Here is a 68,814-nt window from a genome sequence, read left to right as displayed (position 1 = left end):
AAAGTTACTGCAAAGCCTTCAAACTGTTGAATTTAAATGACATCGATGTCTCTGTAACGCGCTAAAATGACTGGTGTTGTTGGCTAAAACCATGCAGCTTGCTTTTCATAATTCGCGAAACCTCCCAACGTTAGACAAAACCTTAATTTCGGGGTCGTTGTGCTTTCAAATGTGGGTAAACTTGTTGTAATCTGTACATATCTCTTTTCTGAGGGTGATTTATTTTTTGTACTAGCCTAGTGTTTGTATTGTTACTTTAATGGTGGCTTTATTTTTACATCGATCCAAGTTGTTTGATTTACGTTAAGTGATAGAATAATTAATATTCAAAGTTTCGTTATTGCTGCTGCAATGTTACTTTGCCCAGCACGTAATTTTATGGATATTTTATTTTGGTGGAGATTCTTATTTGCTGAGATTTTTTTAATGCCCAAGGACTTGTCAGCATGTTTGCATGTCAGTTCTGTGGACATCAATGTTGTACTACAGTGGCCTATGTGAAGCACATGAGGATTCATAGCAATATCAAATTCACCCAATTCAGTCATTATTTACTCACCTTGGTGTGCGCCATATGCCCTTCTTTATTTTTCAGACCAAAAAAGGAGAATTAAAAAAAATAATTGCTGCACTCATCCATATAATGGCAGTGAGTAGCAACCAGCATCAAGCTTAAAAATAAAAAAGTAAAAGTGTTCAGGGGTACCTGATAGGGTTTGGTTAAAAACAAACCAAATTGTAATTTATTATTTAATGCAAATCCTGATCTTGGCCTTTGGTGGTCTGTGTTCGACTGCAATATCATAAGACTCATTTAGCGCCACAGTTCTTTCTGACTCACCCAGAAAAACACACAAGTTCACTGATAAGAAATCATGATTAATAAATCAACATGACATACCACATCTAGAAATCTCCAAAAAAAGTATCTATGAACTTCTTTGAGGTGAGTATTTCTGGACTGTAACTCTAGCTGTTAGATGACAGTCAGAATGATAGTTAATAGATGTGAATGCCACAACTTGTTTTTGCAACAAACACAACAGATATATTCTATAAGGAGAAAAAAGTGCATGGATTGTGTATTGTGATTTTATTAATCTTGATTTCTCACAACTTATGTGCTTTTCCTTGATCATGGAGTGAACTGTGGTGCTATAGAGTCTCGTGTCGTGTAAATTTACAGTACATTTTTGTTTGTTTTTTCGGTTTGTATACCCCCAGAACACTTGGAATATATGACACGAGTCACATGGGATCATTCTGTGACACTTTTGCTTCTTTATTTAAAAGCTAGATGCTGGTCACTATTCACTGCCATTACATGGAAGAGTGCAAGTAGGTCGCAAGTAAAGAACCTATGGCCTTAGAACAACACCAGGGTGAGTAATTAATGACTTAATTTACATTTTCATTTACTTCTTTTCAACACTTAAAGGGATAGTTTACACACACACACACATGCGCGCGCGAAATTATATCATGTTCTTGCCCATTATTGTTCCAAACCCTTAAGCTTTTAGCTTATATTTTTAATGAACTCTGAGGTTTTTCTGTCCCTCCCTTCAAAGTCCATGTAAAGATCCAAAAAGATCATACATGCATTGCAAAACTAATGAACTAATGTATGAATCGAGCATTTTAAAGTCTATTCTAAAGTCCACACATTAAGATTTTTATTCACATATAAACACTGATCAATACATATACATAGAGAACTTAAAAATGTTTTAACATGAGAGCTGTATGAGAACCAACATTTTCACGTGTCAGGCAAGCATGTCTGAGTTTCTGTTTAACATGGACTTATGTGGACATTCAATGGATGGACAACAATTATTAAACGATCTTAAAAATATCTTTGTCTAAAGATAAATTAAAGTATTATGTGTTTGGAACAACATGAGGGTGAGTAATTGATGACAGGATTTTCTTTTTTTGTTTGAACTAACTCATTAACAATGTTGAGAACATAATTTCACAATACACGAGCTATATATATATATATACACACATTTTGACTTAAATGTCTGCCCAGACCAGTCCATGATCAACATGTTGAAACTTATTTCTTATGTTAAAAGAACAGGGCTCTGTGAATGATTTCAATTTCCCTTGCTTTTATTTGCAATCTGGCGGTGGCATGTTTTTATGTCAATGCTGACTTGAGTTTTTCATTTTAAAGTTTCAGGTAAAACAGGAAGCTGTATTCAGCACTGGATGATCAGCCTTGAGGGGCACATCATTTGTGAGGGCATCCAGTTGGCTTTTCTGTCTGGGCTTACTGCTGTTTTTTCTACTTTCTACAATCTCAATCTTCAATACCAAGCTGAGGCAACATGCACACTGGAATTCATTCAAAGGTAAGGCATATCGTTTCAAAGCAGCTTTACATAAAATGAATGTTTCATTGATACAATGTAATTTGGCCCTAATGTACAGAGAATCTAGCATCAAATAAATACATTTCCTTTTAACTATTTGAGCAAGGAAATAAAAAGGACATCGGTGGTGAGGTGTTGGTGAAAACATTGAAAGGAAGCACACTCATCTTTGACACCAAAATGATGATCATGTGAATTTGTTACAATTTATCAAACATTGCTAAAATAGCATATAAAATGTGTTATGTGAAAGCTTGAATAAAGAGATATCTTTAATCTAGATTAAATCACGTCCTTTACCCCCAAAAGATTGTTAAGAAAGCTCTCCTTTCCTGACAAAGTAAAAGGAAGTGTTCTCAACACAAGAATAGTCAAGAATATAGCAAATTTATATGTTCTTTGTGAGTAAACTAATTCTGAACAAACACATTTGTTTTTCAGGCGGTTCATCGGGATAAATCCAGAAAAAGGCACCAAGGCTGGAGGAGTCACATCAAAGCGGACGGGAAAGGTTGCCCAGAAAAACAAAACAGTGTCTCCAGTCTGCTTTACAAATTGATGGATTTTGAGTGGGACTTTATAAAAGTATTATGCGCACACACACACACACACACACACACACGTTTTCTTGCATCCGTATTTTTGCAGGTATTCACTCAAAATCAGGTGAATAGAGTAATTCACTATGTTTGTGTCCAGAGTTTGAGTCCAAATGTTTTGGACAGTATACTTATTAGTAATTTGTTAAAGACTTGTTAAAGTAATTCAGAATCTGATTTGGGGAGCATCTAGTTTATTTCTGTTTGTTGTGACTTCTAACCCTTAAAGAGCTGAAATTTTACTTATTTGCTTACATGTCCTTTATGCTTTTTTCCCCAAAACAATTTCACAAGTTTAATAAAAAAGATTGTTTTGAAGCAATACTACAAGCTGCTTTTCTTCTGTTACATTTTTTATTCACTATTTCACTTTTACATTTATTCACTGTATTAAAACATGGTATTTTAAAGCAAGAGCGCTACAGGGAAATTTATTAAATCACAAGGTTTAGAAAATAATCTATAAAAACACAGAGGGAAAAGTTGTCCTTTTTGCTAGCTGTCCATTACTCAATAGATTACACAATACCATGTAGTATATTTGTGTTGTAGTTTGTGTTGTAGTTTACACTAATTTCACTATAAGCATCCACTAACTGCCAATGCTTTTCTCAGCATATTACGGTAAAATGTAGAAACAGCTTTATGCTGTATTTGCAAAAACATTTGCCAACTGTAAATTTCACCAACAGTAAGACACCGTTAATTTAACAGTAACTTGCTGGCAACCGTGCTGCCAGTTCTTTACTGTTTTTTTAATAAACGGTAGCCAACTGTAAATTTCACCAACAGTAAATCACTGTTAATTTAACAGTAACTTGCTGGCAACTGTGCTGCCAGTTCTTCACTGTTTTTTAACGGGAAAATGTTTAACAGTGCAAGATCATCCTGGGTTAAGCCTCTTTTGAAAGCAATGATTGTCCTTAAAGCAAATCTCTCTCCTTGGAGCATCAGATTAGAGGGAAATTCACACAAAGAAAATTCTGTGGAGTTGCTTCCCAGGTCAGAGTCAATCCACAGAAGTTATCCCAGACTGTAACTGTGAGAAACTTTCCCTGAACAGAGCCCTTTTCCTGAGGTATCTGTCTTGAATGCAGAGGGACACTGTGACTGACTTTGTATTGGCCTGAGGCAGGGGGACTCCAGAAGGGTAAGGCCTTCTTCCACTGCGGCCTGAAGATGAGCCATACCAGAAGCCTGCAGTACAGCAACAGAAGTACATACAAATGGAACTTCCCGGGTGACTTGTGTGCTGAGACCACAATACTGTGAGGAGCACTGTTTTGGGAAGGTAACACATGCATGTTATTCAACAGATCCACTTTCAGTCTTTTCCCCTTCACAGATGGATCTGCATGGAGCCATTCAGGACAAGGAGAGAGGTATGAATTCCTCTTCCTCTTTTTGGGTGGAACCGCTAGGCCTCTCCAGTTTTTAACAGCGTCTTCATATGTTGTATGGATGTTTGTGATATTGTCAGATTTCCCAGAACAGGAAGCATCCATTTCTGGTTTTCCATCTACGGTACACTGCAAGTTGTGGTGGGTAGTGGATTGTCTTCTGTGACGAACACTGTTGCTACAGCTGCATCCTCTTCACCTTTTTCCTCACCTTTTTGTTTTGCTGAACAAATTTGCATGTTGCAATGAATCCATCCACCCAAATAGGCAAGTTTTCATGCTTGGAAAAGGCCACGTTTGATGTTTTTGAACTCTGCTTCAACATTGGCTGAACTTGCGGTGATGTTGGTGCTTCGAAAGTGAGGGATCATTACCCCTGTCCAGAGTGGTATGTAACTTTCAAGCCAGATTATATTGGGAATAATCTCAGGGAGGAAGTGCATATTATCATGATCCCCATTACCTACGGCAAGTGACCTGCTCTCCTCACATATGTCTGTTACCCACTGTCGTAGGTCTGTCTGTGTTTGGTCACATGGATCCACTTCCAGGTCCTCACCCTCTACATCTGGAATGATGACACACTCTTCTGCAATTCTGGCTTTCAGGTATTTCTTGCACCTTTCTGATATGAGGTGGGCTCCAGAACTGTCATTGCCCTCTGCTTCGCTGAGAGCCGCAACAGTAATACTGCGTAGTAGCTCTTTTGCATCGTCCATGGAATGTGACATGAGAAGCTGTGCCATTGACCTCACAAAGAAATCTTTAATGCCATGTTTTTTTTCTTCAAGCAGTCCCACTGGCAGATCAAACAAGGTGGCACTTTTGCTGACTGTTTACAGAGTAAGATACCACAACACTCATTGATGTAGGTATTTAGATCAGGATGAGGAGTAAAAGCCTTGACCAGAGCTCCGAGCAAAGCCAGAGAAAAGTCACTCACAACCTCTTTTGGAGTTGGTGCACCTGCGCGTATCCATTCTGTCAGCAAATGTGTTATTGCATTAACATCATGTCTCTCTGACAGCATTTGCATCACTGGGACACTTGAGTTCTCATCCCCTGCCAGAATGCCCTAATATAAGAATATGGCCAGACTTGCCATTTGGTTTCTGTAGTTTCCTCACTACTGAGCTAGTTGCATCAAAACTCACAGTGGGGTTAGTAGATGTCTTTGAGAAGGACTTGTACATATACATTTGTGTTTGACTCCAATAGTGACAGAAAAACTTGTCCAGTCCAATGTCTTTAATGTGACCACTGTGCGGTGCACTGTATTTTAACATCTGCAGTGACACAATGGGATCCTTGTCGCCTAATTCTAAATAATTTCTCTTTTGCTTTGCTTTGTGCAGGGTGGCCAAATTAGGCAGATGACTTGGCTCAGGATCTCCAAAATCCATCAGCTTTGTTGCCTCTGATGCCCTCCATACATGGGGTTCCATTCTACCCTCACACAGTTCTTTGGCTATCTGCACACGCAAGTTACCAGACATCACACGCTTGAAACAGCCAGTGTGCAGGGAGTCATCAGTGTTTTTAAATAAACACCATTGGGCTGTTCATTTCAGGCGCTCTGTCACATTTTCTGTGAATGTGGCCACGACACTCCTTACAGTTACCTCTGATTTCTATGTATTTCTCCGTGGCTGATGGATAGACCTTGGCTCTTTTAAAGGCAAATGTGCAGAGGCATTTCACTTTTTGCCATATGTGATTATTTATCACATGTGTCCAGATGCCAGGCTTCAAAATTGTGTATTCCTTTTTTGTTGTTTTAGAGAAATTGGTGTTGTATTTAACCATTTCACGCATGAATTCAATCCATTTCTGAAATTGAACTTCAAACTCAAAAGTCCAGAAATCTTTTGGTCTGGGTGAAAGTGACCCTGGCTCAAAATCAGTGTCATCAATACTGCCATTTGTTTCATGATTACATTCATGAGTAAACCCTAAAGCAGTGCAGATGTTGTGTCTATTTAATGTAACAAAAGTGTATAGAAACTTTGCAGTGATCTTGTTTTCTAGCTGCTCACTAAGCTCTGTCCAGATGCTCTGATCCAGGCCAGTAGCTATGTTGCCATTTTGGACTTATGGCCTGTTTTGATGAACACAGGACTGTGAAAATGGAATCTCTGTCAACTTCTGGTTTCTCTGCCATAAGCAAAACATTATTACCCACTTAAATAATCCTGACTCAAAAAACGTCATGTTCAGTATAAACTTGTTTTCATTACTGTATTGGTCTGAATGTAAGGATAATATAGTAATAATATACAAGGATAATGTATCTTATATTAGGACCAATATGGTAATGTTGACCCCTAAATGCACAATGTATTCAAAAAACTAACATGGGTCACATGTAAAACTGTAATTAGCATGTATTAGTATAAGCAATGAGTATTCTGTTCAATAATAATTGACAATCTTAGCTCTCTTGAATGTTGTACCATTATTCTTGAAGTTAACAAATACTATTGTAACTGGCACTGTTAAAACATTGTTCTTACATTGGCTAGAAATGTAATTTAATAACTGCTTTTGTAGTTTGATTTATATCTCTACTAACTCTACACTAATTTCCACAAGAGCATGAACAGAAGTGTCACTTGACCCTATAGTGGTGGCAGTGAAGTGTAGCAGATGATAATCCATGTAAATAAATAACAAGTTTAATCAGGAAACACCAGTTAATGAAGTAAAGATAATTGTTTATTGAACAAATGATGTGATGATTAGTCTTGACAGAAATTATTTGTCAATTCGACTCTAAAAGTGTGTTTACATCGAGGAGATTTGCACTTTTGTTCTCGTGCCCAGAGCTGAGCGAAAGTGAGTGACAGGAAAAGAGTCCGACAGACACCAGATGAATATTGAGCTGTTGCTGTTACGATTCCTTGTTGTCTGCCCCGTGTTTCTCGTGTCCGCTGTCATAAACTACATTTCCCATAATTCCCTGCCCTCATCACTTCCAGCACTCACTCATTGTTTTCACCTGTTTGTCGTTTAGTCTCATTACCTTGTGTATTTAAACCCTGTTTGTTCTCCAGTCCTTGTCGATCGTTGTATGTGAATGTTCCAATGTCAATGTTATGCTAAAGTCTTGTTGTTTCTGGTATGTGTTCCTGCCTGAGCCCGTCGTGGATGTTTTCCCTTGTTTATATCTTTTGTTTCCCCTCGTGGATGTTTTGTTTGTTCCAGTCTTGTTTGTCTTAGTTATTTTCAATAAACTGCACTTAGTTCCTCACCCCTCATCTGCCTTCTGCCTTCATTACAGCTGCTGTCTGAACACCAATAAGTTTTTAATAAACACCATAGAGTTGTTGTTGTATTAAAACATCATCGATCATCAAACATCTTCATCCAACATTTTGGCAAGAGATTGAAATGACAAACCCGAAATAAAATGACTGCACACAAAACAAGATAGACCTATTTTAGAAATATATAATATAGTATTCTAATATATAGTAATCAGAATGACCTAGACTGCTACTACTAACCTACATTAAGTGATCTATTTTATTCTGTCATTATTGTATTCAATAAATATCAGCATTTATAATTCGCCTGTAATTCAATGTCTAATACTTAAAAAACTGAAGCAGCACAAATGAAACTTTTAGCGGCACAAAACAGCACAAACGAAGCACAAACAAACGAGACTGTTTGGGGTGAATTTGGAGCATGTGGGGGGGCTGAGTGACCTCAGAATGGCCTATAAATATTCTTTTAATATCTTAAAAACCAAAGCAGCACAAACAAACATTTTTACAGCACAAACGATTGAGACTATTTTGCTGACGTTTTGCGTTGGGTGGGGGACCAACTTCACGCAGGTCTGACACGACTGTTCGTCTTAGCTAAGCAACCAATCAGAACGTTCCTTTCAGCCGAGAGGGGATATTTGCTAACCAATCATATTTTCTAGGAACGGGACAGGAAGTTTCCAGCATCTACAGTGAAATGCTGATGTGCCAGCAACGTTGAAGTTGTCTACATTTGTACTATACATTTTCTTCTCTAATAAACATCAACATATATGATTTTAGATACAACTTATGCTATTAAACCGTCTAAAAATATGAACTGCATCCATGCTTGTTTGTGATGCTTTCAGAGACTGAGTTGTCCCGTAATGATATCCAATACTTTTTTAACACAAGCACAAGCATATATCAAGTGCAAAATATCATGACATGAAAATTCACAACTTTGATCTGTATTCTTCTTTTAAAGGGGTTATGACACGATGAATAACATCTTTTCACATATACAGTAAGACGTCATTGTCCTAAAAAACCTACTTTACATTTCAGAAATCAAAACTTACATTACATTTAAACTTACATTTTATTCATTTGGCAGAAGTTTTTATCCAAAGCAACTTCCAAAAGAGGAATAATATACATCATGAGCGATGTATCTTAATGAGACAGCAGTACGAATAGTGCTGCTTTATAAAGTTTCACTAGCATCAGAATGGTAGCATCCAAGACAGATTAGAGTGCAACAAGAATATACTGTATATATATATTATTATTATGTTATGAGTGCATGGTTAAGTGCACATGGAAAAGACGTGTTTTAGCCATTTTTTTGAAGACAGAAAGTGAGTCACGGATGGATTTGGGAAGGTCATTCCAACAATGAGGTACAGTGAAACCGAAAGTCCAGGAAAGTGTTTTTGTGCCTCTTTGTGTTGGTGCAACAAGACACCCCTCATTAGCTGACCGCAGGCTTCTGGTTGGAACCCAGTGACTGTTCTGTGTGCAGCATCAGAGCCTTGAATTTGACACGTGCATCAACTGGCAGCCAGTGAAGAGAGACAAGGACTGGTGTAACATGTGCTCTCTTTCGTTCATTACGTGCTGCTGCATTCTGGGGTCTAATTGCACATGCAGGAAGGCCTGCAATGAGAGCGTTACAGTAGTCCAGTGTAGATATGACAAGTGACTGAACAAGCAGTTGTGTGGCATGTACAGAGAGAAAAGGTCTTATTTTCATGATGTTGTAGAGTGTAAATCTACATTTACTAATATTATAAGTGAACTTAAGGAACATGTTAAAATAATAAAAAAGGCAGGTTATGACACTGTAACGGGATCAATGGAAAGGAAGAGGCGAGAACCGGCTTGACGATATAAATAATATTTTAATGAGAAACTTAAAACAAGGACACAAACACACATGACGGACATGTCCGTAAACTATCTCTCTCTCCCGCACGATCCTCTGCAGTCGACCTTTATCCCTCTCGGGAGGCTTGATTAGCCTAATACGGGACCGGGTGTGTAGGATCACAACCCGACCCCGCCCTCCGCCCTGCCACAGACACTTTTAATAGTTCAGATTCAGAGTAGGTGGAGTATTTAGTATTCGCTTGAGTTACTAGATGGCACTATTACTTTCCAAACAATAGGTATTCAAGTGTAGAGACTATGTGTGTTCATGTTTGTGTGTCTGTGTGTGCGTGTGCGTGCGTCCCTGTGTGTGTGTGTGTGTGTGTGTGTGTCCAGCATGCTTTCTTGAGCCCTGTTCTCCTGTTAATATAAATATTACTGGAGTTTTACAATGAACCAGACTTTGTCTAGCTCAATAACAACTATTAGATAGTTCTGTTAATTAACACATTTCATGGCCTACTAGATTAAAGCACACACACACACACATACACACACACACACACACACACACACACACACAATCACTCACACATGCAAGCACACAAACACATACGCACTCACACACACTCTCTCTCTCACACACACACATACACACGCACGCACACAAACACACACACATGCACACAAACATGCGCACGCACATACATGCACACAAGCACACGCACACAAATGTGTGTGTGTGTGTGTGCGCGCGCGCGTGTTTGTGTTTTTGTGTGTGCGCAAACACACAAACACGCGCGCGCACACACACACACACACACACACACACACACACACACACACACACACACACACACACACACACACACACAGGCATGTTTATTGTATGTAAACACATCTGATAATGTATTGACAGAAATGAGAGGTAGTATAATCATGAGTCATCTGTTGGTATTTGTGACCCCTGCAGCAAACATGCCTGAGTATCGAGTCTCTCTCCGGTCTGTCGGGTGTTCTTACATGCGCTCACACACATGCTTCAGTGCATTTGATAAGAACGAGAGCCTTCAGCGCTTCATTTACAGGACAGTAATGCCTTTATTCACAATGCTATTGATTACAGGTTACAGGTTTAATGAATCCATTCAAATGTTTGCATTAATGTACAGTATCCTGACGGCTCAGAAGCAAATAAAAAAATGTTAAATGAGAAATTTATAGGCAGATGTTTGTAATTCATAAATTCTGTTTGTTAATCCTTGTGATGTTTTAGGATCTCAGAGTCACAAAGTATGTAAAATATATTTATCATTGAAGAATCAGGTTGATATTTCATAACTTTTAACAGTTTTTATGAGGATTGATTATAAACAGAATTAGGATTACATGATTGAAACATTCTCCATGATAAATGTTTGGGAGACACGGGTGTAGAAACATGTTGAATGTGGGAAATCATGGTAGAAAAACAGTAGCAGTAAACTCTTGTATGTTGTTTGATTTGATTTGATGTCATTTTTATACCAAATATTCAAATTTCAGAGACCATGTTACTGTATAGAATTAAAGGGAAAACAGGTTTATTTAGAAACTATTATTTTGAAATATAAAATCAGTAAATGCTGTAATTTCAACAGGAAACGAGGTGAAATTTCCTGCATCATGATTCTGTAAACATGGAATAAATATCTGGATGTTTCTAGAGGATCAAAAAGAAACTGCAATGCCATGACAACACATACACAACACTGTGATAATGAGAGAGGCGGGGCAAAGCCTACCGACTACAGCCAATCAAACCTCACGGAACACGTCACGTGTTCAAAGTCTCCGCCTCCTGTCCTTGTGACGTGTGGAGTTTGGATAGTAACTAACAGCGCGTCCTTCTATCAGTGTTCTAGAAGAGCCGTTCAGCGATCATCATGTTCAACAGTGTCCTCGCACAGTTTGAAGAAGACCCGTTCTTCTCGTAAGTCTCACAGGGACGTTTATAACCATGCTGGTTTATCTGTGCACGTTTCACAATCCATAAGTTGTTATAATGTGTTTTGTTAATGCAGTTGTCATGATTTAAAATTTCATTTTTTTCATAGATAATATTAAGATGAATAATATCACACACATGTGTGCACCCCATGTTTCATTTTGCTTGAAATTTTCATAATTGACAGTTTTTGCATTGTTCATTTTTGAAGTGAGTGGATCTTAAAGGCTTCATGAAATCTAAATGAAAGTAGGTTTTAGACTATATCTTCTGGCTTTAATGTCATCTTTATGCTAGTGTGCTTCTAAACGATAATAACTTTTGTTTTCAGAAGATATAAGCATTTAAAATCTGCCGTTTCTCTCTTCCAACTAAAAAGTCGCTGCAACCAGTGTTGCCAACTGGTTTCAATGGAAAGTAGCTAAAGCCTGCTCGAAAAGTCGCTAAATGTCACTAGATGACGTCATATGCTAATTAACATATTCATGACGTCACCGCGTCTCATTTGCATTTTGCATAGTGTCCGCCCTTTACATGTGTTTGCTTCCCTGTGCTTACCATACTGTAATACCCTATTAATTCCCTATATACAAATGTAGCAAAATGTCAAGTTTGTTACGTGTTTGAATAAAGTACATTGTACAGATTTGTCTAAGTGTCTGAATTCAGAGAGTTCAGAAACAGGAATGGACAACCGTCTAAAAATCTCCCATGATTAAGTGCATGAAAATAATAAAAATAAACGGTCAAATTAAAATCTTTAAATGTAAAACTAAAGGGGAGCTAACAATACAGATTTGTGATTGGTCCTTGACTACGCTGTTTGCACTTGCGCAGCTCATTCACGTCTATGTCAGCTGCCGTGCGGTCGACTTTGTGCTGCTCCGCCTTCTCGCCAGCTCACCACTCTCACCGAACGGAGTAGACGTAGAGAGAGGTGTGTCTCCGAGTCCGGGCAGGAAAGCAAGACCATGAAATTTCTTCTACGGAAGTAGTTAAGGTTTCTCCAAAAAGTCGCTAGATTTGTCGCTAGTCACTTTTTTGAATAAAAGTCGCTAAAGAGGTCAGAAAAGCCGCTAAATCTAGCGACAAAGTCGCCAAGTTGGCAACACTGGCTGCAACACACATGACGTCACAGGGGTTCAGAAACCTTATCCAATCAAATGCTTTCTAGAAATAAAATGGACCCTCCCCCTACATATGTTCAGCGGTCCTGGCTGTGTTCTAACTGGCACTTCAGAGGGAACACAATCCATGCTGTAGGGCCGGTCCAAACAGATTTTCCAAAAAGAATCACTTAAAATGTGAGTTCTGACTTAACATTATCACATTTCAGCCACCAGAAAGGAATAGTTCACCCAAAAATGAAAATGTGCTGATAATTTACTCACCCTCAGGCCATCCAAGATGTATCTGAGTTTCTTTCTTCATCAAAACAGAATTTAAGATATTTAGGAATTAATTTCAGGCCTCCTCCTCTAAACAATGCAAGTGAATGTACTCCATTTTCTGATGGTCAAAAATGCATATTTAGGGTGCATCAAAATAATCCACACGACGACAAATCCTCCAGTCGACAAATAAAGTTCTTCTGAACACAAACAATTGATTATTTGTAGAAACAAAACAATACTTATATACTTTTTTGCCGATCATAAACCAAAACAGTCCAAAACAATATAAAATAAAAAGTATATATATTTCCAAATAATAATAAAAAATGACGTGCTTCCTGCCTCCTCCTCCACTAGTGACCTTACCAACAAGTTTACGTCATTCCGCTCATGAGCGCAAACTATTCCTTGAAGCTCTCACAATGGAGGGTAATTGTCTTCGAAGGAATAGGGCAAAGGGACGATTACTTGTGAATGGGGCTAGACATGAGAGAAGTTGCTGGAGTTAATTTATATTTTGTGACGGACCCTCCACCTTCAAACTGATCCCGCTCCAGAGTACAGGCCTCGGTGTAACGCTCATTCCTTCGACGATAAACACGAGGCCGGCCATCACCTCTGGTGAGACAAAACCGCGACTCGTCAGTGAAAAGCAGTTTTTGCCAGTCCCGTCTGGTCCAGTAAAGGTGGGTTTGTGCCCATAGGTGACATTGTTGCCGGTGATGTCTGGTAAGGATCTGCCTTACAACAGCCTACAAGCCCTCAGTCCAGCCTCTCTCAGCCTATTGCAGACAGTCTGAGCACTGATGGAGGGATTGTGTGTTCCTGGTGTAACATGGGCAGTTGATGCCATCCTGTACCTGTCCCGCATGTGTGATATTCGGATGTACCGATCCTGTGCAGGTGTTGTTACACGTGGTCTGCCACTGCGAGGACCATCAGCTGTCCTTCCTGTCTCCCTGTAGCGCTGTCCGAGGCGTCTCACAGTACGGACATTGCAATGTATTGCCCTGGCCACATCTGCAGTCCTCATGCCTCCATGCAGCATGTCTAAGACACGTTCACACAGATGAGCAGGACACTGGGCATCTTTCTTTCGGTGTTTCTCAGAGTCAGTAGAAAGATCTCTTCAGTTTACTAAGTTTTTATAACTGTGACATTAATTGCCGTCTGTAAGCTGTTAGTGTCTTAACCACCGTTCCACAGGTGCATGTTCATTCATTGTTTATAGTTCATTTAACAAGCATGAAAAACATTATTACACTTTACAATAAAGATGTGTAAAGTTATTTGGATCTTTACCAAATTATCTTTAAAATACAGTGTCCTGAAAAAGGGACATTTCTTTTTTTTGCTGGGTTTATAATGTAATAAAAATCAGTGTTATGACCTCAAGAGCTTTATTACATTATCATGCTCAAATATCTAGTGTAATAAAAATGTCAAGGTGTAATAATGGTTATTTTTTTCTTCTTTTTGTTCCAAAATAGCTCATCAAGGTAAGCACTTCTCAATGTTCTCAAAGCATGATCATGTTACCACTAACTGGTTTTTCTTCAGGTGCTAGATTTGACATCCAGTAGCGATCCAAACAGCACTAAAATTGTTTATTGTACAAAAATGTCTAATGGCTAGCATTATGAACGATATAGATCTAACAAAATGCAAAATTATTTACATAACATATGCTTAATAAGAACATTTCATGTTCATGTCTGGCAATAATTCACAAAACACTTTGTGCTTGTAAGTAATCCTGTATTAATGCAGTCTGGAATTTTCTTTGTAGTTTTGTCAATATTACACAACCTGACCATGTTGACATCTATCTAATTCAACAAGCTTCTACCAAATAACAGATAGGGATGGGCGATACCACTTTTTTTCTTTTCAATGCCAAGTTTACACCAGTATCACAGATATCGATACCAAAACCGATACCTCAATTAAATAAAAAATAAATACATTTGGGGATAAAACTAGTAACTTAAATTATTACTTAAAATGTTTTGTATATTTATGGGCCTAAACAGAAAATTATTAGGCTGCTTTATTTACCTTAAATAACTAGTAAGTATAAGCCACATATAAAACCACTAAATGATCCATAGATAGTATTATATTGTTACTATAACTAAAACCAAGTCACCATATGGTTGCGACAGTAATGCTGTGGTAAAACTATGGTTAACTGTATCAAAACCTTGCTTCCTGCCAAAAAGAGATAAAACAAACATGGTTAATACAATATTACTACAGTAAAAATATGGTAAGTTTTCATATGTGCATCATTTATTAATGATTTATTAATGTTTTAACAACTCTGAATTTAAATAAACCTGTATAAATTGTCACACAAGTCCATTAAAATACATGTCACGTCTAGGTTTGTCATTAGTTAGTGTGAATAACTCCAGGTGCTGTTTTTCTGTCATTACATCATGAAAGCACTGTTCCCTATTTGAACGAGCACTATGACTGAAAGAGTGAACACTGTCTGTCTGCTGGTGTATTTAAACATTTCTGCACATCAAGATGAGCGGAAGAAAAAATCGTTCCTGTGCCTGTGCAACTATATATTTTATGTGAGGAACGATATTCTTGATACCACATCAGTATCGGAAGTATTGATACTTTAGTATCAATCCACCCATCCCTAATGACAGATGCCCTTACAAAAATTCAGAGTTCATGGTAAATTTGCCACTGATGATTTTCACATGCAAATGAGCTTTGCAGCAAATTGTCCATTGTTGCCAAAGGTGTGCCGGGGGTTCAACGCTACCGGCAAAGAGCTGCAAACTTCTGGCAGACATTTGCGGTGAATCAAAACGCTCATTTGCATGTGAAAATAACGAGTGGCAAATTTGCAGCTAGTTTAGATTTTTTTAAGGGTGAAATTACACCAGAATTCTGCAGAGTTTGATTGGACAAAATAAATGGGAAGAGTTTTCTCCTCCCTTTTAATTGTTAATAACCTATTTATTTGGCTATCCTAACAATGCACGATTATGTTTCATTGCATGGTATTATTTGCATGTTGCATTGTTTTTTCCCTGCTGTTTCCAACCTAGTTTTTTGGTCGTGACCCATCAGTTGAGACCGCTGTCATTGAGCACAGACGAGCTCTTCACAAGATTATAATCATTTTCTGTTTTTTCAGCGATCCGTTCCAGGTGCATCATGAGCACATGCGGCAAATGATGAGGAGTTTCTCTGACCCCTTCTGTCACGGCTTCATGCCCAGCATGACAGATGGCAGACAGAGAGGTCACAGGGGTCTCAGGGGTGAGGATCACCCTAACACAAGCAAGAATTTTCGTAATGACAGAGTGAGTTTACGCCGCTGCACTGTTTGACACATTTTTGTTGTTGTTGTGTTTCTTCATATAAGCAGTGGCGGTTCTAGACAAATTTTACTAGGGGGGCCAAGGAGGGGCCAGTGTTTAACCAGAGGGGCACATAAAAATGGCAACAAATGATATTTTAATATTATAAACTTTATTTTACTTTAAAATCATATAAACATTTATTTTGTACAAGAGAGAGTGGAGGTGCAAAAGAGGTAGGGATATAAAAAATGAAAAATACAGTACAGGGCACAAATACAGGGTGTCAATTCAATGTGAACAAAACTCCAGGGTACAACAAAGGGTACAACAATGTGCCATTTCCTATTTATGGAAGCCCCACTACTGTGGACAGTTGAGTCCACACTTTAGTATTTGAATTGGCACAACAATGCTGGATCAATTGAATTTTAATAAATAGATACACTACACCACAACAACAGGATACGGCGGTTGTGCTGTCTGGAAAAACGGTCCACAAATACATCAAGATCCAGAGCCTTCAAGTTGGGCTGTACTGGTACATCATTCTTGGACTTGCTGATATCTGTAGAAAGATGTACAGTAAACTACAACATTTATTTACATATGCATGTACAGGTGAAACTCGAAAAATTAGAATATCCTGCAAAAGTTATAATTTTGATGATTATGGCTTACAGCTTATGAAAACCCCAAATTCAAAATCTCAGAAAATTAGAATAATACTGAAAAGTATAATCATGCATATGTATATAGTTATATATACTAAATATATTAGTTTCACCTTTTAATTTGAATTACTGACATACATGAACTTTTGCATGATATTCTAATTTTTCGAGTTTCACCTGTATATCTGCATGTATTTCAAAAAGTAGGCCAAGTATTTACTTAATAAAAGAAACATTTGAGACATATTGACACAAAAAATTAGTTACAGCAGAAAGCACCATTTTAAGGACACATGTAGGATGAAATTATAATTGCACTGCTTTGCAAATAGTAAGAACCTTCATCACAAACCTGATGGTGCAGTACTTGATCCACATGGATCAACTTTCTGTCCCTCTGGCTGTTCCTCTCTCTGTCCCTGTATGTTTTCTTCCTCCTCACCCTCTTCTTCATCCTCCTCACCCTCTAGAATTTCCCTCTCTGTGTCAGAGCCCTCACTTTCATCACATGCCCTCTCTCCAACCTCCACTGACTCCTCTGGCACTCCCTCTTCCTGCTCCTCAACTCTCTCAATGCCTTGATTTGTTTCTCTTACTTTTTTGTTTACTGGGGCAAAAAAGGACGCTATGTCCCTTCCTCGTTTCATGATAACTATTAGAGGAAGAAAAAAAACGTAGGGGCATGCATTACACTTACGAGACACTTACATCACTTACGAGATTAAATCGTTTTGCTTACCTTCAACTCTTGCAACAGGAGAAATCGCTCCTCTCTCCAAGAGTAGTTGCTGAGCTCTCATTCACCGAGCAGCACCGCAGACAGTGTTTGGGTGCGCCACCAGTGTTGCCAACTATTTTCAATGGAAAGTAGCTAAAGCCTGCTCAAAAAGTAGCTAAATGTCGCCAGATGACATCATGCGTCATTAGCATATTAATGACGTCATCGCGTCGTATTTGCATTCTGCCTAATTTGTCGGTACTGTAGCCTACTTCAGTTTATAATAATGGTTATCTCCCCTAAACCGTGCTCATACTGTTTTTATATAAGTATATAGCCGAATGTCCAGTAAAACGGTTCTCAATTACATATTTTCTGTTAGACAACGGAACGGAACTTAGCTAACGTTACATGTTTATGAGTTTGAAGAAGGTTTATTGTTGTGTTTGGATAAGTAAAATGTATAGAGTCTGTAAATATACGATCTGAAGTCGGAGAGTTCAGAAACCGAACCGGAATGAACTAAAACTCTGATTAGTAGTGAATATAAGCACATGCCAAGAAAAAGGGGGTGGCCAGGGACATGTCTACAGAGGCACAGGCCTCCCTAGGCCCCCGTGTAGAACCGCCACTGCATATAAGTCTTTCATAAAGTCAAAGTGAAACTGCATTCGCAACCCGTTTTACTCTGGTAATGTGACATATTTGAGTATTCCTTAAAAAAAAAAAATGGTATCCATTGGAAATTGATTAAATGAGGAAAAGTGGTCTCTATATGTCGTGTGGAGGAAAAATAAGAGGGCTTGATGATGTTGGCCGAAGAGGAAAGTTGTTTTAGAAGTGGAGCAAGTTGTTGTATTTTCATTAAAGATTATGAAGGCAAACATTTTTTTTGTTTCAGATTGTGTCTATCGTGGTTATCTCTTTTACCTCATTATAGATTACACACTTGGCTACTAAAGATGGCCGCTTCCCATTCTAGATTCTCATGACTACCATAGTGAAGATACTGACGTTCTCATCACGTCACATGGAGTGAACTGCTGTCCCTCAAGGCTACAGATCTTTGATTTGACCTGGTATTTTTGACACACTTCTTAGACTTTGATACAGAAAGCACTTTTTATAGGTTATTACTTGTCATTTTATATATCAATACTTCTTACCTTAAATTAAAATATAATAATAATAATTATAAGGACAGTAGTTGTCCTAGAGCAAAAAACTACCTGCAAATGGGGTAAGACAAAAATATTGATTCAAAAGGAAAAAGCCATTGGCAAATCATTTTTTCTTGTTTCAGTCTGTAACATGGACTCAGGATGAGTGGGATCCATGTGCGGTTTATTAAATACAACAAGCTCAAAGTACAGACAGGCAAGGGTTGAGTAATCCAGGCAAACAGTAATATCAAAGGCAGGGCAGTATCGTAGTGAGACAGGCAGAGGTTCGGGGCAGGCAGCAAACAATAGTAAATGGTCAGAATACAGGCAGAGTCGAACAAGGGTAACAAGACAGGTAATGGTAAACGGTAAATGTAGCCGGGGCAAACAAGACTTCGCAATGATGGAGAGCGAGTGTGAGACTTAAATTACTGGTAGGATTGGAAACAGGTGAACAGGTAATGAGAGTCAGTACTGGGGGTTATGGGAAATGGAGTTCCAGGTGGAAAGTCAATACTCGGGTGAAAGCGACCTCCGGTGGTCAATCGAGGGATCTTCACCGGCGTTCGCGACACAGCCATTAACCCCACCATATTTTGTTAGATTTCTCTGAAAACAAGACTAAATATCTCAGATGCCATAGGTGGACGTTGAGCGCTTGTGAAACTAGCAATAATATAATTGACAAGCAGCTTCTTTTTAATGCTGCACATTATACTCTGTTAGTCTGAAGTTAAAAAGATATTTGATTCTAAAATAGTTTCCTTGTCCGTGAATATTCAGTGGAGCTGTGTACGAAGGACCGCTCACACAGAGGTCAGAGCCAAATTAAGCCTCTTCCTATTGGCAAATGCAGCGAAATCGCCTGTCCAAGTTCACCAAATTTGAACTCCGTGCAAAATACACATTGGGAAATTCCATAGCGCAAATTCACGGAAATTACTGTATTTCGCCCACTGAATTTTGCCGCGCAAAGGTACATGTACCGCGTAAAGTGGAATCTGGAGTGGTGGTGGCGTAGTGGACTAAAGCACATAACTGGTAATCAGAAGGTTGCTGGTTCGATCCCCACAGCCACCACCATTGTGTCCTTGAGCAAGACACTTAACTCCAGGTTGTTCCGGGGGGATTGTCCCTGTAATAAGTGACCTGTGAGTCGTTTTGGATAAAAGTGTCTGCCAAATGCATAAATGTAAATTAATCAACACGCAATTTTACTCCAGTACGGTTGGTGGTGCGAAGCACCTTTCAGCTGGTCTGCCCTCCGCCTATGACGGATGAGAAGAAGAACTTGACAAATAATCTATGGAATCACAATACGAAAGACAAGCAAGCAAGTTCTCTAGCGAGTGGATCAAAAATACAAATAAAACGCATCTCTCTACAAGCTGCAGCAGTGATGATTTGCATTGATGATTTGTTGTTGAGATGCTCAATGAGGTGACACATCACAAACTATTTCAGTTCACCTACTGGACAAGTTGACTGACAGTATTATCATATACAGTCTGAGAGTTTGAAATCACTGTATAATGCACACACATAATGACTGTTAAAACAAATGTTTTCAATTGGAATGTGACAGGGCGGAGGGCGGGGCCGGATCGTGATTATTCACACCCGGTCCCTTATCAGGCTAATCAAGCCTCCGAGTGGCATAAAGGCCGACTGTGGATGGTGGTGCGGGAGAGAGAGTAAGCAAATTAAGAACTAAAGACAATAAAATAATCATCATAATAAATAAGCCTAATAAATTCCCTTGTGTTCCCAAACAATGCTGCCAAATGTGTGATCTTATCGAATGTGTTTGTGTTGTGTTTGTTAATACAGTTTATGCTGCCTAAAGTCAATAAAACTGAATTTTAGGTTCAAGGTGAACGTGTCTTGTTTAACTTTATGATTTCATCACTTTCGTCTTTGTTCTTTAATACAAAGATACCTGTATATATTTCTGAACTTGCAGAGTTGCGTTCACAATGTGTAAGAGAGAACTAAACTCAAAGCACCTCACGAGATGATCAGAGTGAAAACTCTTTACATGCGCTTGTTTCACGAGACAGGGTCCCGTTACACGCCTTTGAACAAACAGCAAATCAGACACGAGCATTGACAGCTTTTCTTTTATCTGTTCTTAAAAATATAATAAAGTATGTTTCTTCATGTGTCATGTGTCACTCCGAGACCTCTCACATGTCACCCGCCTGTTGCAGGTAGATGAGCAAAATGACTCATGCATGAAATACATTTGGAGCTCGTGAACTGGATTGAGCCTTGTCGCATTTTGTGGGTGGTGGGCGCTAGTTTCACACCCTGGGCACACATAAAAAATAAGGAATATTCATAAAATCGCTCATAGAACATGCTCTTAACAGCTAAGATCAATAGTTATTGGGAAACGAGTCCCAGAACTCTATGAATGTGCTTGTGTTGGAGAAGTGCTTTCATTGCACTCAGAGTTCACCGCGCGCACTTCAAATCAGACGCGCATCGGCGGCTTTTCTTTCGTCTGTTCTTCGAAATATAATCACATTTCATCAAACATGCATCTTTGTGTCTAATTTCTTGGAATATATCACCGAGAAGTCTTACAGGTCGCCTTCCACAGTGGCTGGTACATCAGCAAAATACTCATTTCTAACCGTGTTCACCAGGAGTAGCTAAATGACAAATTTGGAAGAAAGGAAACCAAAACTGTCATTGACTTCAAGCTTTGCAATTGCACCCACACTTTCTGCTGGAAAATTATCTCTTAAAAGTTTAAAACGATCATGTGTTGGTGAATGGTGAGACACCCGGCGAGCCACTTGATTTTGAACAAAGAGCCACTTGTGGCTCACGAGACATAGGTTCCCAACCCCTGCCTTAAACCATTCGTGTCACAAATAAGTACCACCTAGAGGTCATATGGTAGAGATATTCATTTAAAAATATTTAATATTTAACTATAATAAAAGTCTTTAAAATAGCACTTCAATTGACAGTCATATATCGAAAGAAAGCTCTCAATCAGGAACATGACTGTACAGTTAATTTTATTGCACTAATACCACAGTTTAAAAGATCTTCAAAGAATCATAAAGTAAAATATGATATTTGATAGACATCAAATACAAACATCTCTTTTAAGCACCGATAACTGCCGCTGTAAGCCCCAAATAGCAAAAAATGTATATCTGCTTTTAACTAAGGAAGTTCTCAAAAACATTATCAATGTTTTACTTGTCTGTGAGCTTGCTTGCGTGAATAATCCTATCTTATATCTTAGATGTCTAGAACAAAATATGCAGTCCAAAAGGAAAAGCATGCCAAACAAATCATCAGAAAATATGTGTTTTCGACTATTGATGATAAAATGGGTGAGGATCTCAGCTTTCTAATGACTAGATGGTAAGCAAACAATCATTTCTCATAGTTAACGTGTTGAAGGCAGGATAAATAGCTTCTAGTCCACTCAGAGGCCGAGATATACAATGAACTTAAAATTAGACTGAATGTCAATGGATGAACACGTCTGTGAGGATTAAAATGCCTTAGAGTGCCACCTACATTTCAGATCTGTATATTGTTTTTGAGGTTGGCATCAGGGATGGGCAACTGGCGGCACATAGACCGGATACGGCCCACTGTATCGTTGAATACAGACCGTCAGACAAGACTGAAGATTTTTTTAATTTCTTTTTAAAAGCGATTATGTACATTTTTCATTCAGTTTATGATGTTATTACAACTATTAACAAGAAGAGGTCGCTTGTTCTTAGCAGACCTGCTGATCGCTGTAGGATTCTAGCATGCAACATCTTACACTTGCTCATCCTTTATAAGGTAAATTGAGCTAAATTTCATTTAAGATTAAAGATTTCAATTTGATTCGCCAATACACCACTGATCAAGTGATCAAAGAGATGTAGAGTATGAGAGATACATACACCAGAGCTGCTCTTCCTTACAGATGTAAAGGGTAAATAAATACAAGGGTAAAAGTCATCAAAGGTTTTTACGAAATTCGTGACAGTGCGGGAATCACCAAACACATCTAATGCTGTTTCGCTCGTACTTGTGATAAATGAAAAAGCTGTTATAAGAGGGAGAAACATTGAAGAAATGAGAAATTGAGATAGCGAGAGAATGTTCTCTGACGCACGGGACTGTTCGGTCCGGGTGTGTATGTTGTGGTGCTGAAATGTTTTGTATTAATGCACTTAAATGTTATGTTCTTGGATCCGGAATTGTTATTGATGATAATATTTAGATTTTAATACCTATAAGCTGTTTTATGTGGTGGGGTTGAAAATGTTGTCTGTTCATTTGTGTGTTTGTCTGTTGCAAATGTAGACTATGCAAATGAGATACATTTTCTTGAAAATTGTCAAATGAACATGAATTTATAAATGTGAACGGAATGTTTTAGTAAAAACGCAAGTTACAAAATAATTATATTAGTTCTATAAATATTGTTAAATAAAAATGATAATATAGGTAACAAAATCTTTAAATGAACATTTCATTAGTTGTGCATAGATTACCCACAATAATGAGGACATTGAGTAAAGGGGTGAACACTGTTAGAGTGTGGATTTGTAATCCGGCCCCTTGGTAGAATGGAGAAAAAATGTTGGCCCTCGTCCTCTTCAAAGTTGCCCATCCCTGATGTACATGAAAATTATGATATTAACATCAATAACATCTGTGGAAGATATTAACACCTAATTTTAGGGATGCACCGATCCGATACCTGGATCAGGATCAGCTCCGATACTGAAGCTTTTAGACGGATCGTGTATCGGTCTGGCGAGCCCGATTTAAATCCATTACTGTGTGTTAGTCATGTTTGCTACTGATAAGCTCAAAAAATGACAAAAGAATCATTAAAACACAATTAAAGTAGTTCATACAGTATGACTCGTGCATTTTATTCAAAGCCACTTGAAGACGTGCGATATCTCTGTGAATCACAAAAGACTGTTTAATAAGTAAATATATAAAATGCACCTGCAGCTTCAGCGTGTTATTGAATGGTGCTGCACTGTTTACACACAAACACTCACGGCTATTTTTAGCCTTCACAATGCTACACACGAACAACATCTCAGATGTAGATGCTCAATAGTTCAGTTCACTTATAATATGCATTTAGAACGGCACCTGTGGTGCATTTGACCAGAATTTGAATAAGAAGCGAATTAAACTACTGTGAACTTGCCTACAAACAGACACATACAGGACTTCCTGGAGAGTTCAGAATGTCAAAATAAAAGCATGAGGGGTTAAATGTTAAAGGTGCACCATTGAGATATATTACTATATATTATGATTATAATATATTATTATTTGTTTACAAATTATAATAATATTTAAGTTGAATGGGTTCCAAAAAATAAATGTGTGAATGAAAAGTGAGCTGATATCTTACAACTAAATTGGACAAAAAAGAGATCTGAATCCTTTAAAGTCCAGATACAATTATTACAGATACAAGCTGAATTGTTTTTTGCATAAAAACGTCTTCTTTTCTACTGATGACTTCGACTGGAATTACTGTTAATTTTGCTGCTACATGATCCAGTATACTAGTTAATAATAAAGTGTTTCTTAATAAGCGATACATTAATATTGAATTAAAGTGTAGTTAGAGGTTTGTGTTAAAGAGTACTCCCAATTAGTTCCACACAAAAATTTTAAGATATTCTAAACTGATTATGCAAAAAATCAACACTGGTATCGGATCGGTATTGGTATCGGCCGATAATGAGATTTCCGATATCAGAATCGGATCGGAAGAAAAAAATACCTATTTTGTATGTCTAAATTGAAATATTCTGACCGTGTGAATAAGTTGGGTCTTCTTTACAGATTCCTTTCATCAGGCTCCTACTGATAAAACTATCTTGGAATATCTTGGAATTTCTGAAGGCAAACAAAGCAACTTACATTTCTATATAAAGAACTCTTGTAACGATAAAACAGCAGTCTAAATACATTTAGAAATGTTTTCTGACACAACTACCATAGTTAATACAGGTTAGTGTTACTGCAGCAAATCCATAGTACATGTTTTAAGTGTTGTTGATTTGATAATTGAAAAGCCTTCTAATTTTTCTCCTGTTTTTCTTTTTCAATGGTGTTTAGAATGTGGGGGCTGTTTGTTTTAAACTATTTTCATCACCGAGACAATAGAGTTTTGCAGCAGACAATTCTGTACCGCATTCAAACAGGTTTCACAAACCCCGCCATGCATCTCACTGGTTCACAAGTGCATTTAAAATAGTCTATGTGGTTGAGGCCAGTCCACGAAAAAAACGCACCTGCTCTGCCCTCGTGCTACTTTATCCATGTTTGAGCCGTGGTGATAATTGACCCGTGACCCGGTGTTTCTTCCATTTTTGAATCGAGCAAAATGCTATTTCTAGCCATTTTACATGCATATGTTACCAGAAATATATAATATGTTTTTATCAAGAAAATTCGTGTTGGATCATAATTTATTTTTTCTAGTAAGTTCTTTGAAATTAGTGCAAAAATCGTATACTTGATAATACATTTTGTATTGGTTTCCCGTAAAAATGTAAAAAAAATCCTTAAAACAAGATAAATTTGATCTTTTTAGAAAACACTGCATAAGATATTACTGGAAACCTCCGTCCCCCCTCACGACTACTCAATCGGTTCCTAGGGCCAGGGCGCCGCTCATAGCCACCCTTCTGCCTCCCGATGCGCTATTACCACTGATGGAACAGATAGATCTCTTTGCCTCCCAAGACAACTCCCACTGCTCGCTCTGGTACTCCCTGACAGAAGCTCCTCTCAGGACAGACGCACTGTCACACAGCTGGCCCCGGGGGCTGCGCAAGTATGCATTTCCCCCATTGAGCCTCCTTGCACTTGTGCTGTGCAAGATCAGGGAGGACGAGGAACAGGTCACCTTGGTGGCTCCTTATTGGCCCACCCAGACCTGGCTCTCGAATGTTACGCTCCTCGCGACAGCACCTCCTTGGAAAATCCCCCTGAGGAATTACCTTCTTTCTCAGGGACGGGGCACCCTCTGGCTCCTGCGCCAGACCTCTGGAACCTCCAAGTCCGGCCCCTGTCCTGTGGCCTCCTCCCTGTCCTCCTGACCCGGCCACTATCCTGTGGCCTCCTCCCAGGGCCCCTGACCCAGTCCCTATCCTGTGGCCTCCTCCCAGGTCCCCTGACCCAGTCCCTGTCCTGTGGCCTCCTCCCAGGCCTCCTGACCCGGCCCCTGTCCTGTGGCCTCCTCCCAGGGCCCCTGACCCTGTTCCTGACCTGTGGCCTCCTCCTAGGCCTCCTGACCCGGCCCCTATCCTGTGGCCTCCTCCCAGGGCCCCTGACCCAGTCCCTGTCCTGTGGCCTCCTCCCAGGCCTCCTGACCCTGTTCCCGTCCTGTGGCCTCCTCCCAGGCCTCCTGACCCAGTCCCTGTCCTGTGGCCTCTTCCCAGGCCCCCTGAACCAGTCCCTGCCCTGTGGCCAGCTCCCAGGCCTCCTGAACCGGTCCCTGCCCTGTGGCCAGCTCCCAGGCCCCCTGAACCAGTCCCTGCCCTGTGGCCAGCTCCCAGGCCTCCTGAACCGGTCCCTGCCCTGTGGCCAGCTCCCAGGCCTCCTGAACCTGTCCTTGCCCTTTGTGCCCCCCAGGACTTCCTGCCTGCCTTCTGTGCCCCCTTGGACTTCCTGCCTGCCCACTGTGCTCCCTTGGACTTCCTGCCTGCCCTCTGTGCCCCTTGGACTTCCCCCTTCTCTCCTTGGATGCTTTTTTTAGTTTTTTTTTTTCTTGGAGTATTCCCTTTTTTCTTTTTTCTGAGGAGCGTCTGCAAGCCGCTCCTTTGAGGGGGGGCTATGTCACGTTCCCCTGTTGTCTGCCCTGTGTTCTGTGTCTCACCAGTCTATTGTTTAGAACTACATTTCCCACAATCCACCTGCCGTCATCACTGCCATTTTGTGTCATTGTTCACACCTGTTTATCATTTGTAATCATCCTGTCCTTGTGTATTTATACCCTGGTTCTTTGTTCTGTCTTTGTCAATCGTTGAATGTTGTTTAGCCTGGTATGTTTTCCCTGCCCGTGTTTTCAGTTTTATGTTTATTTCCCCATTGAGGGTTTTCCTTTGTGTTCGTTCATTTGTCTGTTCCAATAAAGTAAGTTTGCATTTAGATCCAGTCTCCTCGTCTGCCTTCGCTGCTCATTCGTAACACCATCAATGAACCATATGAAATCACAACAGCAGTGCTCATAATTCAGCAGTGGTACAGTGCAGCTGCAAAATGCATATAAGGGAAACACTGTGTTTGGTGGGAGATGGGGTGAACAGAACCAGAATTAAATGCTTACATAGTTAAGACTTATGTAAGTTCTGTTCATCATTAGATTATAACCATAAGCAATATTATTAATGGATAATTTTTTTTTATTTTTTGTAATTAGACCAATTTTTGCCAGTTAGTCCCCAGTATGCATAAATGGTAATCTTTTAAATTTGAGTGTAAAACATTGCAGGCAGCATCCCAAAAATGTACCAGAGAACCCAAATGAGAACATATTTATTTTCAGTTTTTAAGACATTTAATGCAAATGGAATGCACATCCTTCAGCGTATAATGTCGGTGGTCAAAACAACTTTATGTGCTTCTGTGCCACCAGTTGCTCTGGTTCTGGTAACTGCAGTGGCACCTGACATGTGATCCAAAGCTTGCATTTTATTGGTCAGGGTATTTTATTTACAGGCGTAGAAAGAAATTAGAAACCGGAATAAAACCTCCCTTTGTCAACACGCGGATGTTCGCTCCAGGTGTGAACTGGCTTCATAAGAATGCATTGTTTTTATTCAAAATGTTAATTGTGGCGAGAAGATGCACGGAGATTTGCTTAAGGCTTAAGAAATCCTAATCCTCAATATTGAGCCTATATGCCGATACAATTGCATATCTATATAGAGCAAATCTTTTCTCTATAAAATAACAGTTCATAGTGACCATGTTTGTCAGGCTCCAAAAATGCAAAAAAAAAACACCTTAACAGTATCATAAAATAAGTCCATACTACATATGTGCTAGATTCCAAGAAGTCATACTTTTAAGGAACAGACAGAAGTTGATAACAACGAATACTCACTGAAAATCTTCCCCTTTGCTGCAGCTTAAAATCTCATTCTCCATTCCACATATTTAAACTCGTGCAGAATGTTTGGCCACAACACACATGAGAACAAGTGGAATCTGTGACAGGTCCACATGCCATTTTTTATTCTGAATCAAACTGCAAACGAGATCTGAGAGCTGCAGCAGTGGGCAACATTTTCTGTGAATAGTGACATTTGGATCTGTTTCTTACACAAAGCTAGTGATTGAAAACTGGTTAGCGTATAGTTTAGTGTGCTGGCTGTATATTAACAGTGTGTCAGCAGTTCTAGAGTTTCACAAGGAGCAGCTGGTTGATTTGGCAGCCCAGAATGCTAAACTTAGAGTTCGTGTCCATCTGTAATCCACCTCCTGCTCTCTGTGCTCTGTATATTTATCCCTGCTAATTACGTACATCTGATGCCAGCCTCCTCCCTGCCCTGCCATCTCTGTTTTTAACCAGTGGCCTTCCCCGAGTAAAGGCCAGGCGAGGGGTCATACAGAAAGCATGCTCGACCTCGGGTCAGGGCTGGACAGGTGAATGAAACCCAAATGTGTTTTGGGTTCTGTTTGTGTCAGGAATGGACAGTACGGTCTCTATGCTGGCAAGCATTGGAGGCATTCCAGGAGTAGATAGTGAGGACATACATTGGTTGCTTCACATTAATTGTGAACAGTTTTACCAAATAAGAAGTTTTTTGAGCAAGAGAAGAATTTTCTCTTGCAGATTTTGCGTGTAGTTCAAGTTTGGTGAACTTTGCGGCGAACTTTCGACGCCTTGACCATTAGGAAGTTGCTTAGTTTGGCACTGACCTCTGAGTGGGCGGTACTTCATCCCGGCAGATTGTGTCAAATAACGGTGGTCTGCTGCATCCTTCGCTATATAGCAATCAAAATCAGCCTGCAAAATTGGAATTGCACTTCAAATTGAGTTCAACAATTGCTTGATCTGCATAATTCTTTTAGTGAATCAGGCACTTAACCAGCACAGACAGCATGTAAAAATAACCAGTGCTTTTACCGGGCACAATTCATTCTTGGAGAATTCCTCCATGTCTCTTTGTTTTGAGTGACCAGCCCATAGTGACATCATTGCGAAAACATGTTTCTATTAACTGCACATTATGTGACACTTGATTAAAATAAATGTTTATAAAACTATAGTTCTGACTATAAATTCTGATTGGATTAGCTGCATTTAAAGCCAAGTAAAATAGATGATATCATAAATATACATTCAAATGTACTTTATTAGCAGCTGTTCCATATGTCTGCCATATTGGAGCGTCAGGAGCCGTTTGTCAACATTACAACAGTATGCCACAGTCTGGAATCTTATCCAGCCAACTTTCACATTATCTGATTTTCCATAAACCTTGAGCAATATTTTAGATACTATAATATTCCAAATTAAACAGAATATTGGTAAAAAAAAAAAAAAAAGCTCTTATAAATACTATTGATAATCAAAGCACTGTCTGATGCTGGAAGCTTGAAATATAAATGGTGGTACTAGTGATCATAAATGCAGTGGGATAGATGGGTCATAACCATAAAGGAATCTACCAACAAAAACATCCATAATATGTTTGGTTATTCAAATCATTAATTCGTTTTTTAATCTAACATCCAAAATGATAATATAAAATCAACAGTAAGTTCATATTACTTAAGTTATATTATAAGTTGTATTTATATAGAACTTTTAGAGTTTTATGATAGTAAGTTAACTGTAAAAAATCTTACTTGATGCAATTTCCTGACTTCACAAACTACAAATAATGTACTCTACAAATGAATATATCACAACAAGCATACTGTAAATAGGCACCTAGTCAGTCAATACCTTAATGATAAACTGTTTCCACATAAAAGCAGTTTATGCAGCTTTCAGGTATCTCCCCCATTCACTGGCATTCTAACCGCTCTCCTTGTTAACCGCTCCAAGACGGTGCTGTGGTTGACGTATCCAAACCAGTCGAATTAAGCATCTACATATGTACACTGATGAGCCAAAACATTAATATCGCAATTAACATTGATCGTCTTCTAACAAGGCCACATGTCAAGGTCTGGTTAGTTTAGATGGTAAGCAAACAATCAGATCTTGTAGTCAACGTGTTGAATGCAGGAGAAATGGGCAGGATTAAAGACCTGAGTGACTTGGACAAGGGTCAAATACTATATTTCCTGGTTGCAATCTTTACCTCTCCGCTTCTCACAGCCACTATCACTGCTTCACGTGTTGGGCACTGCCCACGCGGGGAAAGCGTTCGTGGACAGGTCATGTTCTCACTGCGAGAACGTGATTATGGCAATGTTGCGGTCGCAGCTTTCCCCAGGGAAAGCCCCCCCAGCCGCTCTCTGCCATGGTCCTTCTACCTACGGGTCCGAGGCCGCATCAGTTAGCTCTGGGAGCGATTTGTGAATTTCAATGGGAGCCACTCCACCGGGAAATCCCCCACGGACCTCCCATTCTCCAACACGCTCGTTTGCCCCAGCGAGTTCTGCGATGTGACCGCCGGCTCGTCTCATGGTGAGTCCGCGTTCTCGTTCGTGGCTCTTGAAGCGGATGAGCTTTCGAATACAGCATTGGAGAGCGGCCTGGTTCAGTCTGATGCCATGCGCAGCTGTGAGCGTCGGGCTGGTGTGGAATCTTCCAATCCCCCCTGAACCCTCGTGGTTTGATGATAGGTTCCGGGGCCTCGAACGTTGCTCACAGCCATGCTTCACCAATGTAACTTTTTTCCCGGAAGTGCATGATGAGCTAACTTTTACTGCCCGGATCTGGTACGCGGGCTCATCCGCTCTCACTACCCCAGGTGTGAGCACCGCCACCTGGCGGAGCCGCCGAGACTCCCGTCCAGGGCTGTAGGTTTATGTTGCCACTGACGACAGGCTGCCTCTGCCCTGGCATTTCACGGTGTGGTCTCTTGAGGCTATGTCCACTCTTGTGGTCAAGGAGCGCCACCTTTGGCTCAACCTGGTCGAGTCAAGAGATTCTGACAAGGTACGATTCCTTGACACCCCTGTCTCCCAGGTTGGCCTATTTGGCGTCACCGTAGAGGATTTCGCCCAGCAATCCTCAGCAGTCAAAAAGCAGACAGGGACCATACAACTCATCCTGCCCTGGCGCGACTCAAGGTCCTGCTTCCCGCAAAAAACGCATTTTAGTGAGCGTCTGTAGACCTGAAGGACGCATACTCCCATGTCTCGGTTTTAGCTGCTGTCCCCCTCCATCTTCAAAGTGTATGTTGCTGCTATATCGGCACATCATGATGCAGTAGACTGTAAATTCATTGAAGCACTACTTGATCGTAAGTTTCCTGAGGTTTCCTGGGCTGGGCAACACCTAACACCTTTGAAAGGTTCTACAACCTCAGGATTGAGCCAGTAGTAGTTGCTGTCTAGTGTGTCATTATAATAATCAAACAACCATAACAAGAAAATGAGAAAACACTCACTGATCTTGACTGGATAACTTTTGTAGCTTTAAAAAGTAGTAATGTATTTTAATCACACAGTAGTAGTTTTATGTTGCGTTTCTTTCTGAATACTTGATACAGCTGTTAAAAACTGTTAAATCTGTTAAAAAAAGAATTTGTATTTTTTGTTAAATAATTTTTAATCTGTTTCTATTCATTGCTGTTTTTTATTGTTGTGTTATTACTGTTTGTTTACTAGTCTTGAATAATTGAGAACTTTAACTAATATGATAATTATGGAAGGATTATTTTGTGTTATTATTTGTTGTGGTTTTGAAGCTGGTATTGAGAATCGTCAAATTTCCCCACATACTACTGAAAATTTGGTATTGTGATAATGTATAGCCTTTATGGCACATGGTAGATCTTGCTGCAATAACATGATGAAAATGTACATCTCATTCCATAGAAGTGTGAACACCCCTGCTGTAAATGATGGCGATGGAGGCTTTTCTTTATTTGACAACCATACGTCAAGTCAACCTTTATGTATAGAGCACATTTAAAAACCACAGAAGTTGACCCAAAGGGCTTTACAGACCAGAGTGATATAAAGTTAAATATTAAACATAATAAAATAAATAAAAACCTTTAAATCCAACAACATGTATTTATCCATTTCAAACTATTCAATGATCTATTCAAAACCTACAGAATAAAAACATGTTTTTAAAGAAGATTTAAAAATGGCTAATGATGAAGCTGACCTCACATGGAAAGGAAGACTGTTCCAGGGATTAGGACCTATCACAGAAAAGGCACGGTCACCCTTAGATCTATAGCGGCAATGAGGAACCCTCAATAGAAGTTGATCAGAAGACATGAGCACTCTGGTGGGGGAGTAAAGGTATAGAAGGTCACTGATAAATTGGGGCACGAGACCAGACATAAATCAGAAATTAAAATTGACCGAGGAGGGTCACGTGAGCATGATGGCAGCATAGTGTTGTGACTCCGCCAACCCTACTCAATTTTCATTTATATTAGAGATGCACCGATCGACTGGCCAAGGACCGGAATCAGCCGATTTTCCGCATGCCCTGCCTGGACCGGTGACCTGCCGGTCAGCCTCACTTCTTTCCGATTTCAAGCTGGTCCATGTTGTTGCCAAAGGCGCAGGCAATAACGTCACAGCCGCATGTAAACATGTCATTGGCGTTGAAGTTCTTCACTGTGTGTGAAGAATACATAAAGTTCGCAATTTGTAATAAATGTAAGGCTAAAGTAAACCGCGGGGGAACCACCACAATAACTTTCGGATCAACAAACCTAATTAGACATTTAAAACACCATCACCCAGCTGAAAATGCCCATTTTAAAAAAGAAGCTAAAAAAGTGAAAGCGGCTAAAGCTAGCCAGAGCTCAGAGCCAGTCACAAGTCAGCAGCCTCTCCTATCATTTCTTGGTATGAGCAGCGAAAATACCAAAGCAATTATGAGGAAAATGATGGAATTCATGGCCCTGGATGACCAGCTGTTCTCCATAGTTGAAGACAGAGGGTTCAGAAATCTGATAAATTTCCTCGATACAGAGTAGGAGGTACTTTCTGACGTCACGTTGCCCAAGTTGTTTAATCTCGTGTCATGTCACACACGCAGCCTGTTATCTGTCAACATTTGGGTACACAAATCCGGGAGAGGGGAAGGGGGGTGCTGGATGGCAGAGGCAGGCTAAATACTATACAAATTGTGCCGTTGTGATTTAATGTGCTGAGTAACGTAATTTTTCCCACCGGGTCCAATATTAAAATCAGTGCGACACACATTGCAAAAGGCGTGGGTATTTTTGATATGGCTTCGGGATATGAAATTCAATTCTTCCGTCCAGCTGTTGTTAAATTTACATGTGTACATATATATATTTTTATTTTTTTTGGAGTCTTCTCCAATCTACCAGTGGTGCTTGATTCAACTTTCCGCATCTACTGCCTGTGCAGATATCAACAGAGCAGCTGGGTTTTGGTTGCCAGGTTGAGGTCACAAATTATTAGAAATTTGTATGATGTTGTCACGTGTTCATGTGTTTTTGAGATCTTGTTTCCCCCCCCCCCGTCTTTTGTGAGTTTGGTTCAGTCCTGTTAGTTTTCCCGCTCCTCATTTGTGTTCAGTTTCTTCACCTGTGTTCAGTTAATTATCCCATTAGTCCCAGTTCTTTTAAGCCCTGTGTTTTCCCTCAGTGTTTGTTTGGTCGTCGTCCGTGTATGGTTGTGTTCTCCCTGAAGTTCCTGGTCTGTGTTCTCCCTGAAGTTCCTGGTCTGTGTTCCCTGCCCGAGTTCATGTTCTAGTTTTATGTTTGTTTCCCCATCGTGGGTGTTCCTTTGTGTTTGTTTAAGCAATAAATATAACTACAGTTGGATTCTCACTTTCTCGTCTGCCTTTCCCTGCACGCAACCCTGACAGAACGACCAAACCGCATAAATGGATCCAGCGGCTCTACGGGCTAACATTCTCCTGCTCACCCTGGAGCAGGAAGACCGCCCGATAGAAGACCACATTAACGACTTCCTGAACCTGGCGAATGTCTCGAACTTCCCGGACTCAGCCCTGGTGGCCTTCTTCAGGGGTAATTTGCACACTTCCTTGAAGGAGCGGTTGCCACGGGACACGCGAGGCTGGACTCTCGTCGACTTCCTTGAGGAGACGTTACTGGTGTGCGGCTCACCTCTCACTGTGGGCGATGCTGAGGAGGACTTTACCTCACTACCCACAGGGGAGACCCTTCAGCCATCCCTGGCGCTCCCAGTCACACCAGCTCCACATGTCAGCGAGCAAACCCCTGAGCCAGCGCCTGTAGCCTCGACCGTCCCTGAGCCAGCGCCTGTAGCCTCGACCGTCCCTGAGCCAGCGCCTGTAGCCTCGACCGTCCCTGAGCCAGCGCCTGTAGCCTCGACCGTCCCTGAGCCAGCGCCTGTAGCCTCGACCGTCCAAGAGCCAGCGCCAGTGGCCGTGACCGTCCAAGAGCCAGCGCCAGTGGCCGTGACCGTCCAAGAGCCAGCGCCAGTGGCCGTGACCGTCCAAGAGTCCGTACCCCCCAAGCTTTCTAGAGCTCCACCTTCCGAGCCTCCCGAGCTTTCCAGAGCTCCGCCTTCCGAGCTTTCCAGAGCTCCGCTTTCCAGAGCTCCGCCTTCCGAGCTTTCCAGAGCTCCGCCTTCCGAGCTTTCCAGAGCTCCGCCTTCCGAGCCTCCTAGAGCTCCGCCTTCCGAGCTTTCCAGAGCTCCGCCTTCCGAGCCTCCTAGAGCTCCGCCTTCCGAGCCTCCCGAGCTTTCCAGAGCTCTGCCTCCCGAGCTTTCCAGAGCTCCGCCTTCCGAGCTTCCAGAGCTTTCCAGAGCTCCGCCCTCCGAGCTTTCCAGAGCTCCGCCCTCCGAGCTTTCCAGAGCTCCGCCTTCCGAGCCTCCTGAGCTTTCCAGAGCTCCGCCTTCCGAGCTCTCCAGAGCTCCGCCTCCTGAGCCTTCCGAGCTTTCCAGAGCTCCGCCTTCCGAGCCTCCTAGAGCTCCACCTTCCGAGCCTCCCGAGCTTTCCAGAGCTCCGCCTTCCGAGCTTCCTGAGCTTCCTGAGCTTTCCAGAGCTCCGCCTTCCGAGCCTCCTAGAGCTCCGCCTTCCGAGCCTCCTAGAGCTCCGCCTTCCGAGCCTCCTAGAGCTCCGCCTTCCGAGCTTTCCAGAGCCAAGCCTCTCGAGCCTCCCAGGGCTCCGCCTCTCAAGCTTCTCGAGCCTTCCAGGGCTCCGCCTCTCAAGTCTCTCGAGTCTCCCAGGGCTCCGCCCCTCAGGTCACTCGAGCCTTCCAGGGCTCTGCCTCTCAAGCCTCACGAGCCTTCCAGGGCTCCGCCTCTCGAGCCTTCCAGGACTCCGCTTCCAGAGCCTCCCGAGCCTCCCAGAGCTCCGCCCCTCAAGTTACTCGAGGCTTCTAGGGCTCTGCCTCTCAAGCCTCTCGAGCCTCCCAGAGCTCCGCCCCTCAAGCCTCATGAGCCTTCCATGGCTCCGCCTCCTGAGCCTCCTACGGCTCCGCCTCCAGTGGCTCCCACGGCTCTGCCTTCTGAGCCTCCTGAGCCATCGCCTCCCTCGGCTCTGCCTCCTGAGCCTCCCACGGCTCCACCCCCTGAGCCTCACGAGCCTTCCATGGCTCCGCCTCCTGAGCCTCCCTCAGCTCCGCCTCCAGAGCCTCCCTCAGCTAAGCATCCCTCGGCTCCGCCTCCAGAGCCTCCTACGGCTCCGCCTCCCGAGCCTCCTACTGCTTCACCTCCAGAGCCTCCTACGGCTCCGCCGCCAGAGCCTTCCAGGTCACCGCCTCTAGGGCCTCCTCCCAGGCCTTCTGACCCTGTTCCCGTCCAGTGGCCTCCTCCCAGGCCTCCTGACCCAGTCCCTGTCCTGTGGCCTCCTCCCAGGCCTCCTGACCCAGTCCCTGTCCTGTGGCCTCCTCCCAGGCCTCCTGACCCAGTCCCTGTCCTGTGGCCTCCTCCCAGGCCTCCTGACCCAGTCCCTGTCCTGTGGCCTCTTCCCAGGCCTCCTGACCCAGTCCCTATCCTGTGGCCTCCTCCCAGGCCTCCTGATCCAGTCCCTGTCCTGTGGCCTCCTCCCAGGCCTCCTGACCCAGTCCCTGTCCTGTGGCCTCCTCCCAGGCCTCCTGACCCAGTCCCTGTCCTGTGGCCTCCTCCCAGGCCTCCCGACCCAGTCCCTGTCCTGTGGCCTTCCCCCAGGCCTCCCGACCCAGTCCCTGTCCTGTGGCCTCCTCCCAGGCCTCCTGACCCGGTCCCTGTCCTGTGGCCTCCTCCCAGGCCTCCTGACCCAGTCCCTGTCCTGTGGCCTCTTCCCAGGCCCCCTGACCCAGTCCCTGTCCAGTGGCCTCCTCCCAGGTTCCCCAAACCTGTCCTTGCCCGGTTGCCAGCTCCGCCCTGGTCACGCCCACAGCCTGCTCCGTTGTGGCCACAACCACAGCCTGCTCCGCCCTGGTCCCCTGACCAGCCTGCTCCGCCTGGACCATCCTGGAGTCCAGGATGCCCACCCTCCCACCCCTTTGCATGTTATACGGCGCGAGGACACGCCTTCGGGGAGGGGGGAGGTACTGTCACGTGTTCATGTGTTTTTGAGATCTTGTCCCCCCCCCCCCCCCCGTCTTTTGTGAGTTTGGTTCAGTCCTGTTAGTTTTCCCGCTCCTCGTTTGTGTTCCCTCAGTGTTTGTTTGGTCGTCGTCCGTATATGGTTGTGTTCTCCCTGAAGTTCCTGGTCTGTGTTCTCCCTGAAGTTCCTGGTCTGTGTTCCCTGCCCGAGTTCATGTTCTAGTTTTATGTTTGTTTCCCCATCGTGGGTGTTCCTTTGTGTTTGATTAAGCAATAAATATAACTACAGTTGGATTCTCACTTTCTCGTCTGCCTTTCCCTGCACGCAACCCTGACAGATGTGTTGATTGTATGAGTAGGATGCGTTTCATACAAGATCTGGCAACTGGAGTGTTGACAGGTACGGTTACAAGCCGATCCCGAAGTAGCAATCAGTTTTACAACTGATATTTGGACATCTAACGTAAGCTTAATGTCAATGTTGAGCGTATTGGACACGTCAGTTTTGTTCATAGGTTTGTAATCTTTTGGAATTGTTTTGTTAGATGAGTAAAAAAGAGATAATTTTCCATTTATAAAAATAGTGGGAAATGACATCTGTTATATAAAGCAACTCATTTGCAGTTAATTGTTATTTCTACCACTTTCCAGTCACAGAGCACTTTATTTTGAGAGTTGTTTAAGTGAGAGAAGATCCTGTAACTTAGTGCAGTTTGGGGGAAATTGTAATGTTTAATCATTTATTTTATTATGAAAATATAATTTTGCATTGAAGAAAGGTAGATTTCGCAAAAAAATCGGAAATCGGAATCGGCTAAGAAAATTGCAATCGGTGCATCTCTAATTTATATACTTATGCTTTTTCGCTAGTTTCTCTTTGCAAGATAGACTAGATATGATTCAGTCGGAGCTTTCCAGCTGCTCTAATGGGGTGAGAGAACTGCGTGATCGATATTCCAGTCTGAACAGCCGGGTCGGCAAAGTGGAGAAAAATCACGACAAATCTGCTGCCAGATTGACGAGCTTTGAGTAAACGATTGCTGATTTGGAAGACCAGAGCCGTAGGGATGTTTGTGTCATGAATCTTCTGAAGCCACGAACCTCACAGCATACATCTCTGGATCTTTACCTGTATGGTTCCCTTCGTTGGCCGATGCTAAACCGGAGATAATGAGAGTGCATCGCATCGGCCCGCCCAACAACTCTGGCAGGCCTCGAACGGTCATTATGAAGATGCTACGCTATACGGATCATGATTTCATTCTCAGAACTTCCAGAAAATCTCCAATCAAGGTGGATGGGAAAGATATCCGATTTGCTGCAGACTATAGCGCTTTCACTATTAACCGATGGCGTTCCTTTTAGGAGGCTACTAACAAATCTCAGAAAATGGGCTTTCAGAACCTTTTGATGTACCCCACACAGCTGAAGTTAACGCGACATTTTCAAGTCTCCTTTGGAGGTTGAAGATTTTCTCAATGGTTTGGTCACACAGGAGAATGAGGAAGGATAAACTGACATTAATTATATGTCCTAGAGGTTTTTCCAGTTCATTGTTTTTTTTAATCTTTTTATGCTATTCTATAGCTAATTCATGTCTACAGAAATGCTTCATATAGTTAGCTGGAATACAAATGGGGCTGAATGGTCCCATTAAACGCTCTGGATTACTTATGTAGCTGCCTCATCCTCAATAAATAGTAAATCAAGGGGTACTTTGGTTTCGTGTTAAGACGAAAGCTTTCGTTTAACATTTTAGAAAGATATAGTTGTGTGGAAGGCAGAGAATCATACATTAAAACAGTTATTGCGGGTAAGAATTTTGCATTTATTTCAATTTATGCCCCTTCTCATTTTGATCCAAATTTTCTTCCTACTCTCACTACAACTTGATTGCACATACAAGATTGTTTTCTTGTCATCGGTGCAGATATGAAAGCGGTAGTTGATGTTTCTTTTGATCGTTCTTGCATGCAAAATTATCCAACGCAATCTTTATTATCTACTGAATTACACAAGTTTATGTCCGATCTTAGTCTAATTGATGTATATCGCATTTTTCATCCTACAAAGAGACAGTACACCTTCTACTCTGCCAGACATAAAAGTTATTCTAGGTTGGATTATATACTTATATCTCATGCTGCATACTCAGAATTACACAGTGTTGATATAAAGTCTTGTCCTTTATCTGATCATAGTGTGGTCTCAGCTAAAATCTCTCTTGTGTCTGCACCTTCTAGAGCATCACGTTGGCGTTTTAATACCACACTAATACCACCAACAAAATAAAGATTTCTGTTCAATGCTCAAAAAAGAGTTGAGTTGGTTTATAGAGATAAATGCTGGTTCGGTGGATGATCCCCACTTTCTCTGGGATGCTATTAAGGGTTGCATACGGTCTTCTTCCATTTCTATTGCATCCCAATTAAGTAAGTCTAGATTGAAGGAAATAAGCACTCTCGAGACAAAATTATACAGGCTGGAGAATTGTCAGCAAATTTGTCACTTTGAAGATGTTCAGAAAAAAATAAAGGTGATGCGTACAGAAATTAATTCATTATTACACCATAGAGCTGAGTTTTTAATGCACAAAGTTATTACTTCAATGGTTCTAAATCAAGTCACCTTTTAGCACTTAGATTAAGGAATGGTGAAAAGAATTCAAATATTATGGCAATTCAGTCTTCTAATAGCTTGATAAGTGAACCTAAAGCTATAAATAGAGAGTTTAAAGATTTTTATCAGAATTTATATAGGCCGAATTTAGTTTTCAGTAAAACTTTATGTGACACATTTTTTCAAGATTTGACTCTTACATGTCTCTCTGAAACAGAGGGTACATCTTTAAATGTTCCTATTTCATTAGATGAGTTAAGGGATGCTCTTGTATGTATGAAGAGGGGTAGGTCTCCGGGATGGGATCCCACCTGAACTATACTTTTCTTTCTGGGATGAGCTGGGACAGTCTCTGTTGAATATGATTCATTATTCTATTCGGGTGGGTGTTTTTAATAATAGTGCTAATATGGCCATTATTACTCTTTTACCTAAGCCTAATAAAGACTTGACCCAGTGCGGCAATTATAGACCACTATCTCTGTTAAACAGTGATGTGAAACTGTTTGGCCTCCTGTTTAGATGCATTCAAATTGGTGCATAACGATCAGACTGGTTTCATTAAATCTCGTCTTGCGGCCAATAATGTTTGCCGGTTATTGCACATCATACACGTGACTAGTGGAATGGACATACCGTGTGCAACTCTGTCTTTAGATGCTGAGAAAGCCTTTGACCGGCTTGAATGGCATTACCTTTGGTCAGTATTGGAACATCTTGGTTTAGGCAGAGATTATATGAATATGGTAAAGGTATTATACGCCAATCCCTCTGCTGTGATCATGACAGGGTGCATCACCTCTTCAAAATGTTCTACATTACGTGGGACTCGTCAGGGATGCCCTCTCTCACCACTCTTGTTTGCACACTCTCTTGAGCCTCTTGCACAGAAAATTCGTCAACATTCTTTTGTTAGTCCTATCACTTTTAGTAACACTTCTCATAGAATCTCGTTATATGCAGATGACATTCTTTTATATGTTAGTAATACTGCTGTGTCTATTCATCATATTTTGTTAGCCAATTCTCTGGGTATAAGATTAATTGGAACAAATCCTCATTAATGCACTTAAATATTTCATCCTCTAAGTCGGTTTTACCATCTTTTATACCGATAGTAGCCAGCTTTAGATATTTGGGTGTGGATATATTTCCGTCTCTACACACAATAGCTCTGAAACATTTCCAGGGTCTATATAATGGACTTGACTCGCTGGTCTACACTACCTTTTTCTTTACAAGCTCAGATTTCTGTCATCAAAATGGATATAATACCTCTGTCTCCACCTTTAGATTTCTGGTCTAAATTGCAAAAATTGGTTTCCAAGTTCATATGGAATGGCACGTCCCCTCGTATAAAGTATTCAACATTAAATCGTTGCAAGGATGCTGGTGGACTTGCACTTCCAGACTTTAGGCTTTATCATTTCGACCTCTCACGGTATGGTTAAAGCCTGGCTCTGCTGTATCTTGGCAACCAATTGAATTTAATCTGGTTTTACCTTATAGATTACAGGATTTAATTTATTGTAACACTATGTTGAAGAGTTTAAAACAGCGTTTTGGCCCAATAATAGCATATCTCCTTTCTACCTGGCGGGCGGCTTCAAAGTATTCCCATGATGACTATAAATGGCATTCTCATTCTCCATTATTCCGTAATCAAGCCTTTTGTTTTCTCAGACTGGGGTGATAGAGGGATTCATGTTTTGGCTGATGTTTGGGGGGACAATGGTTTACGAATGTTTAATGATCTACGTGCTGAATATAATTTACCAGGCACTTCATTTTTCTTTTATCTGCGCCTGAGATCTGCCATGCGTGCATATGGGGTTCTTTGGGGCTCTAGTTTTCCCTGGCTTACTTTGCATAGTTGCTTACTTCATGTGGAAATACAAGGGGTATAGTTTCATCCCTGTACATGTTGTTTCTGGAGGCTTCTTACAAAAAGTTACCTGTTGTAGATGTTTGGAGCAGAGATATTTATGTTATTGGCTCAGATGAAAGTAATGACATATGTTGGAACTCAATATGGGCTAACCTCAAACATGTCTCTAAAAACCCTAATCATCAATTGATCCATTTCAAGATGATTCATAGGATGTATCTCACTCCCAGGAAGCGTCATTTAATGAAGCTTTCCACTTCTCCTGCATGTAATTTTTGCTCAAATGGGTGTATAGGCACATACATGCAAATTTTTTGGGACTGCCCTGAAGTCAACGAGTTTTAGAGACAGGTTTCCACAACGTTGAAGGACATTTTGAAGTTTGAGGTACCATGCTGTCCGAGACTTTTGCTTCTAATTGATGATTCCTCTTACACTCTCTCTTTAATGCAGAAAAAGTTGTTTTTCTGTGGACTTACTGCTGCTAAGAAAATGCTTGCCTTACGTTGGAAACCTCCACCTTACATCTGCTCTGTTCTGCCCACCTCTTTGGACCCATTGCAGTTTGCCTACCGCAACAACTGCTCCACTGATGATTCCATTGCATCTGCAATACACACTGCTCTCTCCCACCTGGAAAAAAGGAACACATATGTGAGAATGCTGTTTGTAGACTACAGCTCAGCATTCAACACCATAGTGCCCTCCAAGCTTGATGAGAAACTCCGGGCTCTGGGCTTATACAGCTCGCTGTGCAGCTGGATCCTGGATTTCCTGTCAGGTGGTTAGAATGGGCAGCAACACCTCCTCATCACTGACCCTCAACACTGGAGCCCCGCAGGGCTGTGTTCTCAGCCCACTCCTGTATTCACTGTACACACATGACTGTGTGGCAACACATAGCTCCAATGTCATCATTAAGTTTGCTGACGATACGACGGTGGTAGGTCTGATCACTGACAATGATGAAAGAGCCTACAGAGAGGAGGTGCACACTCTGACACGCTGGTGTCCGGAGCACAACCTCTCCCTCAATGTCAGTAAAACCAAGGAGCTTGTAGTGGACTTCAGGAAGAAAGACGGAGAACACAGCCCCATCACCATTAATGGAGCACTGGTGGAGAGAGTCAGCAGTTTCAAGTTCCTCTGTGTCCACATTACTGAGGAACTCACATGGTCTGTCCACACTGAGGCCGTTGTGAAGAAGGCTCACCAGCGCCTCTTCTTCCTGAGACGGCTGAGGAAGTTTGGAATGAACCAACACATCCTCACACGGTTCTACACTAGTACTTTAGAGAGCATCCTGACTGGCTGGATCACCGCCTGGTACGGCAATAGCACCGCCCACAACTGCAAAGCCCTGCAAAGGGTGGTGCGAACTGCCAGAAACATCATCGGAGGTGAGCTTCCCTCCCTCCAGGATATCTATAACAGGCTGAGTGTGAAAAAAGCTCGGAGGATCATCAGAGACTCCAGCCACCCGAGTCATGGTCTGTTCTCACTGCTACCATCAGGCAGGCGGTATCGCAGCATCAGGACCCGCACCAGCCGACTACATGACAGCTTCTTCCCCCAAGCAATCAGACTGTTGAACACTTAATCTATCAGGATCAATAATTAGCACTGCACTTTATTCATCTTATATCTCACACTGGACTGTCAACATATTCTCCTCAATATACTACTTCATATATATATATTTCATATACTCCTTACTTATTGTATATTGTGTATTCTATATTGTGTGTATTGTCTACTGTACATTGTATATAATTATCGTGTTGTGTAAGTATGTGTACATTTGATAATTATGTAAATTGTGTTGTGCAAGTATGTTGTTTATTGTAATTGGTATATGTCTCGTCACTGTCATGACTGCTATGTTGCTCGGAACTGCACACAAGGATTTCACCTACTGTTGCACTTGTGTACATGGTAGTGTGACAATAAAGTGATTTGATTTGATTTGATTTTGACACTCTCTTGCGTGGACTCTCTGGATGCATTCTTTCTTGGACATTGTGAACATGGAGCTCCCAGTGGCAAGGTTACATGGTGCCTCTCAGAGGACTATCTCGGCATGGCTAGATGCAATTTCCGAAATTAAGGAGCGGTTGTAAGATATATGTCTCATATTTCTACTTTTATATCTTTATTTATTGTATTTGGATTTTGATTTCCACTCATCTAAGACTATTTATTCATGCTTTCTATGTACTTCTGGGAGATGGGGATGGGGGGTATGGTCGCCTTGGGGAAATGGGAGGGTAATTTAAGGGGATGTTTATTTTATTTGTACTTTTGATCTTTGTATATTAACATTCTGTAACTTAATAAAATGTTAATCACAAAAAAACAATTTAAATCAACCCTGAAAGTCACATGAAGCCAGTGTAGAGATGCTAAAACCGGGGAAATGTGATGTACCTTTCTTGACCCTGTTAAAAGCCTAGCTGCTGCGTTAACGCTGTTTGGGTGAGACCAATGTACAATTGGTCTCCCCAACTGTACGTGACATAAAATAATTACCATATGATAATAGCCTCCTTTACTACCCAGTGCAGTTTACATTTCTGTCGCAGTTAATTGCATAGGTACACTATTAGGCTGGATATTGGTCAGAATTTTAGAAAAATATACGACATAATACTTAAGCGTGTAACATAACTGTATTTTTTTCTCTCTGAACAAGTAACTTTTTGAATGATCAAGTTAGGACAAGCACATGACAATGCTTAATATCAATCCCTGTATGTCTTTGACAATTATGTTGGTGTTGCTTTTATGTCACATAACTTCTCGAATAATAAATGGAACATAAAAATATCACATACCACACATAATTTATTTTAGATACAACTAAAAGGCTTTCATTAAAACGTGTTTAAACAATCAGAAAGACTGACATAACAATTGTAAAAACTAATTTGCCCAATTACCCAGTTTATGTTCTCAGTTAATATCCTTTTCACTCTGAAATTGGTTAGTAAAATGGGGTTTGAATGCTGTTTCACACTGACTTTAAGGTCACTCTAATGTCCTGTTCTCAACATAATACTTCATACTGCATCATATATTAAACATTACAGCATCACTGTTAGGATGCATGTTTTTTAAACATACTGTTCATCTAGTCTCTGACATGTAAACTAAGGTTAATAGTGTGTGCAGTGATATACTAGTAGACCGGTGTTTTATGGCATAGCTGTTAATATATAGTGTGTTTTAACACAACTGGACTAATGTTTTTACCAATGAGCATAACCGCAATTATCTGTTTTATCATCTGAAAGTTGTGTGGGCTAATGTACTTGTCCAGTTCTTAATTTCCTTTGAATGGATATAGATGAATCTGAGTTGATTCCAGATGATACTTAATGTCTACTTGTATCTAATGCTTTATTTTCTGTGTATGTGATAAAAATGTACAGGAACTGGATTTCTTCAGCAATCCTTTCTCTATGATGGACAACATGAGGAACAGAATGAAAGAGATGCACAGAAATGTTGTAAGTCTGCTTTAAAACCCTGTTTTAAATAGCCTAGTTCACATGCAAATCAATAAAGCAACAATGCATCTCATTATGCCAGAATGTAAACAGACATGCACATTGACTAAGCTGACAGAATGCGATAAAGGCATGCAGAAAATAAACTTTTTCATTGAAGTAATATTTGGGGATCAATACAAGTTAATCTCAATCAACAGCATTTGTGTCATAATGTTGATTACCACAAAACAATATTAAAAACAAAAAAAAGGCCCAAATCTATTATAGTGAGACACTTAAAATAAACCCTTCAGGGTGATACAAGAGTCCTCCACTACATGTCAGGGTTCTACTCACCCTGTCAGGATTTATTGTGTGATAACAACTGACTGTACGTTATCCCTAATAATGCCTGTGTAATGTTATATACAATTTTACAACTTCGGTTGCCATGATGACATAACGCTGTGAACACTAAAATGACAATTTAACATTTTTACAAGTTTTAACAGAAGAAATAATGGTGCTTTTATAAAATTATAAGCTTCACATTTCTGCCTTTAAACCCTCCATTGACCTCTATACTGGAACACAGATTTTTTTAAGAAAAAGAGGGATGAGTCAGAATTACATTTGTGGTAATCAACATTATGCCAGAAAAGCTGTCACTTGTGCTTAACTTGTATTGAACCCGGAATATTCCTCTACACATTGTCCTGTATGATCTTTCAGTCATTGTTGGAATATAACCAGGGTGCACTATACAAAATATTTTAGCCTATTTTAAACATTTATGCATTTTAAGTTCATACCACAATTCCATCCAATTGAAAAGATTACTCGTTAGCAAAATGTAATTAATAAATATTTTTCATTTTATTTTGTTAAAGATTACATTATGAAATTGGAATGCATAAATCTTTTATTTTGAGTGTAGATTGTACACACACAGTTCATCTGCTGTTCAACACTGATAGAGAGAAAATCATTCTTCATTATGTTAATAGTTTACTGTATAATGTTTGGTTTAGGGGAATATGGCGTCAGACTCCAACAGCCACTCGTTTTCCTCTTCTTCTGTCGTTACGTACTCGAAAGTCGGAGATGAGCCCGCAAAAGTGTTCCAGGCATCTTCACAAACCCGCTGTGCACCTGGAGGAGTAAGTAATACTGAGTGAATGAAAACAAGTCCAAAAGATAGAAAATAGCAAATTATATTTTGGAATCAAGAAAAATGTTCAGACCATTTTTTTGCATTGTGTCCTTATTTTCATGACAATTCTACACATTTCACCCAAAACTCTCATTACAGTAATGCAAAAAAAAAAAAAAATGTGTCCAGTACAATGTCACCTGGACAGTGAGTCCAGATTTTTTACTTAAACTTTTGTTTTTAATTCTCATTGGTGGTCGTCATTAGATTGTCATTGCTGTAAAACAGTCACTTTAACTATATTACAGTAAATCAAAATGATATAAAGCGTTTTGTGTAATTGAATAAGCATAAATAAAAGACATGATGCCATGATGTATAAATATTGTACAATGTAAATAATACTTTGTTGTTTCACATTACAGTAATGAGAATGAGATCTTTTTGCATTACAAAAATTTGAATTTGGGCTGAAAATGTGTTTAATTGACATATAAATAATGTCAAAAGCAAAAAAGGCTTCATATTCTTAATGAACATATATATACACCGATCAGCCACAACATTAAAACAACCTGCCTAATATTATTTAGGTCCCCCTCGTGCTGCCAAAACAGCACCAACCTGCATCTCAGAATAGCATTCAGAGATGATATTCTTCAGCACAATTGTACAGAGTGGTTATCTGAGTTACTGTAGACTTTATCAGTTCAAACCAGTCTGACCATTCTCTGTTGATCTCTCATCAACAAGTGTTTCATACACAGAACTGACCCTCACTGGATGTGTTTCATACACAGAACTGACCCTCACTGGATGTGTTTCATACACAGAACTGACCCTCACTGGATGTGTTTCATACACAGAACTGCCCCTCACTGGATGTGTTTCATACACAGAACTGCCCCTCACTGGATGTGTTTCATACACAGAACTGACCCTCACTGGATGTGTTTCATACACAGAACTGCCCCTCACTGGATGTGTTTCATACACAGAACTGACCCTCACTGGATGTGTTTCATACACAGAACTGCCCCTCACTGGATGTGTTTCATACACAGAACTGACCCTCACTGGATGTGTTTCATACACAGAACTGACCCTCACTGGATGTGTTTCATTCACAGAACTGACCCTCACTGGATGTGTTTCATACACAGAACTGCCCCTCACTGGATGTGTTTCATACACAGAACTGCCCCTCACTGGATGTGTTTCATACACAGAACTGCCCCTCACTGGATGTGTTGTGTTTTTCATTCTGAGTAAATTCTAGAGACTGTTGTGTGTGAAAATCCCACAAATACTCAAACCAGCCCGTCTGACACCAACATTCATGCATGCTATTATCTAATCAGCTTGTCGTTTGTCAGCAGTGCAGTGCATAAAATCATGCAGATACGGTTCAGGATGTTAAGTTAATGTTCACACCAACCATCAGAATGAGGAAAAAATGTGATCTCAGAGATTTGGACGATGGCATGATTGTTTGAGTATTTCTGTAACTGCTGAGGGAAATCTACTTAGTGCATGACACGAGTAATTTTTCCAACAATTGTTTACAGACCGATTGTTTCACCTTCAGTGGACTATATCACAATTCCAGTGGGTCAGATGTTTACATTCACTAAGTTAACTGTGCCTTTAAGCAGCTTGGAAAATTCCAGAAAATGATGTCAAGCCTTTAGACTATTAGCTAATTAGCTTCTGATAGGAGGTGTACTGAATTGAAGGTGTACCTGTGGACGTATTTTAGGGCCTACCTTCAAACTCAGTGCCTATTTGCTTGACATCATGGGAAAATCAAAAGGAACAGCCAAAACCTCAGAAAAAACATTGTGAAGCTCTAAAATTCTGGTTCATCCTTGAGAGCAAATTCCAAACACCTGGAGGTACCACATTCATCAGCGATCATCTCCTACAGATGAACGGAGTTTGGTGCGATAAGTGCAAATCAATCCCAGAACAACAGCAAAGGACCTTGTGAAGGTGCTGGAGGAAACAGGTAGACGAGTATCTATATCCACAGTAAAACGAGTCCTATATCTACATAACCTGAAAGGCTGCTCAGCAAGGAAGAAGCCACTGCTCCAAAACCACCATTAAAAAACAGACTATAGTTTGCAAGTGCACATGGGGACAAAGATCTTAGTTCTCTGGTCTGATAAAAAAATATGGAACTTTTTGCTCCATTATGTTTGGAGAAAAAAGGGTGAGCCTTGCAAGCTGAAGAACACCATCCAAACTGTGAACCATGGGGGTGGCAGCATCATGTACGTGTGTGTTAGATAAAGGAAATGAGGAAGTCTCTGCAGGACACTGAGAGTGGACTACAGAAGATGTCCATCGCTCATCACATTCAGGACAGAGGACACGTGGTTGAGAGGAAAGAGAACAAAAAGACTGGAGAGAAAGTACTCAACCAGGACTTCCAGAACATGGATGAAAGTGAGTCTGTTCAACTGCAGTTACTTTACTTTGGGGGTGCTTTGCTGCAGACTGGTGCACTTTACAAAATAAACTCAACCAAAAAATGTCCTCTCACATTCAACTGCTTTTATTTTCAGCACACATAACATGTTTAAATATTTGTATGAACATAAAAAGATTCAACAACTAAGACATAAACTGAACAAGTTTCACAGACGTGTGACTAACAGAAATGGAATAATGTGTCCCTGAACAAAGGGGGGTCAAAATCAAAAGTAACAGTCAGTATCTGGTGTGGCAGCAGCTGCATTAAGTACTGCAGTGCATCTCCTCCTCATGGACTGCACCAGATTTGACAGTTCTTGCTGTGAGATGTTACCCCACTCTTCCACCAAGGCACTTGCAAGTTCCCGGACATTTCTGGGGGGAATGGCCCTAGCCCTCACCCTCTGATCCAACAGATCCCAGACGTGCTCGATGGGATTGAGATCCGGGCTCTTCACTGGCCATGGCAGAATACTGACATTCCTGTTTTGTAGGAAATCACACACAGAACGAGCAGTACTGACTGGCCTGCAGCCCCATAAGCAGCAGTGTGAGATGCATTGTTTGTGGTTTGTACCTCCTCGGACCACTGTCGGTAGGTACTCACCACTGCTGACCGGAAGCACCTCACAAGACTTGCCAATTCAGAGATGCTCTGAACCAGTTGTCTAGCAATAACAATTTGGCCCTTGTTAAAGTCACTCAGGTCTTCTCCTGCCCATTTCTCCTACATTCAACACATTGACTACAAGAAGTGATTGTTCACTTACCATCTAATCTACCCAGACCTTGAAATGTGACCTTGTTAGGAGATGATCAACATTATTCGCTTCTCCTGTGGGTGGTCATAATGTTTTGGCTCGCGTGTGTGTGTGTGTGTGTGTGTGTGTGTGTGTGTGTGTGTGTGTGTGTGTGTGTGTGTGTGTGTGTGTGTATATACTGTATATGTTTTATGAGATTCACCCAACTCCATTTAATTAATAATGGTTAATTTATCCTGCTAACCCTGTATGATGTACGTGTGTGTTAGATAAAGGAAATGAGGAAGTCTCTGCAGGACACTGAGAGTGGACTACAGAAGATGTCCATCGCTCATCACATTCAGGACAGAGGACACGTGGTTGAGAGGAAAGAGAACAAAAAGACTGGAGAGAAAGTACTCAACCAGGACTTCCAGAACATGGATGAAAGTGAGTCTGTTCAACTGCAGTTACTTTAACAAGTTTATTAAAAAACATTTAAGGTTTAGCAGTAAAAACATCCATAAAAAGTGATGAAAGTTTATATAACTTTAAACACAAATGGTTTAAATAACCTAATAAAAAGAGAGAAGGTACTTCAGAAACTTAAGAGAAATAAAGGGGGCACTTCTTTTTTTTTTTTACAAGAAACATATTTAAATAAAGATGAACATATAAAATTAGAAACGTTAGTTGCAGCTCAAATATTTGCATCATCATTTACAACAGCAAAAAGAGGAGTCAATAATGGTTAGAAACATTTGAACTTTAAAAGTGAAATTAGTAAAATAGATAAGGAGGGAAGATATGTACTAGTGAAAGGAGAAGTAGAAGGACAATTCATAAATCTAATTCATGTATGCAACCCACCTGGGGAAATTTAAGTTTTTAAAAAAACATTTTATTATTGTTAGTAATGGAGGTTATAGGATTACTAGTTATGGATGAAGTACATGAATCAATAAAAGGGGCTACACTCTTGCAACAAGCTGGTGAGGAGCTGGAGTTGATAGGTCTGAGGCATTTTATGCATCCACAGATTAAAGTGTTCACATGTTATTCTGAAACTCATAATATTTATTCTAGACTAGATTATATATTTATGTTTAAAGATGATGTGTTAAGAAAATTTAACAAAAAAATAGTAGTGAAGTAGATCATGAAGTAGTGATGATGGAAATGGAGTTTGGGAGTATACAATGAATTTCAATATGGAGGTTTAATAATTCTCTTCTTAGGGATAATATTTGTATGGTTAAAATAATGCATTTCTTTAAAATGGTGGTGGTGGTGGGCTAAAGCACTGAACTGCTAAGCAGAAGGTTGTTGGTTCAACCCCACAGCCACCACCATTCTATCAGTCCTTGAGCAAGTCACTTAACTCCAGGTTGCTCCTGTAATAAGAGCACTGTAAGTCACTTTGGATAAAAGCGTCTGCCAAATGCATAAATGTAAATGTAAAACTAGGGAAATAATAGAATATGCATCATGGAAAAAGTAACAAAATCACAGGAAAAGCATGTGAAAAATAAAAATAAGGAGATTTATGAAGAGCTAAAGAAGGCAAGGAAGGCCTTACCTAGAAATTGAGAAGATTTTTATGTATTCTAGACAGTAATACTATACTTAAGATAAGATCTCTGAAAATGTTTGCATTTAAATTAAAAACAAAAATACAAATCTGTAATAGTGAGTATAAGGGATAAAGATTTAGTAGAAAGGAAGGGAAAGTTAGAAATAGTTTCATGTTGTAGAGATTATTATTATGTCTCTTTATAAACCAGATTCAGAAATTTTGGAAACAACTAAAATTAAAAACTACTTGAATTTGTTTTAATCTTCTTACAATACAAGTCAACAAAATACATTTTTAACCTTTTTTAATAAACAGTAAGTAAAAAAGTAAAACAGAAAAATGTCCAGGTACTGATAGATTTACAAATTAATTTTAGAAGGAATTTAATAAATTGTTGTCCCCAATATTGAGTGAGGTGTTTAGCTGGATTTGAGGAAAGGAAGAGTGGCCACAGACATGGAACTCATTCATTATAACCGTAATACCAAAAGATGGGAAAGACCCCGCACAATGCTCATCTTATAGACCTATATCGTTGTTAAATATAGATCAAAAGCTATTCACGTCAGTAATTGCTACCAGACTTGGTTCCCTAACCCTAACCCTAATCATCCAAGTGGATGCTGCACACTGGTGGTGGTTGAGGAGATTCCCCCTGTACTATGTAAAGCGCTTTGAGTGCCTAGAAAAGCGCTATATAAATGTAAGGAATTATTATTATTATTATTATTACTTGCTGATGTAATACCAACAATAATTCACTTCAAAAATGTATATTTTATGATAATGTATGATGAACACTAAATCATTGATTATACAACTAAAACTAAGAAACAAATGTTAATAATGACATTAGATGCTGAAAAAGCTTTTGACAGGGTTCTATGGCCCTTTATTTTTGAAACTTGTGAAGCATATGGCTTAATCAATGGTTTATTAAATTAGTCAAAAGAATATACAACCATCCAAATGCAAGAGTTATGGCCAATGGAGTTCTTTCAGATTAGTTTGCATTAATGAGGGGGACAAGACAAGGGGATCCCTTGTCACCTCTGATATTTGCTTTATGCATAGAGCCTTTAGTACAGAGTTTAATTCCACAATAAAAGGTCTTAAATTTGAGGATGAGGAACAGAAACTTGCATTGTATGCAGATGATGTAATATTGTTTTTAACAGATGTAGAAACATCATTACCCTCCGTGTTAGAAGAGATTTATATGGAGATTTATGAGGTTATAAACTACATTTTAATAAGACAGAAGTTATGGAAATAGGGGGAAAATTACAAAAGGATTTTAAAAAGAAATATGATATTAAATGGAACCAAACTGAAATAAGGTACTTGGGAGTGATAATTCCAAATTAATTCCATGATTTTAAAAGGTGTAAAATACTACCATTAGCTTTGTTTGAAAAAATAATAACAATTAAAATTAGTATATTTCCAAGATTCTTATTTCTGTTTCAAAACCTTCCAGTTTACATACAGCTTAGTAGTTTTAAAAACTGGCATTGCATTTGTAGAAAATGTATCTGGGATGAAGGAAAACCAAGAGTAAAACTTAAGGTCTTACAAAACAGTAAACGAATGGGGGGTCTAGCATTGCCTAATTTGGAGAATATTATTATGTAGCCCAGGTTATGCCAATTTTGAATTTGGATGCAAGTGGATAATATATCAAAGTGGAAATGTATGGAAACAAGGTCACTTGATGCAATTAGTACATTAATATTCTGTGGGAGAATGAAGAATATCAATACTAGTTATTATTGCATTGGTGAAACTTTTAAATGTTGGAGAAGAATTTGTAAAGTGGTGAATATTAGGGATCATGAGATGGTCTGTTGAAGAGAAATAGCAAGAGATCCAGATTTTAAACCAAATGCTTTTGATGATGTATTTAAGGTTAGGGCTTATAAGATGTTATCAAATTTATGGAGACAATGAGATGGAGACATTTGAGAACATAAGGGGAAAATATGTATTGTCTAGGAAATGATTTTACTAATATCTTCAAAAAACACGTTATTTAAAAGATGAAATTAAAGTAAAAACTTGAGACTATATTCACCCTCTGCACTTTATGATTAAAGTTAGTCAAATTAACAAAGTAGATCATTTGAAAGGATGAATAAATAAAACATTTCAAGAAATTTTTAAATAAAATGGGAAGTTGAGTTGGACAATGAAATAACAGAAGGAGATTGGAAACAAAGTTTAAAAGAAATTGATTAGAATTATAATTATTATTAAATTATTATTATTATTAAAATTAAAAACGATGCAATCTTCATTTTGAAAAGAATACGCTTGGAAAGTTAATATGAGATATTTCATAACCCCAGAATTATCCTCTTAAGTATAATCATTCATCTTTAGGTTGCCGGACAAGCTGTGGTGAACTTAAAGCTCATTATAAACATATTTCTTATAGAAGTAATTCAGGGAATAGAAGACATTTTTAAGAAACCAAATATAATAAAGATACAACATATAGTCTTTGGTATAATACCTGTGCAACATTATAAAGATGAGTTATATTTATTAAGAATACTGAGAACTACAGCTTTTAAAGCAATAACAACATTTTGGAGATGGCAAGTGTCACGATGTGGCTAATCAGGAGAAGGCAGACAGAAGGTAGGATCCAAACGCGGGTTTATTGATCAAGGAGATAAACAGACATAACAAATGAAACTGCCGCGATGGGCAAAATAAAAACAAGACACGAAAACACAGGAACTGGGAACACGGGAAAACAGGCATGGGAGCGAACATCAACATTCATAGGAACGGTGGGAACACGAACATCCAACAACATTCAACGACCGACAGAGACTGAACAAACAGACAGGGTTTAAATACATGAACAAGGGAAAAAGGGGCCAATGAACAAACAGAACTCAAACAAGGTAACAAGGTGATGAACAGAAACCAATGGCAAACTAATGAGGACAGGTGAAAACAATGACAGAGAACACGAACGCTAACAGGGAGACTATGGAGCTACACAAGGGACAAAAGTGAAAACTAAGGAATACAAAAATGGTAAACAAAGGGCAACGGTGAAACAAGACAAGGTAATCGTTACAGCAAGAGTCCCCAATTTTAAACGATTGTTAGATCTAGTTTTCAAAATGGATTCTATAGAAATGATAACAGATGAAATTAAGAGCAAAAGTATACTTTTTGAAAAGATATGGGCACCTCTAAAATCAAAGAATATAATATAAAACAAAGGACTATACATTAGATTAATTACTTTTTTCATATAACACAATGTATTTCTCTATATGTATAAGATATTAAAGATTTACAAAGGTAAGCTATTCTGATGACCCAGAATTTGTATCATATCAGTTGAATGACACATTCAGAGTCATAGTGTGAATATATAACCCAATATTTCTTAATAGCAGGATTTTAAAAGAATACAGCCATGTTATAATTATTCACCCCCTAGCATGTAGCTGTTTCATAGGGTGTGTTCACACTTGTAGTTCGGTTCTCTTGGTCCGGACTAAAGAAAAATATACATTTAGTCCTGGTTCACTTAATGTTCACACTGGCATTTTTTACACCAAACCTAAAGATACAAAACCATAGGCATCAGGAAAAAGATTGGACAGCTTATATGATGTATATTTTGCAGATGACTGAACTTGCCAAGCATCCAAAACAATGCTGGCAAAATGCGCTCATTGGATATGTATATATACTGTATATATATATGTATGGTGCTATTTTTACCATCTGAGAAAAACAAAGAGCTAATAAAATGTGTAAAGGAGTCAAAATAGCGACAGGAATTCCTCTGTTGCACACACAAACGAACATATGCTGCAAGGAGACGGCTGACGGCGGTTCCGACACCTGTCCCGAACTGTAATGGCCAATAGCTCCTATGATGAGAAGAACCAGCTTGAGGTCAGTATTAGGCAAATTACTTCCTGTTTTTGGTCCGTTTAGACGTCTTTGGTCCATGCTGCATTCATACATCAATCGAACCGCACCAGAGTTCGTTTGGAAGCGGACCGAGATCCACTTTTCAGGCGCTTGTTTGGTGCGCACCAAGGTTCGGGTGACAGCATTCGCACTTGTTCAAATGAACCACACTAACAGAGCAATCACACCAGAGTTCATTTGAATCTAACCAAACCTACCAAGTGTGAACACACTCTTAAATATGTAAAACTACACAAGTAATTGTTTTAAAACTAAATTAAGCCATCACTCTGCAATGGCACTTATTTAAGTTTTAGAAGCCAAAATGTATTTCCATGTGAAAAAATGCAATTAAATATAAGCTGTCTCAAAAACTAATAGAGGAGATTATTTCATTACACATGAAAAGACCGTGGCTAAAAGTACATGTCCAAGGCACTTCAATGTCCAGTAGACAAAGTTGGCAGCACCATTCATACATTTTTTAAATATGGTAAAACAGCAACCTTCTTGGGGTGTGGAAGAAAGCAAAACTTGACCAAGGGAAATGTTGACTTGAGTATTCAAGAAGGTATTTGGAAAGACCCGTGGAGTCCTGGAAGACCGTTTTATAGACATATGACACTAAACTGTAAATGAGTTTTAGACCCATGGGTCAGCAGTACGTCTGGAGTAAGACGACAAGGTGATGACAAGAACGACACCATCCCCACGGTCAAGCATGGAGGTGGGTCAGCCCTGTGATGTGGGTGTTTTGTGGTTGCAGGAAACGGCTATCCTGATTAAGTGACTGCCACCGTGGATTCTTTCAGGTAAAGATGTGATGCCTTCAGTGTGTAAATTTAAGTTTGGTGATCACTAGACTTTCCAGCAAGACAATAACAACAAGGATACATCCAAGTTGTCCAAAATCAGCTTCAGGGATGGGTGATGTCCTTGAATGGCCCTTTCAGTCCTTCATTAAAATCCCTTTGCAAACCTTTGTTGGGATTTCAGTGAAGCAGTGGCAGCACAGGAACCAAAGAAGATTTTGCTCATGAGAAATGTGTTAAGACTCTAATATAGAGAACTGAAGCCTGAGAACACTTACCTGAAACATTTATTTGCTGTTATTAGGAGGATGCTCCACAAATGATTGACTCTGGGTGTTGAATATGTTTGACATGACATTTGTGGACAGAATTACTTAATATTTATTTTAAACATTCTCTTTGTTCTCAAAAGGTTTTAGTTTATGTGTTTTAAATCACATCACCAGAACACATTGCTGGTCAGGGGGTCTGAATAACTTTGATTGCAACTGTATATGTGAATATAAGTAAAAAAAAAATAAGTTTCTATTTATGTTTTTTTTTTTTATGTGTTGGTGGTGGGTATTATCACAAAAGAAAAATTAAATGAAATGAAAAGTAGAAGAAAAAGTGAACAATTATTATAATTTATTCAATGGTTTGAATGGAAAGACTTAATAAAGTATAAATGTGATGAAAGCGATCAGGAATTGAACAGTTCTGGGTCTGAATCCTCACTATGTGAATTCATGTCAATTTCACCCTGTTCCTCACACAATCTTATGACATTTTATATAAAAAGTATTAAACAAGAGCACAGACAGACAGAGTGCATTCTGTGTGAACGGCCCTTTAGTCTCCTCAATTCTGTTCAATTCAACTTTCAAAATCATGATGATTTATGCTGTTGACTATGTTTTGTCATGTCAGCGGAGGCGCAGTCGTTCGATGAGGAGTGGCAGAGGGAACTGTCCAGATTCCAGGTTTCTTCTCCCATGTGTCGTCTGGAAGCCCCAACACATCGAGCTGTGCACCGAGCAGCCATCAACGCACCACCGCAGATGCGCAAGTAGGGGTGATCGGAGGGTTACCGATATCTCAGTACCAGTGAGGTGTTTGTCTGCAATTAATGCACTATAAATAACCAACTGATACATGCATAACCATACTGCATGACATCATAATGTCAAAGGTCATTTAAGCAGTCACATGAGAGATATTAACTTCTTTGCACATAGTTGTGTGTGAAATTGCTGAGAAATGTCCATTTTCTGAAGTGTATAATTGCTTCAGTGTGTTTATTATTATTTCTGTGGTTTTGTGTTCACAGAGACGCCAAAGCAGCTGCAGGAAAAAAACACACATTTCAATCAAGTCAACGTTAAAGGCTCCGGTGTGAAGAAACAATGAAAACACATTCACAATAAAACATATTTGATACTCACTAGATCACACAGTACACGTGTCTCTGTAGTATTTAGTGTGACTTATTTTGATGAACATAATAATAATAAAGTTATTTTCTCTGGGAGGCATTTCTCACTATGAATGTGATATGAACTTCTCTTTTTCTCAGTTCTTTCTCTCTCAATGTGTCTTTTCATTTCCTACACATGTATTAGGATGAACTACTGATGTTACTGTTCTCTAATACACTTGCTCTTGAAACCTTCCTTTGCTGTATACATTTGTAAAAATCACAAGACTTTTATATAAATGTTTCTCATAGTTTTGACTTTGTTGCTTGTGTGATAATGTTATCAAGCCACTCTTAACAGGAGGTTATTTATTTTATTATCTTTTTTTACTAATTGGTATGTTTATTTCCCCAACCTTAATCACAAATAATAAATGAACTAATATAGCAAATAATAAACTATTAACTGATCTTTAAATACTTTGCAACTGCAAACTGTAATCCTGCAGTTTCTTTTGTCTCAGTAGATTGAGCAAGAATAATAAATATGAAATGAATTTATGCGACATGTAAATGGGTGAATCTTATGAAAACATGTCCGGGTTATGGATAGGTTCACCCCAAAATCAAAAGAGAAATAAGAAGTTATGCTTTATTTTAAGAAAATGGAGACTATTGTTTAGATGGCTAAAAGTGTTTGCATTGGAGTATTAATTAAGAACATTGAAGGTGCGTTCAGTAACTTTTCTGTTAAAAGTTACTCTGACTCCTAGTGGTGTGGATCAGCAATCTTTTAAAATCAATAGTTTTTTCAACTGGCTGGTGTTTTTACGGACATTTTCAATCTGTCCCTCTCCCTGTCTGTAGTCCCCACATGCTTTAAAACATCAACCATTGTGCCTGTACCAAAGCAAGCCACAATCACTTGCTTAAATGACTGGCGTCCTGTTGCTCTGACCCCCATCATCAGCAAATGCTTTGAGAGGTTAATCAGAGATCACATCTGCTCTGTTCTGCCCCCCTCTTTGGACCCATTGCAGTTTGCCTACCGCAACAACCGCTCCACCGATGATGCCATTGCATCTACAATACACACTGCTCTCTCCCATCTGGAAAAAAGGAACACATGTGAGAATGCTGTTTGTAGACTACAGCTCAGCATTCAACACCATAGTGCCCTCCAAGCTTGATGAGAAACTCCGGGCTCTGGGCTTAAACAGCTTGCTGTGCAGCTGGATCCTGGATTTCCTGTCAGGCAGACGTCAGGTGGTTAGAATGGGCAGCAACACCTCGTCATCACTGACCCTCAACACTGGAGCCCCACAGGGCTGTGTTCTCAGCCCACTCCTGTATTCCCTGTACACACATGACTGTGTGGCAACACATAGCTCCAATGTCATCAAGTTTGCTGACGATACGACGGTGGTAGGTCTGATCACTGACAATGATGAAAGAGCCTACAGAGAGGACGTCAGTAAAACCAAGGAGCTTGTTGTGGACTTCAGGAAGAAAGACGGAGAACACAGCCCCATCACCATCAATGGAGTACCGGTGGAGAGAGTCAGCAGCTTCAAGTTCCTCGGTGTCCACATCACTGAAGAACTCACATGGTCCATCCACACTGAGGCCGTTGTGAAGAAGGCTCACCAGCGCCTCTTCTTCCTGAGACGGCTGAGGAAGTTTGGAATGAACCAACACATCCTCACACGGTTCTACACCAGCACTGTAGAGAGCATCCTGACTGGCTGCATCACCGCCTGGTACGGCAATAGCACCGCCCACAACCGCAAAGCCCTGCAAAGGGTGGTGCGAACTGCCAGAAACATCATCGGAGGTGAGCTTCCCTCCCTCCAGGACATATACACCAGGCGGTGTGTGAAAAAAGCTCGGAGGATCATCAGAGACTCCAGTCACCCCAGTCATGGGCTGTTCTCACTGCTACCATCAGGCAGGCGGTATCGCAGCATCAGGACCCGCACCAGCCGACTACATGATAGCTTTTTCCCCCAAGCAATCAGACTGTTGAACACTTGATCTATCACGATCAATAATTAGCACTGCACTTTATTCAGCTATAATCTCACACTGGACTGTCAACATATTCTCCTCAATATACTACTTCATATATATATATATATATATATATATATATATATATATATATATATATATATTTCATATGCTCCTCACTTATTGTATTGCATATTGTGTATTCTATATTGTATTCTATATTGTGTGTATTGTATATAATTATCGTGTTGTGTAAGTATGTGTACATTAGATATGTAAATTGTTTTGTGTAAGTATGTTGTTTACTGTAATTGGTATATGTCTCGTCACTGTCATGACTGCTATGTTGCTCGGAACTGCACACAAGGATTTCACCTACTGTTGCACTTGTGTACATGGTAGTGTGACAATAAAGTGATTTGATTTGATTTGATTTTGAGTTCCCCGTCTGTCGCTCACTTCGATGTTGTGTCGAAGAAGCGACACTAGGGGTCTCTCTTGAGTGCCAAATATGCCTCTGGTCTATGAAAAAAGGCCAATGGGAATTAGGCAGACAGTATTTGCATACCCCGCCCCCATAAAAGCGGGCAAATACGTCAAGTTCTTTCAGAAATGTTCTTCGGAGCCGATGGTCATGTATGCAGTCAGCTGCGAGTTACACACCTGTTCCGTTGGACCGTTTGTGGATAGTTCATGTTCTCACTTCGAGAGCATGACCATGGCAACGTTGCGGTCGCGGCTTGCTTTCAACCAAAAGCACGCCACTCCAGCCGCCCCCCACATTGCTCCTTCTTTCCACGGGATTGAGAATGGTGCGGCTGGCGATGGAGGCGATCTGGGGACGGCAGCGGGTGAAGCTCCGCCGGGTACGCCGCCTCGGACCACCCGCCCCCCGGTACGCTCATTGACTCTCGTCCGCGCTCAAGGCAACAGCGGCTCGCCTTACAGCCAGCCTGCCTATCCTCTAGAGCTCGAGGTGGACTCCTCAAAAGGAGATTCTGTACATTCGGATCCCTGGACGATTCCTCCCTAGCCCTGTGGGTCCATAATTCAGCGGAGGAATTTGCTGACCCAATCCATTGCGGGTACTCAATCTACCCTGTACTGGAATAGGTGCTCCGCAGGTCGGGACTCCTGCTTGGACTCCTCCTGTGTGTATTTTCTGTGGTACGGTCCCCTTGCGAGTGGACCCGCGTCTCCCTTGGGCAGTTCCAGCTGCCCCCCCGGTCGCCATGCTATAGCAACTCCCCCCTCCTTGAGGCTGGATCTACCACCACGCCATGTTTCCACATGTGACCTGAATGGCCATGTTATGTATTTGCCACTTACCTCCCCCTCTCTGGGCAGGTGTGGTCTCCGCAGGGTCTTTTCCCCCTGAAAGAATAGGAAACTGGGTAAGGCCCCCTTCCCACGATGCGTGTAACTGTCTACCTAATTCCCATTGGCCTTTTTTCATAGATCAGAGGCATATTCGGTGCTCAAGTGAGAACCCTAGTGTCGCTTCTTCGACACAACGTCTCGTTCCCTCCATCAGGGAACGGAAGTTACATCCGTAACCTAGACGTTTTAGATGTCATTGTAGAAATGTACACTGTAAAAAAAATCTGGCAGTTGTGGTTGCCAGAATAATTATGTAAATATACAGTTAAAATGTAAACCACTCTACAGAACAACCTGTACATTTTACAGTTTAAAACTGTTATAATTTACATGCTAGCACTGTAAAAAAAAAAAATAAATTTACATTTACAGTAAAATATATTAATAAACATGCCTTCTGATACTGTCAAAATCTGTTGTTTACTTTATAAGGTATTTGTTAATCACCGTAGTAACTACAGAAGTGTGTACATGATGTGTACATGATGACATGAAGTTCATCAGTGGTGCCTCTCCCAGAAGCAATGACCAATAAACATGTAGCGACAGTGCTCAGTATCACTCGCACAAACACTAAACACCATCATGGTAACACATGTGAGATTTAAATAATGCAATAAACATTAACTAAATTACATCAAATATAACACAGAACACCCCAGTGTACATAACTGATAATACAAATAAGATTAAACATAACTATTCCCATAACATATTATGAAATGTAATGGGTCACACAGGGAATTGTGGGAACACCCGATTACATTTTTTTACTGTCATTTTAAGAATAATTTACTGTAAAAAAAAGTACATGTACTCTCTTGTTCATTCTACCATTAATTATACAGGAAAATTAAAATTTTTACATTTAAATAATGTAATTTTTACATAATTTTATTGTAAAAACTACTGTATTGTCTTTTAAAATATATTAAAACATTTTACTGTATATTTTACAGTTAATATTTGTTGATCAATTAAAATTTGATTTTTTTTTTTTTTTAGCATTATAGTAATAAGAAAGGATGTGTTTAAATGTCTTAAAAATAAAGTTACAATGGAAAAAATCTTCATGGTCCCAAAATGTGCTTTAGCATAATACGACTGATTATATATATTTTTTGGGGTGAAATGTGACCTGGACGTGTTTTCAGAGGATTTACACAATAACTTGTGCTCTATTTTCATGAATGAGCAAAGCACAACACGCTATGACCGTGTGCAGCGTCTTGCAGCGGCTAAAAATCCAAGATGGCGGCGCGGTAGCACGCAGCGGCCACTCCGGATCCACAATGGTGCTATTTTTGTTAAAAAAGCCCGACTTTTGCAACACATGGACATCGGAGCAACCAGTGTTTGTGTCTACCATCGCCAGACACTACTCAAATATAAGACTCATGCAAAAACCAAGCTGCATGATGACCTGCAGGAGGCGCTACGCGTACTCGGCTTGCTGCGGAGACCAGGCCTCCAGCCCTCGGCGTCGCCTGATGCCGGTGGCCGGGAGAGGACGTCGTAAGCGGTGTCGCGAAAGCGAAGCGGAAAGAGGGCGGGGTCCATGCTAGGCTAAAACAAACCCTAGCCGGCCGGCTCTCCCGTCTATCCTGCTCTCAAATGTTTGCTCCCTGGACAATAAACTGGACTATATCCGACTCCAGCAGGCTACGCAGCGTGAGTTTAGAGACTGCTGCGTCTTTGTTTTCACGGAGACGTGGCTCAGCGACAGAGTTCCGGATGCCGCCATTCAGCTAGACGGGCTCGCCTCGTTTCGTGCCGACAGAAATACAGCTCTCTGCGGTAAGACTCGCGGTGGTGGCTTGTGTGTTTACATCAACACGAATGGTGCAAGAACTCTATGCTAGTCTCTAGTTACTGTTCATCGCTGTTGGAGCTTGTGACTGTTAGATGCAGACCTTTTTATCTACCACGGGAATTCACCACTGTTTGCATAACCGAGTTTACATTCCCCCAGCGCTAATGCTAAGGAAGCGCTCTGTGAACTGTATGGGGCTATGAGCTGAACTGCAGAACGCTCACCCCGACGGACTGTTTATTGTCGCCGGAGATTTCAACCATGCAAATCTCAAGACAGTGCTCCCTAAATTCCATCAGTATGTGGACTTTGCAACGAGAGGGCTGAACGCGCTTGATCTTGTTTACACAAACATCCCAGGCGCGTACCGGGCGGAGCCCCGCCCCCACCTCGGCTACTCAGACCACATCTCTGTTATGTTAATTCCAGCATACAGACCGCTCGTCAGACGCACAAAACCGCTTCAGAAGCAGGTGAAAACCTGGCCAGCAGGAGCCATCTCTGCTCTTCAGGACTGTTTTGAGTGTACTGACTGGCACATGTTCAGGGAGGCTGCAACATATGGCGATTCTACCAACTTGGAGGAATACACAGCATCAGTGACCAGCTACATCAGCAAGTGCATTGATAATGTCACTTTCTCCAAGACCATCACCACACGCTCCAACCAGAAGCCGTGGATGACTGCGGAGGTGCGCACGCTGCTGAGGTCCGAGACTCCGCCTTCAGAGCAGGCGATAAGGCAGCCCTAAGAACAGCTAGGGCCAAACTGTCACGGGCAATCAGAGAGGCAAAGCGCGAACACGCCCAGAGAATCCACAGTCACTTCCAGGACAGCGGTGACACGCGCGCATGTGGCAGGGCATCCAGGCCATCACCAACTACAGGACAACATCAGTTGCCTGTGACAAAGATGCCTCCCTTCCAGATGCGCTGAGCGACTTCTACGCTCGGTTTGAAGTGCAGAACGGCGTGATGGCGAGGAAGTCCACCCCTCCTCCCAACGACCAGGTGCTCTGTCTTACCACGGCAGATGTGAGGAAAACTCTACTTAGAGTCAACCCACGGAAGGCTGCTGGACCAGACAACATTCCTGGCAGAGTGCTCAGAGGATGTGCAGACCAGCTAGCAGATGTTCTTACCGACATCTTCAACATCTCTCTGAGCAGCGCCGTTGTTCCAACGTGCTTCAAGGCTACCACCATCATCCCCATGCCAAAGAAGTCTTCAGTGTCCTGCCTCAACGACTACCGTCCCGTCGCACTTACACCCATCATCATGAAGTGCTTCGAGAGGCTCGTCATGAGGCAGATTAAGACCCAGCTGCCCCCTCACTAGACCCACTGCAGTTTGCGTATCGTTCAAACCGTTCAACGGACGATGCCATCACCACAACCCTCCATCTGGCCCTCACCCACCTAGACAATAAGGACTCATACGTTCGAATGCTGTTCATAGATTTCAGCTCAGCATTCAACACAATCATTCCCCAGCACCTGATTGGAAAGCTGAACCTGCTGGGCCTGGACACCTCCCTCTGCAACTGGATCCTGGACTTCCTGACTGGGAGACCTCAGTCAGTCCGGATCGGGAACAGCATCTCCACCACCACCACACTGAGCACTGGGGCCCCCAGGGCTGTGTGCTCAGTCCACTGCTGTTCACTCTGCTGACTCACGACTGTGCAGCAATGCACAGCTCGAATCACATCGTCAAGTTCGCCGATGACCACGACCGTGGTGGGTCTCATCAGCAAGAACGACGAGTCAGCATACAGAGAGGAGGTGCAGCGGCTGACGAACTGGTGTAGAGCCAACAACCTGTCCCTGAATGTCGACAAAACAAAAGAGATGGTTGTTGACTTTAGGAGAGCACAAGGTGAACACACTCCGCTGAACATCGACGGCTCCTCTGTGGAGATCGTCAAGAGCACCAAATTCCTTGGTGTTCACCTGGCGGAGAACCTCACCTGGTCCCTCAACACCAGCTCTATCACCAAGAAAGCCCAGCAGCGTCTCTACTTTCTTCGAAGGCTGAGGAAAGCACATCTCCCAACCCCCATCCTCACTACATTCTATAGAGGGACTATTGAGAGCATCCTGAGCAGCTGCATCACTGCCTGGTTTGGGACTTGCACCGTTTCGGACCGCAAAGCCCTGCAGAGGATAGTGAGGACAGCTGAGAAGATCATTGGGGTCTCTCTTCCCTCCATCAAAGACATTTACAAAAAACACTGTATCCATAAAGCAACCAGCATTGTGGACGACCCCACACACCCCTCACACAAACTCTTTACCCTCCTCCCGTCTGGCAAGAGGTACCGAAGCATTCGGGCCCTCACGGCCAGACTGTGTAACAGCTTCTTCCCCAAGCCATCAGACTTCTCAATACTCAGAGACTGGTTTGACACACACATGTCCTGAGTTGCACTTTAATAACTGTCACTTTATAACTGTCTGCTACCTCAATAACTGCTATGTGCATAGAACATTATCTCATAGTATGTTATGTTTACATTTTAGAAACTGTCATCTTTTTGCACTACTGAGTACTGGTCGGTGCTGCACTGTCTATTGTCCTGTTCATTGTCAGTAATTTGTTGTACTGTCCTGTACTTTTTGCACATGTTTGCACGTGCACTTTATATAGGTATATATAGGTAGTTTATATAGGTATTATTTCGTTGTGTAGTCTCATGTGGTCCTATGTTGGTCCTTTGTTGTTTTTATGTAGCACCATGGTCCTGGAGGAACGTTGTCTCGTTTTGCTGTGTACTGTACTAACTGTATATGGTTGAAACGACAATAAAAACCACTTGACTTGACTTGACTTATCCAATTTTTGTAAGAGTTTAATTTTTTTTTAATTATGACTAAAGAAAAGCAGCCAATAAGTGCCCAACATAGATGGGGACTCCTTCAATACTGTTTAAAAAGCATTACAGGGTGAAATCTCAAGCAGTTGATTGAGAAAATTTCAAGAGTACATGCAGGGCTGGCTTGGGAAGAGAAATCGGCCCGGGATTTTACATAGCAACAAGCCCAAAAGTTGTTGAGCGGGGGGAGGGGAGGGAGTTGCGCTGTCGTTTTCTGCATATCGCGGCACCGTTTTGTGGTACATAGCTATCTACATAGCTCGGTGGCTCATTTTAGCTTATTGCGGCCCATTAAGCCCATTTCATGGTCGACCCACCGGCCCGCTTGGTTCTGCTGATGGCCAGTCTGCCCCTGATTGACCCCAAAGTGCATCGGCCCACTGAGAAAATGCCCGATTGCCAGATTACCAGTCCAGCCCTGAGTACATGTCTGCAAATTCTAGGCAAAGTGTATATGCACATACACATACCTGGTGCAAAACTAAATACAAATCTGTTATATATAGTGCAAGGGAATGTAATAGCAGAAGAGGTTGGATGTGTTGGATAAATGTAAAAAGACTAGATGGTGAATTGCACATAATTATTTCACAATGGGGCAGTTTTAACTGTTCATGTGATGGATAGCCTGAGGGAAAAAACTGTTCCTGTGCCTGACGGTTCTGGTGCTCAGAGCTCTGAAGCGTCATCCAGCGGCTCTAGATCCCGCACCCCATCTGCTCGTCGGCAAAGGCATCCAAACACCAGGGGGAGCCTCCCGCAGGAAGCAGACGCCACCCGTCTCACGCCCGGCTGCCAAGAACCCACGTAAGGCTTCAAAGCGCCCCTGAGACGGACAGCCCAGGAAGTTTGGTAGCTGTGATTCAGGAGCTGGAAAAGAGACCACTCCTTCCCCCGGAGGAGGGCCGGGTGGAAAATATTGATTTCTCTTTTCTCCAACCCGTCCCGATGGTTGATCAGGACTGTCCGACTGGGCTATGCGATTCAGTTCACCAGGTGCCTGCCCAGGTTCAATGGCATTCGCTTCATGGCGGTGAAGGGCAAGAACGCCGCTGCCTTGCGTGCGGAGATCAGTACCCTTCTACAAAAGGATGCGATACAGCCTGTCCCTCCGGCCGAGTTGAACGGGTTGCGGCCAATCTTGGACCTGCAGGTTCTGAACCGGGCTTTGCACAGACTCCTGTTCAAGATGCTGACGCAAAGGCGCATTTTAGCGAGCATCCGTCATCAAGATTGGTTCGCGGCGGTAAACCTGAAGGATGCGTACTTTCACATCTCAATTTTACCTCGACACAGATCCTTCCTACGGTTCACCTCACGAACGAGCGTGCGCAGTCAGTGCTGAAATGCCTGCGTACGTTCAGGCAAAACACATCGTCCCACTGAAATCTTTTCAGAGGCTCCTGATGCATATGGCATCCTCAGCAGCGGTCACGCCGCTCGGGTTGATGCATATGAGACCGATTCAGCACTGGCATTGGGTTCGAGTCGCAAGATGGGCATGGTGCTACAGCACATACTGCATGCACGTCTCGCAGGCCTGTTGCCATATTTTCAGCCCTTGGTCCAACCTAGCATTCCTGCGGGCAGGAGTTCCCCTAGGCCAGGTCTCCAGGCATGTTGTGGTTTCGACGGACACATCCAAGTGCGGCTGGGGCGCCGTGTGTATTGGGCACGCAGTCGCTGGTCCATGGACTGGCCCCTGCCTGTGTTGGCACATCAACTGCCTCGAGTTGCTGGTGGTATTACTTGCCCTGCAGAGGATTTTGCCATTGATCCGGGGCAAGCAGGTGTTGGTACAGGTGGACAACACAACGACGATCGCATACATCAACCGACAAGGTGGTTTACGCTCTTGGCAAATGTCGCAACTCGTCATTTCCTCCTCTGTAGTCATTGCAGCCAATCACATCCCAGGCCACCTTAACAGCACAGCAGACGCGCTGTCGTGGCAGGTGGTACTCAGGGGAGAGTGGAGACTCCACCCTCAGGTGGTCCAGCTGAACTGGAGTCGATTCGGTCAAGCACAGGTAGACCTGTTCGCTTCCCTGCGGTGGTAGACACGATCACTCAAGCCAGGGGCCCCTCAATGAGGCGCCTGTATGACCTGAAGTGGCGTCTGTTCACTAAGTGGTGTTCTTCCCGACACGAAGACCCCCAGAGATGCGCAGTCAGATAAGTGCTTTCCTTCCTGCAGGAGAGGTTGGAGGGCAGCGGCCCCCCTCCACCTTGAAGGTGTATGTGGCCGCTATATCGGCACATCACGATGCAGTGGACGGTATTTGGGGAAGCAAGACTTGATCCTCAGGTTCCTGATAGGCGCGAGGAGGTTAAACCCCCAGGCCGTGCCTCGTTCCCTCGTGGGACCTCCCCGTGGTCCTTCGGGGCCTACGGGGAGCTCCATTTGCGCCCCTAGAGTTAACCTTTTCCTGCCTGAGCCCAAAATACCGAAAAGTCCATTCTGAGCCAGAATATGATAGTCATATCAAAATTCATATTATATTCATATTCATATAACATCAGACACCTGAACTGTATATAGCATATTGAAGAGAAGAACTAGGGCTTTCAAATTATATAAATATATGTATGAAATAAGGCTAATCATGTCTTTGAAGTGGAAAAAAAAAGTCTTCCACCACTTCTGAGTTTTTTGTAGGACGTTGAGAGATTTTATCATTTGGTCTGACCTATCAACACCGCCCATGTGATTGTTATAATCGCTGATGACAGTGGGCTGGAGGGCTACTTCTTTTGTCCAGTCGCCATAATTTTTTACAAACCTTGTAATTTCGATTAAGCCATTCGCATTGTAGAAATGCATTTAACTGCACGTGTGTCCTTCCACTGAATTACAAGTATATTCCCCTCAATCCTACACACCTCATATTCCCACAAGCTGTCTTGCGTGTCTTTAAATTCTGCAGGAAACAGTTTACGATTCACCCTGAATGTCCCACAGGCTTTAGTTCCTATATCTAACAACTTAACCATAAGAGCTGGGGACGTGTAAAAGTTGTCAAACCAAATATTGTGGCCCTGGTCTTTGAATGGCTGCAGTAACGTTTCAACTACTTTGGTGGCCAAGTCAGTGACATGCCCATCATGACTACCTGTGTAAACATTAACCCTCTGGGGTCTGAGGGTGTTTTGAGCCCTGGAGAAGTTTTGACATGCCTTGACATTTGTGCTTTTTTCAGTTGCTTAAAAACATATTAATGGCTAAAGTCTGATAACACTGTATTCAGCACAAACTGGGCTAAGTTTTAAGTTAAAAGACTTTACTTAATTTTATACCTACACTACCGTTTAAAGTCTCTTCTGCTCACAAGACTGGATTTATTTGATACAAAATACAGTAAAAACATTGTGTGAACTCAGTTTTCTATTTGAATATATTGTAAAATGCAATTTGTGATCAAAGCATCTAGGTTACGTATGTAACCTCCGTACCCCGATGGAGGGAACGAGTTGTTGTGTCAGAGAAGCGACACCAGGGGTCTCTCTTGAGCGCCGATATTCACCTCTGATCTATGAAAAAAGGCCAATGAGAAGTTGGCAGCTGGTATTTGCATGTCCCGCCCCCGGACATACGGGTATTTCAGCGGCGCAAATACGGGAGTTCATTCAGGATTTTTCTGAGGAGCCGGAAATGGTCCGGCCACAACAATGGCTCGTCTCAGCGACGTGGCGGGGAAGACACAACGTCTCGTTCCCTCCATCGGGGAAAGGAGGTTACATACGTAACATAGATGTTCCCCTTCTTTCGCTCTCTCCACGTTGTGTCAGAGAAGCGACACTAGGGGTACACTTATAAAAGTGCCATGCGCTGAGCCGTGTACGTGAAGTGCTGATACAGGAGCGAGCAGGTATTCTTACGTGCAGGACGACCAACTGTATCAGACTGCACGTACCCTTCCCCAATGCCCCATTCAAGCCATCAGAATCTTTTTCGTTACCCTGGAGGGGGGAACAAGGTGATGGCCGCCAACCTGGGAACGGGCCAGCCTGGCTGGGCCTCTTTTCTCTCTATGTTTCTCGCATAGAGCAACTACGGCCGGGGCCCTTACACGCATTGAGGGAAGGGGGTCTTAGCCCTTCTTTCAGGGGGAGAAGACCCTGCGGAGGCCACACCTACCCGGCAGGGGAGGCAAAGAGTGGCAAATACATCACATGGCCTGTTATTACCTATGTGGAAAA

General features: G+C 41.3%; 1 protein-coding gene across 4 annotated transcripts; it reads left to right on the top strand.

The window, feature by feature from the left end:
• Nucleotides 1–11,365: 11,365 nt before the first annotated feature.
• On the top strand, nt 11,366–57,058 carry LOC127630273 (myeloid leukemia factor 1-like). Of its 4 annotated transcripts, none has more exons than XM_052107767.1 (7): nt 11,366–11,481; nt 16,054–16,222; nt 44,374–44,451; nt 45,465–45,593; nt 47,878–48,037; nt 56,050–56,188; nt 56,450–57,057. In XM_052107767.1, exons 1-7 carry the CDS (start codon nt 11,435–11,437, stop codon nt 56,502–56,504), a joined length of 777 nt encoding a protein of 258 aa, XP_051963727.1. In that variant the 5' UTR covers nt 11,366–11,434; the 3' UTR covers nt 56,505–57,057. The 4 variants fall into 4 exon arrangements, with proteins under 4 accessions (XP_051963727.1, XP_051963726.1, XP_051963729.1 ...); XM_052107766.1 differs by lacking the exon at nt 47,878–48,037 and adding an exon at nt 49,095–49,254 and having other exon boundaries at nt 11,420–11,481; nt 56,450–57,058; XM_052107769.1 differs by lacking the exon at nt 47,878–48,037 and adding an exon at nt 49,095–49,254 and having other exon boundaries at nt 11,420–11,481; nt 56,050–56,231; nt 56,450–57,037.
• The last annotated feature ends 11,756 nt before the right edge of the window (nt 57,059–68,814 follow it).

The sequence above is a fragment of the Xyrauchen texanus genome, chromosome 36, assembly GCF_025860055.1.
Source record: "Xyrauchen texanus isolate HMW12.3.18 chromosome 36, RBS_HiC_50CHRs, whole genome shotgun sequence".
NCBI lineage: Eukaryota > Metazoa > Chordata > Actinopteri > Cypriniformes > Catostomidae > Xyrauchen > Xyrauchen texanus.
Note: the sequence above shows the minus strand (reverse complement) of the source record. Positions and strands in the feature narration are given on the sequence as shown.

What these genes read in the sequence shown, in the direction of transcription:
- LOC127630273 (XM_052107766.1), top strand. Translation starts at nt 11,435, where the DNA reads ATGTTCAACAGTGTCCTCGCACAGTTTGAAGAAGACCCGTTCTTCTC. An exon ending in GAAGAAGACCCGTTCTTCTC is followed by an intron (nt 11,482 to 16,053) that starts GTAAGTCTCACA and finishes CTGTTTTTTCAG; the next exon opens with CGATCCGTTCCAGGTGCATC. An exon ending in CCCGCTGTGCACCTGGAGGA is followed by an intron (nt 45,594 to 49,094) that starts GTAAGTAATACT and finishes CGTGTGTGTTAG; the next exon opens with ATAAAGGAAATGAGGAAGTC.